Source organism: Lepisma saccharinum, chromosome 4 (genome assembly GCF_977018435.1).
Source record: "Lepisma saccharinum chromosome 4, izLepSacc3.1, whole genome shotgun sequence".
NCBI lineage: Eukaryota > Metazoa > Arthropoda > Insecta > Zygentoma > Lepismatidae > Lepisma > Lepisma saccharinum.
The window spans coordinates 51058847-51130935 of NC_139232.1; the positions used below are offsets into that span (position 1 = coordinate 51058847).

General features: G+C 39.5%; 2 protein-coding genes across 2 annotated transcripts; both read left to right on the forward strand.

The window, feature by feature from the left end:
* Positions 1-28338: 28338 nt before the first annotated feature.
* hry (bHLH transcriptional repressor hairy) lies at positions 28339-37265 on the forward strand. The gene is made up of 3 exons (XM_083120486.1): positions 28339-28795; positions 33818-33913; positions 35313-37265. Exons 1-3 carry the CDS (start codon positions 28664-28666, stop codon positions 36105-36107), a joined length of 1023 nt encoding a protein of 340 aa, XP_082976612.1. The 5' UTR covers positions 28339-28663; the 3' UTR covers positions 36108-37265.
* Positions 37266-50363: 13098 nt separating this feature from the next.
* Positions 50364-52139, forward strand: LOC145986930 (uncharacterized). The gene has a single exon (XM_083121394.1). It carries the CDS (start codon positions 50364-50366, stop codon positions 52137-52139), a length of 1776 nt encoding a protein of 591 aa, XP_082977520.1.
* The last annotated feature ends 19950 nt before the right edge of the window (positions 52140-72089 follow it).

The window sequence follows — 72089 nt, forward strand, 5'->3', positions numbered from 1 at the left end:
GGTGACGGGCTGAAGTGCGAAATCACGCTTCCCTACATGTGGATTTTTTGGAAGTGAAAAATTATATATTGCCTTGCTTATATTACGTTACAAAAGGACAGAACGGGTTCTCCGTCACTGTGGCGTATTGAGTCATGAGAGCACTAGCGTACGCAGGAATTTTTCTTCGGAATAGGTTTGAATTGTGAAAGTTGGTTTGAAAAGGTTTTAGAATAATGAATGATTGATAAGAAAGATTGAATATTTCGAATGATCAAAATAATCGAAATAATCGATTATTTTGAATCGATCACTACCCTGTGTTCTTGCAGCATACACTACATTCTCAAGCTATTAAAGTTACGTGCCACTAAACTAAAATTCATATTTTTTAATAGTTATCAATACTAAAACTGTTCTTATATTACCTTATTTTATTAACATTAAAATAAGAAATAACTATAATTACGTATCAATAATTGGATACAGGAGATTTTGCAATAATGTTCTGTATTATTCTACCAAACTCGCCTACCAGTATTGGTACGCGTAGCCATACTTTGAGAAAATGTACACTATCAGATATTTCGTAATTCCACGCTTAATCCGTCTCGCTCTATTCCTATCGCACTTAATCCCTCTCGTTTATTTGTTTCCCCTTTTATCTATTTCACTCTATTCCTCTCGCGTTTAATCCGTTTCGCTTTCTTTTTGCTTTTAATCTGTTTCACTCCATTCCTTTCGCACTATATTGGTTTTGCTTATTGGTTCCCTACCTATCTATTCGCGCTTAATCTGTTTCGCACCAATCTTTTCGCGTTCAAACCGTTTTGCTCTATTCCAATTGAGCTCAATCCGTTTTCCTCTGTTACTTTCGTGCTTCCGTTTCGATCTAATAATTTCGCGTATACTGTTCTTTGCGTGTCCCTTCATCAATTTCTTCATATCATCACTCATTCTTATCTTCGCGTGTATTCAATACAATGGCAGAAAAGCAAAGTACAATAAATCAAATCAATCAATTTTCGCGTTTAATCCACGCTTTATCCCTTTCGCGTCTAACAAGCTTTACTCTATTTCTTTCGCCTTTCGTTCGTTTCGCTCTAATATTTTCGCTTTTAATCGGTTTCACTTTATTCCTTTCGAGCTCATCTGTTTCGCCCAATTTCTTTCGTGATTATCCGTTTTGATTTATTATTCGTGTTTAATCGGTTTTGTTCTATTCCTTTCGCGTTTAATCCATTTCGCCCTATTCCTTTCGCTAATACGTTTCGTTCTATTCCGATCGCGTCTAATCCGTTTCGCTCTATTCCTATCGCGTCTAATCCGTTTCGCTCTATTCCTATCGCGTCTAATCCGTTTCGCTCTATTCTTATCGTGTCTAATCCGTTTCGTTCTATTCCGATCGCGTCTAATCCGTTTCGCTCTATTCCTATCGCGTCTAATCCGTTTCGCTCTATTCCTATCGCGTCTAATCCGTTTCGTTCTATTCTTATCGTGTCTAATCCGTTTCGCTCTATTTCTATCGCGTCTAATCCGTTTCGCTCTATTCCTATCGCGTCTAATCCGTTTCGCTCTATTCCTTTCGCGTTTAATCCGTTTCGCTCTATTCCTATCGCGTCTAATCCGTTTCGCTCTATTCCTATCGCGTCTAATCCGTTTCGCTCTAATCCTATGGCGTCTAATCCGTTTCGCTCTATTCCTATGGCGTCTAATCCGTTTCGCTCTATTCATATTGTGTCTAATCCGTTTTGCTCTATTCCTATCGCGTATAATCCGTTTCGCTCTATTCCTATCGCGTCTAATCAGTTTCGCTCTATTCCTTTCGTTTTTAATCTGTTTCGACCTTAGTTCTTTCACCTTTAGCTCTTAATTCTTTCGCGTTTATTTGCTCGCAGATCATAAGTTTGGGTCTGATCCTTTCCCTCAGTCTCGGCTATTCTATTCTATTCTTTCCACCGTACCTGTCGTTCCACCATCCAGTTTCAGCAACGCCCCATTGCTTCATTCCCGGGCAATGCTCAGCATATAAATATTAGCCAAAGCAGATTCTGGTCTCGGGGAACCCAAGCAGGTGTTCCTTATAGACCGTGTCCGCAGTCGTGCGTAATGAATACAAACTTCGCAATGACATTAAATCGCTTGTCACGTCTGTGTCGCACGTGTGCTTTTGCTGAAAAGTCCACAGGTCTGTCCTTCACCCCTCGTGCACGGAACCGGCAGTTTCGAGTGCAGGAACACGTATGCGACACCGACGTGATGGAGTAAGACCATCGAGGTAACAGATGGGACGATTAGGATGGCTTTTCTTCGAACGCAGTGGTTTGCACGGGTTCATAAACAGCCAGGGTCGGTTGCTGCGATTGGAATGTTCTTAGCAGTCGTGCCTTTCTGGTATGGACTGCAGTTTCTTGTGTATCACTACGTTGTTTCCGTTTGCGTTTGCAGTAAGTCTCGCATCAATTCTTTCTCTCTTCTCTCTTTCCTTCTCGACGTTGTACCTATGTCTCTTTCACGCTTTCTAAATCTCTTTCTTTTTCTAGCTCTGTGTGTCTCCCTTCCATTTTATCTCTCTCTCTCTCTCTCTCTCCCTTTTCTCTCTGTTTCCTTCCCCCTCCTAATTCCCTCTCCTCCTTGTTCTGCGTCTTTCTTTTTCTCATTCCACCTCCCTTTCCCCTGCGTTCTCTCTTTCTGCTCCCTTTCCTCTCTCTATCTCTTTCTTTTCTTTATCTCTGTCTACTTATATATCTGTCTGCGACTATTACTCTATCTCTTTCTTCTTGTAACTCCTTTTCCCTCAGCCCCCTTCTCTCTCTCTCTTTCTCACACGCTTTCTATGTCTATTATTTTCCCTTCCTTTATCTGTCTCCTTTTTCCTTCACACCTCTCCTCCTTTCCTTAGTCTTCCTCTTTTAATGTCTCTCTGTCTCCCTCTCTTGTCTTTCTTTCTGTCATTATATATCTTCTCCCTGTGTCCCTTCACTCTTTCTATTATTTGTCCCCCGTCTCTCTCTTCCTTACTACCAGATTAAGATCGTCTCATCGTTTCTCTCTCTATCTCTCTCTCTCTCTCTCTCTCCCTTTCCCTGTTGGGATGTAAGAGGTGTTAATTTCTCTTCCACTTTGTATACCCCTGGGCTACATTTTTGCAGGCTGACGAGGCTCTGACGCCTGGATCCACAGCATAGAAAATCTTCTGCGAGTTTGCTGTTGTGTCGTCCCTTTATTCATCTCATCTTAGCATCGTCGCGATTGGCCAAAAGTGGCAAAAATGGACTTAATAATAAAAAATCAAATCTCTCTCTCTCTCTCTCTCTCTCTCTCTCTCTCTCTCTCTCTCTCTCTCTTTCTCTCTCTCTCTTTCTCTCTCCCTCTCTCTGTCCTTTTCAGCCGGTTTGGTGGCTGAGTATGGTAAGTGCTTAATTCCTTCTCGCCACAAATATTCCAGGGTTCGAATCCCAGCGTGGGCATGAATGAGTGTCACATCATCAATTTCGTCACATCATTACACATACTCGCCGCCGCGATTAGCCAGAAGTGACAGAAAAGCGAAGCTGAATAACAAAAATAGAAAAAATACAAACAATCCTCTTCAATTTGTATCGTTTATTTCTGTGACGCTTAATTCTGTCGCGGTTGCGTCCGTCCCTGCTCCACATTGCAAGGGCAAACAATTAGTGTAATACACAATCTAACAAGAAGAAAAATCTGCAGAAGTAGCGCGACAATCACTGCTTTTCTTGGGCTAAGCATGGCGGACGCAGCTTCCCGTACATCCCGACCTTTTTTTCAATGACCAAATCACTCTCGACAGCTTGATTATATCCCAAAGAGATTCCTATCGAGGAAATATTTCACTTTAAGAAACCGGAACACGATTAAGAGCGGTTCATTATTGTTATTCCCGTCTATTGTTGTTTGTGATCAGATTCCGGAACAGGTACCAATCTGAAGAACCGTTAATTTGGAATTAAAAAAATAAAATAAGGGGAAGCTTCCCTGTCGTTCATCATCTCCCCTAACCATCCCGTTTTGAGAAGGTCGATCGGTGTACGGTACACCCGCGGGAGGCCCCTTTTTATAGAACGCATATCAGGGACCATCTGTTTCGCGTCCCCTGAGCTTCAAAATTCCTCCATTTCACCCCCCGAGGGGTCAGGAACTTCGAGGGCCCGTCACGTCATATCGCCCCCACCCAGAATGGAAACAAAAGTTTTAGGAGTTGTTGAATCCGACGCGTGTAAGGAGGGGTCAGTGTCCTCCGCTGTTGATGCTCCTCCTCCCCTACAAACCAACCCCCAAGAGATGATGTTTCATAAGCTGAGGGTTGTAGGGGTGTCCGTTGTCTCTAGGAGGAATTATGGGTCAACAACCTCCACATTGAAGCGTTCTGCTTCGGGGTGAAAACTACCTGTTTACCAGGGACAGAGAAAGGTCCAAAGCACGCTACCAGATGCAAATTCAGTTCCGTACATGAAGCCCCTAAAACAGTTCCTATTGGCGCTCTATGGAAGGCCAAGCAAGCGATAAACTTACAGAACTAACACCAAGTAAACAAGAATTTAATATTTGTAAATAAGGACTTGCAGTGTTGCAACTAAGATAATAGATTTTGGAGAAGTTTGGCATGCATAGTTTAGCTTGCGAATGTCAAAAGTACCCTTGTGAGGAGTCAAAAATTATCTTCCATTTTAATTATTTTTAACGTTGCTTTTTGTCTATAGCCCGCACAGAAGATAACAACTATACAGAAAGGGCTGGCGTGGTTAAACTGACAAAACCATAAGCACAAATTTGGTAACGTTTACTAAATTTGATATTTTGACCAATCTTTTTTGGTAACGAGGCAAATGGAGGGGAAAAGTAATTTGACTGTCGACAGTGGCGTATGCTGAGCCCAAGACCTAGACTAGTTCACTATGACACCTGGTCCTAGGCTATGGAGCAAGGGAGAAGACTAGGCTCATTATTGACGTCTTGAAGGAAGCCACGTTGCCATCCGAATGGTAGTCAGGTTGCCAACTCCTAAGAATTCAGGTTGCCAACTCTTAAGAATTCAGGTTGCCAACTCTTAAGAATTCAGGTTGCCAACTCCTAAGAATTCAGGTTGCCAACTCCTAAGAATTCAGGTTGCCAACTCTTAAGAATTCAGGTTGCCAACTTTTAAGAATTCAGGTTGCCAACTCCTAAGAATTCAGGTTGCCAACTCCTAAGAATTCAGGTTGCCAACATCAGAATCGCCATTATCAACTTATTGAAAGTTAGGTATATTCACAGTTTCTAATCGATTTTTCTTCAGTGCTTTACTTTCTAGGCTTCAGGCTTCGCAGATAGCCTTGCTAGCCTGGAATATACGCTCCTGGTTATCGACTATTTAAAATTAATAAAGAAAGAATTTCCAAACCAACTTTTTTCTCTGTGTACTTGCACAAGATCGCTTTTAAATCTGTAGTTATGAAAAGTTTTACACCAAGAATGCAATAATTCAAAACCTCAAATGCAACCGGACACTAAAAATAAAGTTCAAGATATTAAGGACCTGTAAAATAAGCGAGTTGCTATAATGGAAAACAACGGCATATAAATTAAGCATCTCTAAAAGGGGTGGAGTTGTACAGGCTCGACATTAAAGATGTCACATCTAGATCCTGAAATACTTTCTTGTTGCCGAACTCTAGGACGATTACTGAACTTGATATTGAAACGTTCGCTCATCGCCATAGTTTGGCAACACATAAGCATTGCAGGGAAGCAAGTATTTCAGGATGTAGATGCCCCGTCTTTATTGCTGGTCACTGTATATTCCCTTCAAAATATTCTGGCTTGCAGGTGGTCTTATCCCAACAGGTCGAAAACGATGGATTACTTACTGCGTCGCAGTAATGTATCATTTTAGTTTCAGTTAATAACTATTGAAGTGCACATATCTGCAATCGAAATCCCATTCTTGAAAATGTCATTGTTGTGGGGGAAAATGAGAACGATGGAATGATACGGGTAAAATGTCCCATCGTCCGAAGTTGAACGTTCTTCCGAAGGTCACCTCGCCATCTATAAGTAGCTGTTGGTCCCATAGAAAAGGAATCCGGTCGGTCGGAGATGTGTGGTTGCACAGCTTCCACATGCGGCATCGTCAAAGGTCACCACGCCCTTGTGTATGACATCAGTGCACACGCAGGGTGTTCCCTGGGTGTGTCAGCATAGGTGAGGCGAAGACGGGAGCCATGCGGGCGACAGGAGTGACGTAGGCAGCCGTCCACTCATGGGCAGCTCCAAGAACTCGATTCTCACATGAACTACCTGAGTCACAGTTGCAGTGACTGAAGACTTCTGAAGGTTTTGGAAAGGCATGCCTTGCAAGTGCATTCGAATAGTTTTAACGGAAAACTGAAATGATTTCTAATTCTTGGTAGATTACTATGGCGCAATAATAAATCCAACATTTTGGGCCTGGTGGTTTTGAAGCCACCTGTAGGCCACAACATTTTAGGGGGAATGTACAGTCACCAGCAATACAAGGAGAGATTCCAGAAATACTTGCTTGCTTGGAGTTATACACACAGAAAACTAAATGCATCATATCGATTGATGCACTAAAGTGTGTTATGTAGCTTCCTCAAAGAATCAGATTCACATTAGATGCATTTGGGTGCATTTTTGTATGTCGTGAAAGAAACAAGAAAGTGCATAATTTGATTCAAGTGAGGATTTTTTCAGTTGAGATGTACTTTAATGCACCAGTTGATGCACTTTGATGCACCTTCCTTCATCTTTTTGGATGATGCACTTAAACGTTTGGTCTGAGCTAATGACTTTATGTAGCTCAGACGAAACGTTTAAGTGCATCATCAAAAAAGATGCATTCTGGTGCATCAAAACGCATCAGCTGATGCATTAAAGTGCATCTCGACTGAAATAAATCCTCATTTGAATCAAATGATGCACTTTGGTGTTTCCTTCACGACATACAAAAATGCACCAAAATGCATCAAATGTGGATCTGATTCTTTGAAGAAGCTACAAAACACACATTAGTGAATCAATCGATGCATTCTGGTGCATCAATCGATATGATGCAATTAATTCTCCGAGTGTGGGCGCATTTCCAGCTGGCGGCTAAGAAACAGCGAATCAGCGATCAGTTGAATTGTATTCGACTGACATCGGGCATTTCCGTGTCACAAGGCACCGAACGTTGTTAGCGTGACGAAACAAATGAGCGTTGGGTCCACCACATGTTGCCAAACGTACTGTAAAGAGAGAGAGTTCTACAAAGATATCGTCAGCACCAGAAATCAACGGGGTTGATGGTACAACTGTACAAGTGGTGAAGTTTCTGGAAAGACCATCCACAGGTCGGTAAGAAACTGGCAGGAGCAGAAGTACGCTTGGCAACGTTGCTTCGGAAGAGCGATGTTACCCCTACAGCTTTTACTTCGCAACTGAGTTGTTTACACCCACCGAGCCACACGCCCCCGAAGACGAAAGAGAAAGCAATAGCCATGAAGGTAAGCCGCCAACTGGATGTGCGAACACTATAATATGTTTCATAATAATAGCATATCTAGTTCTAGTTTAGTACGGCGTCTAAATGCCATGCAGGAGACTCGGGTTCGATTCTTGAGGTGTGTGGATCTCGGTCAATGGGAGCAACTCTGTTCGCATCGTATCTACTATTGCTAAGATGCGAAGGGTGGAGGTAAGGCTCAAACATTCTCGATCTCAGCCTTAGTAGATGTGATGGGATCACCCGTTGTTGCAAGGTTGGTTGAACACCAGAACCCTTTCATGCAAGGTCATTATCGGAAGAATTTCCACTGGCGATCCACACTCTCGGGAATCGACCCCGGATCTCCTGCATGGCAGTTAGACCCCCTACCATGTAGGATATTATTTTGTAACTCATTCACTCCGAGAAAGAGTTCCCGCGTTGTCTAATGGTTAGTGTTCTCGCCTTTAGTACGAGCGGCCTTGGGTTGGATTCCCATTAGGAGCACCAATTTCAGTGTTGACCCAGCATTGTGTGGACAATTGGAGAGCTAACAACAGTAGCGGACTAAACTTGGACTAAAAAAAATCCAAATTGAGTGAAGTTTCTAACATTCAATTTGGATGTTTTGACTCAAGAAAATTAGCACTCAGAAGACGACCCAGGTGATAGCCCGGGCCACCGCCCTTCGTTGTTATTTGTTTCAAGAAGAGTTACTACAAACTAGATATTTCAATAGCACGAGATGGAAAGAGAGGAATTTAGAAAAAGAAACACAGATGGCAGCACAAGATGATGGAATAGAATATAAATTGTTAGAGGATAAATATCGATTTAGTGAAAGTAAAAGTATCACAAAAAATGCACAAATAATTAAAACAATGCATGGAAAATAGGCAATAGATGGAAAAGAAAATGGAAGGGGTTTTCATCATTCAACAAGTTGAAGCCTTTAGTCAATATATAGTTAAATGTTAAACACGTGTATGAAGAAGTAAAGGAATATAAATGTACATCGCTCATTCCTTTTGGAACGCGACTTTTATCCTACCCTGTATCAAACGAAGAATAAATTTAGGGACAACAGAAGCACAGTTCAATGTAGCTCTTTACCTTGTATTCATTGCTACCATCCTCCCAAAGAGGAAATTCTTGAATTTACTTCTGCAAAATCATGTAGCAATTTGACAAGATATTAGTGTTATTTTGATATTATTATGTAGGTATTAAATCAATGCATGCCTGCAATAAACGTACTGTTTAAAACAGTAATACTTAAAGTATTTAAAAACAAGCTATTATTTTTATTATTTAAAACAGTAAATATGCAGCAGGGTTTATTGAGTGTGGAAAGTAGAGGGGTTGCCAGGGTGGAAAGTTAGGGTTGCCAGGGTGGAAATCCACCTGGTTGAAAATCTTATCTTGAGCCGTCACTGGCATTCAGGGGAGTTGAATGCCACTGCACTTTCAAGTGTATCAAAATATGACATTGGCTTTTATGGATTCTCCTAACTTCTGAAGTAACGAAGAACAAATGCCACATTTGTACACGCAGGATTCGTATTTTGCTGCAACACACTTTTGCAGCCATTTTGATTCCAGCTATGTATACACTTATCAGGAAGGGTAACCCTGAATAAAGAAATTTTGGGCACGCGACATGAAGGAATGTCACGTCGTAGATTTTTGTAGAGATGGAAGCCACACTGGCAAATTAGGGTGGCACAAGACATTCCTGACTGTTTCCCAAGGCACGCTGGGAATTTGCAGACGCACACGTGAACCGAAAGAGATTTGCATCAAACACCAATTAAAGAAGAATTCCATTGTGAAGATGCTGAGGCATTCAGCTGGACAACAATTAGCCGATCTCCTCGCGAGGACAAAGTGGTTCGTTCACTCTGCCTGGCGGAAAATGCCTTACGTGTGCTTTTGCTTTATACGTTCGACGGACGAAGAGTCTACTTCAAAAGATGCCGAAACCAAATTGTGATTTCTTCGTTTCTTTGTGCCATTCTTCCCCGCTCGTTTTTGCATTCCCTGTAAAGATTGCCGCGATCACAGAAGCAGGGGAGAGGCGGTTTCCAACACGTTCTTAAGCAAGCAACACTAATTATGGTTATGCTGTACATTTTAGGGCTGTACATTCTAGAACATTTGATTGGATTTGGTTTATTTTACTCCGCTTTTCTGCCACTTTTGGTAATTGCGAAGATGAGGATGAGTGATGAATAGGGTGACCATACGTCCCGTTTAGTAGGCGCGTCCCGGTCGTCCCGTCCATATTTTTCAAATCGTCAATATGTTCCGTTTTATGAGAATCTAGAAGTTAGCTCGAAAATTAGATCTAAATTTGAGACTAAATTTCATGCTAAAAAAAGGTCGATGTCATTTTTTAAACTAATATCATGGAAACACTGTTTCAAGTTATTGATAGAAATCGTTATTGCTTTTTAAATTTAGCGACGCTTTTCTGCAACTATTGGCTAAATGCACATAACAATCCAATTGCTACAATTTCGTCCAGACGACGAACAGGCAGCAGTTTACTGTTTTAAGTTAGATCGCGTCGCAGTACTTATTGTTTTGCGAGTGCTCCGTTATTTCTAGAGCAGTGAATAAGTATGACCAAGAAGTCCTCGCTACAGCCCTGCTTGTGACCCTTGCACATTCGATATATTGGTTATTTCTTAGGATGTCTGATCTTGCCCACTTCATTAAAAATGTGTCCCTTTTTAGTCTCTTGTTCTCAGTGAGAGAACCAAAAGTCTGAAGTTTCATAAAATATTCGATATATTGGCGCTAGCATACCAAGGGTATCAGTTTCTTTAAAAAAAAATGAAACGGGGATAAATTACTGTAAATCAGTATGGTTCGCGCATTGGATCTAACACATCACAATTGGTTTTAGCGTGGGCTCCTTCGTGTGTCGTATGTTCCCAACGGAAACCACACACACTCAGCGGAAGGAAGCAGCGATAGCAACGTATGTGTGCGTGTTTTCGACCTTGATAACACGAAACAAGTTCCGACCGCGAAATCAGAGTTTTATCTTTCGTAAGTCTTGTTTTCCATCTCTTGCTAAATTGTAAAAAGAAAATCTTTCGGCCAACGGGAGCGAACCCGTTTTCTAAATTTCCGCTGTCATATCCTCAATTCGGTAGCCGGACAATTGCGATGGCGGACAGCAATGAACACAGAAGTGAAAGGGAGGGTGGACAATTGCGATGACATTTTAAATCTTCTAAATCTTCGTTATAGGGGATATCCGAAACCGGGCTACCACCGGTCCTATACACAGGCCGAGAACCCTGAGACTGAACCAGATGGACTCGAACCCAATGCCGTCCCGCAGTCGGAGCCCAAAGCACAGCGCCTTAGACCGCACGGCCACGGAGGAGGACACAGCTGTACTCAGCCTATGTGAATTGCATTGTCAAACTTCAGTTTATAGAACGCCGTATTTGGGTATCCTTATGTTGTGTGTGTTCTTAATACATAAATATCTGAAAGCTCGGAAAAAATGCAAACTACATGCATCCCGGCGCTGTTAAAAAAATTATAAAAAAAAAAGCTACACTAGCGATTCTGCTTCCATGCCAGAGTTTCAAATACAGTGCAGATTTAGCCGAAACCTTGAAGTTCACCAAATTTGCGACCATGGCAACTCCTGTTGGGATAATTTTGCAATATTATCATTTGTTACGAAAATACGGTGCCAAAAAATAAAAAAAGGACATGTAAAAATTTACATTTTTTTACAGTTTGTCTTAAAATTACACAAAAACCATTGAGAATATTTAAAACCTGAAGAGGACCAAAATTGTAGATAGTAATGTTGGCACTGAAATGCGAAAAATAGCGTTCCGATATGTCCACTTGTTTTAGAGATATGCATGATTTTCTGAAACACTGCATATTGAATGTTCATGGGGCATAGGGGAGAGGGGTGGGGACGTTTGGGGAAATACACATCTTATGATGGTCTAGCAATACGCCAAAATTCTGCTTTCCCCTAATTTGTTTCGACAGATATCCTTCCTTTGCTATAGGCTTTACTTTCACCCAGATATCGTTCGCATTCCTTTGAATGAATGAATGAAATTTCTTGTTTGTTGCTTTTGAAGTGCCGTTGCCTTGACTTCTATTTATTCTTTCCCCCTTTCCGTTGGCCTTGTTGTTGTCTAGTTGTGATTTCCTCTGCGACCGTCACTCGAGGAGCTTGTCTTCTTGTTTTATTGTTCAGGGTTCACCCTGGTCGAGGGGTGCGATGAGTGAGTTTCAATATGGCCGACGTTCCTATTTCGTTGACTGCGGGACTATGATTTCTTCTTAGGCTTCCCTAGAATTTGATTGTCTCTCGTCGAATAACTTCTGCAAATGGATTAATTCCCAAGGCCGCGTCCGAATCGGCAGCAGATGTCACCTAGAGCACCGTTCCATCCGGGGATTCAGCCAACCTCCGTTGTCCGAATTCGCGGCAGACGTGGAGTCGGAGGGAAGAGCAGAGAGGCGCGACAGATGCACGCTTGAACTCGCTGTGACGCTGCGCTTGGCAGCCATATTCTAACTTTCACTTTGTACAGGCAACATATACTGATTAGAGGATGTAAAACTCAGTTATACTTTAACATTTTATCAATAATACCAAATGTAGAAAAATTGTAAATGATGAAATAGCGTGTTACATTTTTAATATGAGTAGTAAATAGGTGGAAATCATTGTCATGTTTGTTTGGCGTCTGCCTTCTGCTTCCGTGCGATGCGCCTGCGCCCCAGAGCGCGGTGGGTGAAGTTCGGGCTGACACCTAGCGGGAAAAGTGACAACCGTACTACAAGGGGACATGTAGATTCGGACGACTTGGACGTGACTTCGACGGCACGCGAGAGCAACTGGAGGGAACGGGACGGAGCGCTTGCCAATCCGGACACGGCCCAAGTCTTCATGGATTTAGACGTTGGTAGTGTATCTATCATAGCCACTGATGATCCTCGTTGCTTTATTTTGGATTACTTGAAGTGCATTGAAGAAATGCATTATTGGATAATAAACCTTTTCCTGCTCCCACAAAAATAGGCAACAATTAGGCTGGAGAGTTCAATGAACTAAACAATATCTAACTACGCAATGATAATGATCAGGCTGGAAAGTTCATACGAACTAACCGCACTTGATATATGAATGAATTAGCTGAGAACTGACAGGTTTGTTGTTATTTTTAAAATAATATTCTTATATGATTAACACTACGTTGCAATTGAATGAATACCAAATTTGATTAAAAAAATTATTTACTTCTCTTTCTCTCTTTCTCAACAGGCAGACTCAAGTAAAAGAAAATAAAACGCTACATCTAGCGGTGAGAAAAGAAATTAGTCGTGCTTATCCCCTCCCCCGTTTAACAGAACCCTAGACGCGGAAGTAAGATGATCCACTAAAGTGGAAAACAAAAGAGGAGCAGGGTGCAAGTTGAGACGAGATTTGAGGGGTTGCAACAATAGATGGGAAGGGATGGAGTAACTGTATTTTTCTTTTGTCTTGTTCGTCTCCGTTCTCACGCCCCTTACCGCAGGACAACCTCACGAATATGACTGGGAAGGATCGAAAGGAAAAAATGGCTCATTCAATTTCTGGAAGGCGCCCAGCTGCCGTTTTACATTTTTCAGGACTATTTCACGATAGGAGAGAGAGAGAGAGAGAGAGAGAAGAAAGATGCAGGGTCACTTATGACAGGGTTGGGAATTATGCAGTAATTATCGTTTCAGTATTATATTTTCTGTGAGTCGAATCACAACAGCGACAACAAGACTGGGGATTCCGTTATTCATTAATTTTAACAATGTCAACTTTATTGTTGTGATTACTTTACACGAGCAATCAGTGCGCGAATATGTTCTTTGCTTTGGTGAAGGAATTGTAATTGGTTGCATTTAAAAACATTTTATTGAAAAACGCTGAACGTCCTACAAATGTAATATTAGTTATGGAAGAGTATCAAAATAATCCCTGCTGGGGAAAAACTTTCCTTTATTGCCAAGAATACTTGAGACTACAGGGAGTGAAGATTGATTGATTCGGATTATCCAAATATTCCAGTTATCCGAAATGTCCGGATATCCGAATGTGTAAATTCTTACAGTTTCATCGTATATCCGTTTTACAGGCTATCCACATGTTCGTATTTCACTGTAAGGATTTTCTACAAATTCTTCATCATTTCTGTACCCTCGGGATATCCAGATTATCCGTTGCATCCGAAACGGATATCGGATAACTTGAAATCCGGATATCCTATCCGTTATCCGGATATTATGGCCATCCCTAGTGCCACTCGGGAGGAGACCTCCTCCCTTCTTTTTTTTTCTAACAATAGAATAGAATAAAATTTATTTTCAAGTATGAGCCTTTACAGCTGCGCATACCATACAAGGATGGAATTTTTTAGTGCAATTTTCCTACACCCTTCCTCCTCTCAGCACTGCTTGGGAGTTGTATTGATATAGATATTTATTGATATTGATATTTATTGATATTGATACGAGCCCTTCGGCTGTGCGTATCCTAAATATAGTTACATAAACACCCTGCCCTTAAACATACACCCATTGATCATACATTCAGAAACATTTGGAAAAGAATTACATACTATGTACATATATAAATGGCAATGTGGTCCTCTTCTTACATTTGAGATTGTTCCTTTTCACAACACTACATTACACGCTCCACCTATGCTTGAGCCCCTGCTGTTCCGTACCCTTCACTTTCACTGACTCCTTGCAGCATTTTCCTGCGCTCCCTCCAAACTGCATGAAAATAGGAGCCCAGGGCTTTGATATTTACATTCGTTATACCACTCCTCTCCTCCATAGCCTGGATGGTTTGCTCAATTCTGTCCCTTGCACTGTCCCCCCATTTGCGTTGTCTGAGGGGTGCCGACCAAACACACTCATGTAGGATGTGAGCCCTCGTCTCCTCTCCGCCGCATAACGTGCAGATGGCACGACCGTCCGGCCCCTTGAGTTTGTGTTGCCTCCACCCCCTAGCAGGAACCAGGCGAATTCACTTCTTTGCTGGTATACGTATTAATGTATTGTTTTCTCCCCCATTCCACCCACACCCCTGGCGGTTGTGCGGCGGCGAGCGTTACCTTCTCCCCACATTCTGCCATGATGTCTTGCCTGCTACTGTCCACCAACCTTATGATTTGCAACATCTCAGTTTCGCACCTCCCGCCCCTCACATCTTCCCACAGTTCCTCCAGACCCATTCTGTACAAGTCGTCCCTAATCCCACTTGCCCAGTGGCGTGCGAACCCTTCCTCAATCTGAACTCGCAGACACTGTTCTTTCAGTGAGTCTCCAGCCTCTTGTTCCAGCTTCACCCAGTATTTGAAGCATCTCATCCTCGCTTAGACATCCTCCCTATGTTTTCCCATCTCCCTCAGGAGTTCACGAACAGTCTTTCATTTCCACTACTTTCACTCCACTTGCACTGTTTCACTACATTATTTCAATAAATTCTTATCTAAGTGATTCCTAAATTATTTTTCCTTATTCCGTACATGGTCTTTGCGCGTTTCTTCCTTTTTATTTGTGTAAACGAGTATGAAGCGATTTCAACTTACCATACATCTACCTCAAATTATACATATTTATCTGGAATATTAGGGTTTACAAGTTGATTATGTGCTTTGCTTCACACATATTGCACATTCCGGGGGAAAAAATCTGTAGCGCCTGATCTCATTGCAGCTCTCTTCACGATTAAGTTTAAAATTTGAAATTCCGTAAAAATGAGAGAGAGATTATTGTAAAATAAAACTGAATTGATCTTTCACTTTACTTGAAGGAGGGGGCGGTTGTCGTAACGTTCCGAAAATTCATGATATCGTTCGCATTTCGTCTCCGGACTCAACTGATTTATTTTCGATTTTCAAACGAGAATTTCATTGGAACTTTTGGTACGAAGAAAATTCCCACCCTGAATTGGAGGAAGCGTGGGGTGTCCCACGCAAACGCACCTAAATCCGAGGAGCCAAAGTGCGTGGGATACCAGCTCTTTCCGCTGACTCAATCCGGATGCCCGTGTGCAAGCTCCAAAACTTTTAAATTGCGATTCGTTCCTTGTGACTTTTACAATGAATTTGTTTCTTCTGGTTTTGGGCCTCCTCTTGTTATATGGTGGGGGGGGGGGGGGGGGGGCTGAGGTAATATAGCTGTAATTCAAGTCCAGCTTCCGTGCTTTGCAATGTACCGTCTATCTACAGCAAGGGCTGTATCTCAAATCTAGAAACTCAAATTATAGAAGTTCTGTCTACAAGTGAATGTGCTTTGCTTTGATTGGCTGATTTGGTTTACTTTACTTTGCTTTTCTACCGCTTTTGGCTACTAGCGAAGATGAGAAGTAGTAACGATATGGTGAAATTGATGAAGGGACATGTACAAAGAGCACACACGACCAATCCAGGATTCAATCCCGGAACCCCTGACCTATTAATGCTCTGTGCTAACTATTCCGCCACAGGGGTTAGCTTATGTACTTGAGAGATATTGTATACATTCTGGAAAATTTTCGGTAGCATCATCAAAGCCAAGCCGAATTGCCGAAGTTTCTTAAAATATAGAAAAATGTATAGAATTTCACACTTTTTTTGTACGGATCAAGTTATGCGTCCGTTACACAAATAGGAGACACATGACGGGAAAATCAGTCGAAGATCAATCTATTTATTTATTTGCCATATACAGAGATAAGATATCTCCAATTACAGAGGCATTGAAACAACATAAATAATGTAAATATGAATATGAATGAAATTAAATACCATGCTCACATATTACATGGATATAACTATAACATAAATATATTTACACAGAGTACTGATGTTCTCATATGAAATATGTATAAACTATCCATTAATCCACAACCAATACAGAGACTACATACATACTGTAGTACATACTACGTAGATAAGATTTGTCCAGAATAAATATAACCATATGGGGAGAGAAATAACAATGAAATAAATTCATATACATATTAATACACATATTAATGGACATATATCTACATTATACATATATACACACATCGTGTATATGTATAATGGGTCTTGTCAAAGCAAACTATTGTAGGTGGCAGCACCCCTGTTGTGTCCCCACGCTTTGATGGCCAATTGTTCTCCCGGTTCTCCGGGTTCGATACCCGGTGGAGGCACGAGTGGTTCGGTACCCACTTTAAACTGTAGTTCCAGTCCCGATTAGCCTTACTGTGCATAAAGTGGACTTTTTTTAAAACACCAACTCAACTCAACTCAAATACATGGTTAACTTGATGCTGAACGTACTGCTATTACATTAAATTGCAAGCTTAATTTCATCTTAACCTCAGAAATTATGTCGGAACATGGTAGATAAATAACCAGTGCTGTGAAACTAAGAATTTTAATAAGACGATCGTCAACAACAGAAAAGATACCGGAACTCAAAAAAGCCTAAAAATTTGCGCAGCAATTGTTTACGTCACTTTCAATTTTCACAATTTTAGTGTTTTATTCTTGTGAATCTGGTAAAGAATAATACAATAATTCCACGTGACTGTACTTTTATTTTTATAGTTGTTATTAATAACTGACTCCCTTTTTTACGTGATATCATTGTTCTCTATTCTATACATACACATTTATCGAGAAGAATAGTTATTACAAGAAATATTTGATATTCTGTTTCATGTCTCGCAACATCTAGGGCTTTCGTATTTACAGGAATTATAATTATAAAATCGTTGTAACACAAAACAAAAAGGACGAAAATGCGGGGGATATCTCTGCTTAATACAAAGAAAACATATGTTAATATTAAGTTATCGGATAGGGCATAGTGTATAATAATAAATATCATGCGCTCACTCATTTAATACATTTTTTTTATTTGTAATTTGGTGAGTTCCCCCGATTCCCACATCTAAATTTTTGTATTATAGACCCATGGCAGCGAGGAATGACCAAAATTACGTCACGTTTAGTGCACTTTATGCATAAACATACTATATTTAGCCCGTCTGAGCTACCCTGCCGTTGCGCTTTAATATATTAATTCTTAGGTTCTGGAAAATGTAATTTTCGGAAACTTATGACTTGCTACATAATCTTAAATGTTTGCTAAACACACTTTTGTTATCGATTTACACAAGTAATTCTTACCTTCGTTGAAAATAACGTTTGAATAGCCATCCTATCGCGTTCCAATGTAAAGCTTAGGGCAACCAGATGACGAACGAAATTATTTAGGAACACAACAGGGGTGGCGGAAAAGTTTAGCAATGAACAGCCCCATTGTGAAAGTATCTCTGTCAAGTGTTTCTTTTATGGCCTTTTTATAATCCAAAATATTAAAATTAAAATCAATATTTGGATTAAGTCGGAATTTTTCCAAGATTACTTCTGAACATACCTAACATCCCGAATGTAGGAATTTTAGGTAGATATTTTAAGTCATACATACATTCATAAATACATACATACACACACACACACACACATATATATATATATATATATATATATGTCACGGTATCTAGTGACATGTGAAACGCAGTTCGATATAAATTATTTTGGTTTATTGATTCAGGTTATGTTCAGATATAAAAGTGTAAGGTATCTTATTTTGTGGATAAACTTGTATCCGAGCAGACGTCGGATGTTGGGAGAAGGGTTTTTCTTGAGTGACAGCGGAACTGTCTTTTCGGCTTAGGACATGACATATTTGCACCAACACGGAGATAAGGAAAGATTGTTTTCGCCGCTACCGAGCTTGAGTCGCAGCAGGCGTTCGAACCCATGTTCACGGATGACCAGGAAAAACCAGCTGGAGCTCAAGCTTGCAAGGATCGACGACGCGCACTTGACCGCGTTTCAAGACAATGGACAGAGGTCATTTCCATCCCTCTGAAACAGAAGCCAAGCCACGAGAGCGTCCCTTTCAACGGAAGAATTCGAATCTCTTATATATAGGCAGTACTATGATCCCACAGACAGTTTTTACCCGGATTTCACAGAGAGAGCATCTCCGCGCTACACTCTCGCGTGATCATTGTTTTGTGTCCGTGGACTTTGTTTCCTTACGTATCGTGAGCGAATTGCAGATAGAGTTACCAGTGTGCGCCTTATTTTGGTGAAGATTACGCGGTGATTTGTTTTTGCCAAGCGTAGACTACATAAGGATGGAGGGCTAGAGAAGATAGAGAAGGGGGGACGTCGCTTCCCCTGACGCCTGCAACGACGCCGAAGCCAGTCAGCCAACGCCAAAGACGACACCAAAACCAAACACTGCCCAAAGCCCGAAGGACGCTTTCAGATCGACGTCCCAACCAAAGCCCGAAGGACGTTTCCAGATCGACGTTCCAACTGAAGCTCGTTACCAGAGAGAGAGAGGGAAGGACGATTCGAGAACGACGCCCAAACGAAGCCCGGTACCAGAGAGAGATGATTGCAGATCGACATCCAATTGATGCCCGACACTAGAGATTCCGGACCGGCGCGTGACCACGTACATCCGACGCTAGTGACAAGAGGAAAGCCCGAAGTACTAAGGAGGTGCAAGTACAACAGATCGTCGCAATTATTCTTCGTCGCGATCGACCTTGGAGGACAATTTCGCCACAAAGGAACCGTGTGCAAGTCCCGCGTCCAGGAGAGATGAATGACCACGCCATGTAGCAGAGTCTGGTACAGTATACTTCAGAGGGTCTCATGTACATGTAAACGTGCGTCGTTAGTATCAACACCGTACAGTTAACGCCGAAGTCTCACTTATTCGCAAAGTTACTCAGGAAAAACCTAAACCTAACCCCGCGTCTGATAATTTTTGGTATTGTTATAAAAAAGAGTTATTTCATGTTCAGATGTGCTAACTTAATTGTCTGCATTCAGCGTTAGAAGCTCCATTTCATTTCTTTAATATTTAGTGTAAATTGTCAAAGTGTGCTCCATTTCTTGTGTAATCGACCGCGCCGTCGCGCCATTTAATTTGTCAACAGTTGACTTATGAGTCCTTTTTAATTGTGGAAAGCGTAGTTGTTTTTATTGCAAGGTCGTGTGCGTGAAATAGTATTATTTGTTGCATAGTGGTTTTTAAGGTAATTTTTGCTCGCGCCGACGATTGGTTAGTGTATTCCGGCAGCTGGAGCCAATTAAGTTTTTGCATCATTATGTAATTGAGTAGTTGTTCTCATGGGACGAGAGAGGCTTGTGTGTAATGCCCCCGTCCGGGAAACTTGTATAATGTCGAGCTTGCGACTCGATGCATACGTTCATTCGAACGAAAGATTTAACCACGCCGACCCAATTGCCTTAGTTAACCGCTTTCCGAGGGCTGGCACTTAAGTTAATTTAAAAGAGCACAGGAGCTGGCAGACAAATGCCCTAAATTCACATAAAGGTTTAAAAATTAAAAGGAATGATATGTTAATGAGATCCGTAATATGTATTTATACTTCATATGTAAAAATACCTCATGTGTGTGAAAGAGAGATAGAGTGAATGTTGTGAGAGTGGGGAGGTTTTGTAAACAGTTGTTGATTGCAATATTTTATTTGTTGTTACAATATATATTCACTTTTTTACCGTTCGTCAGTGTTGTTATTTGACGTTTTTCAGGTACCAGATACTATGCTAATAGTGTTTTATGATTGTTCGAATCTACATATCGAAGGTAAAAAAAACAGTGTAACATTTCAAGGTATTAATCTCCGCCTCGCAATACTATGACAATAAACGACCGTCTCAGTACCGAACTTGAAAACCTGGACCGAGAGTCACGACCGGTCTCCCGTACACATAACGACGTTTGGCCCCGTGCCGGGGTATGATTGACACGTCATTTCGGGGATCGTGAGTGCACTCGTTACATTTGGCGCCGCGAACATGGGACGGCAACTTTTGTCATGTCTTTCCAGGAAAACCAGGTTGCGAGAGCGATAGAAATTTCATTGTTGTATACGTCATTCATAAAATTCTTGTGTTAGGTTCCTGGTTATTTGTGTGTTTTTCGTTTTGTATTTCGAGGGTTATTTTCATGTATTTGTCGTATGTTCACGTGTAAGATCACGTTTTTGGGCGTAATTGGTAACAATAGGGCAGATATTTTTTTTCGGCGAAAGCAGCAAGGGCAGCTGCATAGGGCATTTTTTATGTACTTTTTGTGTATTTTTTTGGTTGTTGGCATAATTTATGGCATCAGGCTGAGTTGCGGGATAAGGGATTCCCGACGGACCTCCTTTTTCTTTTTATGTATCGATTTGTAATTCACATTTTGTGTGAGCTCGCGTAAGTTTGCGTAACTGTTCCAAAGTGCGACAGAAGATTGAGCAGATAATTAACGAAAGGCCTTCATGAGATTAAGAAATCGTCGTATAGACTGTTTGAACAAGAGTGACGTCATGATGGTTTGCGAGGCTTGTGGAAAGGAATTTGCTGATTTCGAAATCGACAGCGAGGGGGCCAGATCGGCTTGTCCCCAGTGCAAGGGCCCGTTGGAAATGGAAAGGGAGATACCAAGTGCCCAAGGGGGTACATCACGTGCGGACGATGACCACAGCAAGGAACAAGGAAATGACGTGGGAAGTGGCAGTGGTGCCAACCAGTTACAGCTAGTCCTCCAGATGCTCCAAGGAATGGAAACCAGGATGCAAACCAACATCCAGGGATTGGAAACCAGAGTCCAAACCAACATCCAGGGATTGCAGGCTGAGGTGCAAGGGATGCAGACCGACGTACGAGGGATGGAAGAACGCCTACAAGGGACGGTTCGCGCCTCCGGAGAAGAAGTGACGCAACGGCTCCTTCAGACGATCCAAGAATCCGAGGCTCGAATCGAATCCAGGATCGCCAGGACCGACGCTCGCATCGATGAACAGGAAGCCAAGGTGGCAACACTGGCGCAGAGCATAAGTGAGCAGGAAGGAGCTTTGCAACACATCGGCCAACAATGTGCACAGCTGGAGTCAGCCTGTAATCGGAGCAACGATGCCCTCGAGCGACAGGTACGGCGAGCAGCGAGCCTAGCGGAAGGGAATTCCGAGAAGATAAAGGAAATAGAAGAGAAGCTGCAACAATTGAACGTAGCTGACGTCCCGGGATCATCGCGAGAGCCGGCAGCTATGACGTCACCACAGCCAGCTGCGGTCCCCTCGTCTTCAAGGCGCGCGAGTGACGCAAGACCGACTACGCTTGTCAACGGAGGAAGCGAAGTGGAACCTGGACTACATCTTCCATCGCCGCGACCGTTCGAAGCCCAAACTTCATCCCGGGAAGATATACGGTCTGAACCAGCACCAACGAGAAGAGCTCTGTTCCCGCCTGAATATAAAAAACATTTCAAGAAGTTCTCCGGGGCCGACAGGATTTTGCCGTCTGCCTTCATCGAGGAATTTGAAGCAACAGCCCGGGAGTTAGGACTTGCGGATGGGGAGCGATTACTCGTGCTGAAAGGCCTAATGCAAGATCGGGCAAAGAACTGGCTGGATCGGAATGAAAGACATTTTCATTCATACTCGGCGTTTAGGGAAGCGTTCTTGACACACTTTCAGCGCCCCATGCAAGTGGAAAGGATGCTTATCCAACTGAGGAACGAGAGGTACGACAGGAACGGGGGACTTACTTTTTCGCAATATTTCTGGCGTAAGTTCAATGAGTTCCAAGCTCTCCAGCCACAGATGACCACGTCGGAGATAATTGCGGCCCTAATTTATCATTACCCGCAAGAGATAAGACGGCATCTCAACGGGGCGTGCGTTTACGATGCAGAAGCCATGTCGCTCACTCTAGAGAACCTAAACCAGTGCGAAGAGGAACGCGAGAGGACGCGAAACGAAAGATGGAACAAAAGAAGGCGACCGGAGGATGAAGGAAACCGGGGAAACAAGCACCCACGCGTCCATTTCGTCCAGAGGAGGTACGATGGGCAGCAACGCGCTCCAGGAGCCGAAGTTCGCCAGTTTCGAGATGATCCTCCTTCGCCACGACAGAGACGCCAGTATCGGGGACAGAGACGTCGAGGTGGTCAAACTCCTAGGTCACCGGGTCACCATGGCAACAGCGGCGACAGCAACTTTTACAACGGGCGAGTGAACAATGGTTATTATCAACGTCACCCCGACAGTAGACCGGAGAGCCCGCGTTCTGACAACGGGCACACAAGGCGCAGCCCGCCGAGGGTTCAAAGGAGCCCGACGCGAAACGCGAACGGTCCGAATCCCAGCAACACATCTCCACAGCCGGGGCCGTCAGGTCGTCAGCGCCGAAGGGAGGAATGGGATGGCGAAACATGGTTAAGCGACATCGCGCCATTTTAGAAGTATAAAATAACATTGCGCCATACCCAGAGTGTATAAAATGTATATTTATTATGTAAATTGGAGGTATCATTTATATCATGTGTTTTGTGTTATCGAACTGGTTTACTTTTCTTGTACAGGGTGTTAAAAAATTTGTAGTCAAAATTTTGTGCCCCTGAGTAGTAAAAAATTTTATTCGCCTACAGAATTTTTTGATCGGAAGGAGGGCGAGAATGTCACGGTATCTAGTGACATGTGAAACGCAGTTCGATATAAATTATTTTGGTTTATTGATTCAGGTTATGTTCAGATATAAAAGTGTAAGGTATCTTATTTTGTGGATAAACTTGTATCCGAGCAGACGTCGGATGTTGGGAGAAGGGTTTTTCTTGAGTGACAGCGGAACTGTCTTTTCGGCTTAGGACATGACATATTTGCACCAACACGGAGATAAGGAAAGATTGTTTTCGCCGCTACCGAGCTTGAGTCGCAGCAGGCGTTCGAACCCATGTTCACGGATGACCAGGAAAAACCAGCTGGAGCTCAAGCTTGCAAGGATCGACGACGCGCACTTGACCGCGTTTCAAGACAATGGACAGAGGTCATTTCCATCCCTCTGAAACAGAAGCCAAGCCACGAGAGCGTCCCTTTCAACGGAAGAATTCGAATCTCTTATATATAGGCAGTACTATGATCCCACAGACAGTTTTTACCCGGATTTCACAGAGAGAGCATCTCCGCGCTACACTCTCGCGTGATCATTGTTTTGTGTCCGTGGACTTTGTTTCCTTACGTATCGTGAGCGAATTGCAGATAGAGTTACCAGTGTGCGCCTTATTTTGGTGAAGATTACGCGGTGATTTGTTTTTGCCAAGCGTAGACTACATAAGGATGGAGGGCTAGAGAAGATAGAGAAGGGGGGACGTCGCTTCCCCTGACGCCTGCAACGACGCCGAAGCCAGTCAGCCAACGCCAAAGACGACACCAAAACCAAACACTGCCCAAAGCCCGAAGGACGCTTTCAGATCGACGTCCCAACCAAAGCCCGAAGGACGTTTCCAGATCGACGTTCCAACTGAAGCTCGTTACCAGAGAGAGAGAGGGAAGGACGATTCGAGAACGACGCCCAAACGAAGCCCGGTACCAGAGAGAGATGATTGCAGATCGACATCCAATTGATGCCCGACACTAGAGATTCCGGACCGGCGCGTGACCACGTACATCCGACGCTAGTGACAAGAGGAAAGCCCGAAGTACTAAGGAGGTGCAAGTACAACAGATCGTCGCAATTATTCTTCGTCGCGATCGACCTTGGAGGACAATTTCGCCACAAAGGAACCGTGTGCAAGTCCCGCGTCCAGGAGAGATGAATGACCACGCCATGTAGCAGAGTCTGGTACAGTATACTTCAGAGGGTCTCATGTACATGTAAACGTGCGTCGTTAGTATCAACACCGTACAGTTAACGCCGAAGTCTCACTTATTCGCAAAGTTACTCAGGAAAAACCTAAACCTAACCCCGCGTCTGATAATTTTTGGTATTGTTATAAAAAAGAGTTATTTCATGTTCAGATGTGCTAACTTAATTGTCTGCATTCAGCGTTAGAAGCTCCATTTCATTTCTTTAATATTTAGTGTAAATTGTCAAAGTGTGCTCCATTTCTTGTGTAATCGACCGCGCCGTCGCGCCATTTAATTTGTCAACAGTTGACTTATGAGTCCTTTTTAATTGTGGAAAGCGTAGTTGTTTTTATTGCAAGGTCGTGTGCGTGAAATAGTATTATTTGTTGCATAGTGGTTTTTAAGGTAATTTTTGCTCGCGCCGACGATTGGTTAGTGTATTCCGGCAGCTGGAGCCAATTAAGTTTTTGCATCATTATGTAATTGAGTAGTTGTTCTCATGGGACGAGAGAGGCTTGTGTGTAATGCCCCCGTCCGGGAAACTTGTATAATGTCGAGCTTGCGACTCGATGCATACGTTCATTCGAACGAAAGATTTAACCACGCCGACCCAATTGCCTTAGTTAACCGCTTTCCGAGGGCTGGCACTTAAGTTAATTTAAAAGAGCACAGGAGCTGGCAGACAAATGCCCTAAATTCACATAAAGGTTTAAAAATTAAAAGGAATGATATGTTAATGAGATCCGTAATATGTATTTATACTTCATATGTAAAAATACCTCATGTGTGTGAAAGAGAGATAGAGTGAATGTTGTGAGAGTGGGGAGGTTTTGTAAACAGTTGTTGATTGCAATATTTTATTTGTTGTTACAATATATATTCACTTTTTTACCGTTCGTCAGTGTTGTTATTTGACGTTTTTCAGGTACCAGATACTATGCTAATAGTGTTTTATGATTGTTCGAATCTACATATCGAAGGTAAAAAAAACAGTGTAACATTTCAAGGTATTAATCTCCGCCTCGCAATACTATGACAATAAACGACCGTCTCAGTACCGAACTTGAAAACCTGGACCGAGAGTCACGACCGGTCTCCCGTACACATAACGACGTTTGGCCCCGTGCCGGGGTATGATTGACACGTCATTTCGGGGATCGTGAGTGCACTCGTTACATATATATATATATATATATAATTAATCTATCCTCCCACAGACCCAAGGTTAAGTGAGATTTGCGTTGGTCTGAACGCAACATGTTTCGCACGTGACGTAAATGCAGGTGGTGACGTAAGCAGCTCATTGACGACGTTCGCATCTGTGACCGCTACAACGACAAAAAAAAATAGCGTGTTGATGCGAGATTCTAGAATTTAACTTGTGCTAAGTTCCCGGATGTTCCTTCTTTTTTCTAGTATACATATATACGTATGTAGCATTTTCATGTACATGGATCATATTGCGAAAGACAGAAGGAAATGAGACGCAGTTCAGAATGAAATTTAATATTGGAAAAACTGAAACTTGGTATCCTTGGCTACTGCCGTTTTCCCACGTTCTCGTGTATCCAAATAACTCTTTCACACACACATACGTAAACGAGGAAAGTGGGGAACCACAAACAAATCCTTCAGAAAGAGCACTTCTTTTAATCCAGTTGCTAAACAATTCAGGTATTCGTATGGATGTTTACAGTGTTCGAGCTTTCAAAATCGAGACTAGAACGATACTTAGTGTCCGAGATCTTCCAGACTGGTTAACTAGAAAGGTACAGTCACCAACAAGAAAAATGGGACAGCTAGATCCTGAAATACTAGCTTCCCTGCAAGGCATTATGTTTCCTAACTCTACAGTGGTGGTACGTACAAGTTGTTATTCAAAATTTATTATTAAAATCCGTAGAGTTAGGCGACACACATAACGCATCGCAGGAAGACAGTATTTCAGTATGTCCCACTTTTGCCAGTGACTGTACATTCAAAAATTTTACAAAAGAAAATATTACCTTGCTATGAGACTTATTTGGACTTACCAGATGGCTAACTGATTATATATAGGTAAGTCATATATTTTTTTTATCCTAATTTCCAAGTCAACTTATTAATGGTAGCATGTGCAGCGTGGTTACATACATTCAGGACAAACTTAAGTTCTTCGAGAATTGGTAGCATCAAATCGAGGCTTCGAAAAAAAAAAACTGTGCCAAGGAAAGTTATTTACATTTCGAACCTCTGCATGATGACAAGCTATGTTGTTTGTATGTGTCTACTGTTTATTTTTCTCCATCCTTGTCAAGCTCAACTAATTCCCTTTTCTCCTTCTCTGCATTGTTTGCCTATTTGATTTTCATTTTGCTTCTTTGTGCAAAGCATTTTCAAATAAACTGTACCTGTACTTTTTATATTGTAACCTGTATTATTGCAATTATTGAGTTTTGTTTCTGAAAACATCTTTATGGACAGATAGGCTTATTGGGACTGGACCTACAGTTTAAAATGGAATCCGAACCACTATGAAACATCCCTCCAAAGGGAATCGAAACCGAGACCCCTTGAGAGAATAGATTCTTGCTTTATTGGTTTATTCACTTTACTTCTTACGTCTGATCGATAGTTCGCCTTGGCAATGGAAGAAATTATGATAACGACATACAATAATAACGGTGTATTCCAGCCCTGAACCCAGATTTTTGCAAAACAATACGCTAACCTCCATGGACGTCCGCAGGATTTTTTCCAGGGAGGGGCAAGGAAGGTACTTTTTTCCAGGGGGGCAAACAAGGCACATTTTCCCCAAAAATAGTGTTGTTCCCTAAAATAACATTGCTTAAATTTGAATTTATGATGTTCATGCAATAATTAACACATATTATTGTGGCGAAAATGAAATTATATGTGTGAAATACATAATTTTTGGTTGACTTTAATTTTCCAGGGGGGGGGCATGGCCCCCTCATGCCCACCCCTTCCGGACGCCCATGCTAAGCTCTAGAACAATGAAGTGAGCTTTGGCAGTGTCGTCTCTATAATTTTATAATTAACATCTTTTCACAATTGTTATTAAATGTAAATTGTATATTACATCATTCATATTTCTTGTTAATTATCTTTATTATGTCCATGTTTGTGTAATGGTGTCATCCCATATTGAACACTATAATTGGGCATGCGCCTGTTGTGTTCCAATTAATTAATTAAATACAGTTCATTTATAGCAATGCCAAGTGTAGGTTAGAATGAGTAGCGGCGATTTGGTGCCAAAACTGAAAGGGCAAGGACAGGTTACTTTTTCTTGGTAGACAAGGCCATAGTGCGGGGGGATAAGTAGCAAAAAGTAAGGGGGGGGGGGAAATTGTCCCTCCTAATCGTCGCCACCTGTCGGCGAGGCGAGGTACCGGAAAGAAATTTGCCCATCCCAACTGTAACTTGTGCACCCGCCACTTATTTAGGAGCTTGCTTGAATTTGATTGATTGATTTTGTTTATTTTACTTCACTGCCACTTTCGGCTAATCGCGAAGATGAGAATGAGTGATATGAAATGATGACGGGATACTCACAAAGACAGCCATGCTCAGGACGGGATTCGAACCCGGGACCATCGGCGTCGCAGCGCGATGTGCTACGAAGGCCGGCAATGAAAGTGGGATTTCATGCGCCACCACATGTTGTCGAATTAAAAAGACCTTGGCAAGCCCTAGGCCTTCAAATCCAGTTCCGAAATATTAGGAATCGAAATTATGTTCATTTCAGCGTGTTCATGTACGTAAATTCTGCATTCCTTTTTTTCTCCTCAATCTCTTCTGTGAGGCGCAACAGGAAAAGGTTAGACGTGGCAACGTCGCACGGGATGCGGATGCCCCGAGTGGGTCCTCCCGAATGCCCCTGCAAGGAAACTGCGCTTTCCCACACTGCGCTGGGGAAGTGGCGGCACGTGCACGCTTGATAGTGCCCTCTGGGGGAGAGCGGAGGAATTAATACGTCGGAACGCGGCACCAATCCAACCCCGCTCGGCGCATGCCGCAGCGGAGAGGACGGGCCGTGATTGGCTGGGAGCTCATGGGAACCGTCTGCCTCGATATTTTCTCACGGGGTCCCACTTGGCCGCTCGCCAGAACCTCCGCAGTTGCAGGAGCGGGTTCCCACAGTTGACGCAGTCCGGCAGCACTCACGACTCGCGTCCTGTTGGCCCCAGAAGCGAAACGGTGCAGGGGGAGAGAGACGTAACGTTCCCAACCGCTCTGCCACGGTTGAGGAGATAAGCGATCAGTGCGCCGCGTTGCGGCAGTGAGTGAACTACCAGCAGTGGATCGCAAGGATACTGTGATAGTTTTTTTTTGTTTTGTTTTCCGTGCACGGGACAGTCACGGTGTGGTAATTGATTGCCTGATTGCTCCCTCTTGTTTTTTTTTTTTTCGTGTGCTTGTTTTCGACAAAGTGGCAGCAGGTGACAGTCGACATGGTTACGGGCGGAAATGGTGGAATCGCGGATCCCGTGGGAAACGGCGGCAACAGGGGATGTGCACCTACCACCGGCTACCACCACCCAGCTGCCGATGCACCACCGAAAAGGAGCAGCGAGAACAGAAGGGTAAGTGTTAATTTATGTGTGTACAGATGTCAGTGGAAGCAAGCAATTTATTCCATTTGCACTTTGCTTTCATGTCATCCCACAACTTTACCCTCTGGTAGTTTTTTCACAATATGCATTCACAACTCTAATTGCTTTCACACCAAGTTTCATCAGTTAGGAAAGAATTGTTGGCAAAGAAAACATGTCTGGAGATATCAATAATGGTAAAAATATAAAATAAAATGCATATTAAAAAACAAGTGTGAATCTTGGATACATAGCATTTTGAAATCAACAATACAATATTTTCGTTTGTGTTGTTTCACGTTCTTACTTTTTCTTTCTTCCTTGTTTGCATGTTTTTGTTTTATGGTGGTTTTTTTCAATGACGTTATTTAGTGACACACACAAATAATAGATTCAATCTTTTGCCATCGCCAGTCCTGTTCAACCTAGCTTTTTAAAATATACACTTTTGTTTAGAGATAAGTGCATGGCAATGTAAAGAAAATCATTGCATATATATATGTATATATATATTACAGGTGGGCTTTCGTGGTAGTATAAAAAAAATTAGGGGGGGACATAAGTAATCTACTATATCTTTTCCTAGTAGACGGACACTATGAACTAAATTATTTTATTCCTACATCGCTTAAAACTTGTAGATCAGGTGAAAAAATCGTGAATAGATTTTGCTCACCACAGACTTTTTACTTTTTCATTGCGTTCTTACGTATGAATACATCATGCACTCACTTTACCTAGCGATCACCTATGCTTCTTATGTTCACGTGCACTTCATTACTTCCTATAAGTATTATGTATTTGATAATTATACACGTTAAGGCAAAGTGGGGGGATACGTAAATATTATCAAGCAAATCGTCCATCACCACGTTTACTCCCTTTGTTTTATGCAATGAGAGCTTCAAGAACTGACACAAAACACCAAACAATCTGCTTACAACCTCTGAGCCAGTACACGTAAAAATACGTATGATGAAGATAAAAACCAACGAAAATTGTCATGAACAATTTGCTGAACAGCATTTATTGATCCCACTGTGCTCTCTGTAAATAGATAGGTAATGGGAATTATTAGATGATGAACTGGAAGCATTCATAACAAAAGAAGTACAAGAAATATCCAAGAGAAAACCAGAGGAGGTGTTGTTTCTTAGTTTCGCTGCTTGCTGGGAAGTGTAATTCTTTGATAGTTTGGTTATTATCCATTCTATCACTTGAAATTTTGTTGATTCTTGTATCGTGTGCGTTCTTTAATTTCAGATGCATAGATTCGATAGTCATATTTGAAACTGACCCCTTTTGTCAAGTATATGAGCTCTGCTGGGTGTCAACGACCATGCGAGCACTAGCTGAGGTTAGCTAGGATTTCAAGTATCCACAGGGAAGCGGTTAACCCTAAGCTTGCCTTTATCTATGGGTGCAGCAAATACGAACTTCATTCTGTGGTCATCGGCACGTGACGACGTCGTTAGCCTGCCCGGACGTTCTGGTTCAGTTGATCCGGGTTCGCGAAGGTTGTTTTTTTTTTTTAACTTTTCTTTCGGCAGCTATGATAAATGGCGATTCAGAACAGGAAAGACCAAACAAGTGAATTGTGATTATTAAACAGTCACGCCTGTTTGCTTTTTTCCTCCAGGTTTTGTAAGTATTTTATGCCTTGTTTTTTTTCCTTACCCGGCTTGCTTTTTCTCTCCCCACGAAACGCACTATTTCTACGTCTCGCATTTTTTCCTATGTTCCTAACATCTTGCCGCATGACTTTTATTTTTTTATATATATACTTCGGACGTGTTCCTCGTTTTGCTCGTCGCATTTTACGCTTCGCTGAATAGGTTTCATAGCATTAGGCAAAAAACAAACTCGAAAATTACAGTGGAAATGGCATGCATGCTACGTCGAATGGCAATAACCGCACCTGTTACTTCCTTTACTCGCTAGATGGCTCTGGTGTCTACAGTGTAGCTCTGCGTACTCCAGCCACAAGCGTAGAACATACGAAAAGTATGAATTAGAAAGAAGCTTGCAAAGCTTATCAGATGCCACTTGAAATTGGTTTTAAATTCAAATGGTGTTTTCTCACTGGTAGGATTCATAAATAGATCTTAACAATCAGAACATATGCACACAATGCCTTGCGCTAGCCACATATCAAATCATTTTATTAAATAGCAATGATCGTTGTCCTACAATATTTTTCCACGGTTCTTTTAGGATTTGAGCAACAATTCGTTTATTGTTAAAAATAAAATAAAATCATACTGAAAAACTAGTAGAAGCGTTTATTTATAAATATAACTCATATTCGGAACCGCACTTTTTACGAGTAGTAGTAACAATTATATTTTTTGATGCAAGTTCAGCCGACCTGAACGCGCTACGAAGCCAAAGATCCCAGGTTCTAACACTAGGCATGTATCACAGTCATTTCCCATCACCAGCAATGTAAAATAACCGAAATAGAAGTAATTCAACCCCAAAAGAACAATCAACTGTCTTAATATTTGGAATTAGCTAAACATTGAATATACTTGAATATATTCTTCCATTTCACAGCTTGTCAAATTATTTATTACAGTTTTTGTTAGCAAGGTGGAAGTTAATATCGAGCGAGTAACTTTTAAATACATTTATTTGTATTTCTCAACTATGAAAGTTGTAATTTAGTCAAGTGCCACGACGAAAAGACAAAAGAAACGCAGGACCGTCTAACGTAGATTTGTGTGCTTGCTGCAATGAGTTATTTGCATTCAGAGTTGTGACATGTGCTCCCAACATAAGGTTAATTTTGATTGGTTTAATTTTAAGTAGTGTTTGAAGTAATGTTTCTAATTTGGCGATATTTACGACTACTTTTCTAAACACATGAATCGTGATAAAAATAAAATAATATAGAAGAAAAAAATTCGTACCACATCCTGATGAAAATACTTTGGTGCAAAACGAACATCCCCGCACCTTTGGACTGGAACAAGTCGAATTCATAAAGGTGGTGTCAATAACCGGTGGTTGAAAACTATTGGTTGATTGGACAGTATTTTTTCTCGCGTACTTTAAATTTTAATTATTTGAACAGAAGAAGAAAAAATCCTATCCACATTAAAATAATATTAATGCTCTTTTGCGGTTTTCTTCTGGTGGTGGTGAATATGATGTGACATTGTGAATAAGACAACAAACATTTTGATCGTGTAAAATAATGTACGTCGCGGGTGGGGGGATCAATGCAAAACGTTATGGAATCATAATTATATGATTTTTTTTTATTGTTTCCACTTGAGATCTGTGAGAGGGCGTAGTGGAAAATGCATCATTGTTCTTGCAACATTTTTTCGTTTTCTGTACAACCTCCCCCGGATCTTCTCACGTGACGAACGAGTGGTGAATGTCGCTGGTTACGTAAACCAACGTGTTCCACGAGCGGAAGGTACAACGTTGGCAGCACGTCCCAATGACACGTTGTGCAACTCACTTTGAAGTCGGAAGGTGACAAGGTGGCAATTTAGTTAATGGTCCCCGTCCGAGATAATGTGAGGTAACAGGTGCATCGTGGGGACTTCCTTGACTATATTGTTCCTCCCCGATCATTGTTAACTAACCTGGACCATTGTTGGGAGTAAGCTTAGGACTGCAATCCCAAGCTGTAATGATTTTTCCGGAAAGATCTACGAAAATCTTCTCATCGTTGTCTTCAGATATTTTGTTATCGAAGCATAGTCACGGCTGCAGGTAGTATTGTGCCAGTGCCTTCTTGTAACAAGGCCGGTGCGGAGATTGTTTTTGTGCAACGTCATCATCAGTAGGTTATAGACAGCAAGTGGCAAATCTGTTGAATAGGCGAAAAAATTGTCATAGTTTGAGCGTAGTATTGCGTATATTTGTGCGTACGAATAAAAATGTAATAATTGCAATATGGATTTGATGGATTGATTTTTTCGTGTTTAGCATCGTTAATCGCGATGACGATGATGAGGTTGAGTGATAATATGATGAAATAGATGAAGAAAGAGACACTCACGAAACACCCATGCCCAGGCCGAGATTCGAAACCGGAACCCTAGCGTCGTAAGTTGCAATATGGTGATGTGTTGCGATTCATAACCTATTGATGATGACGGAGATAAGCAGTCTCAGAAACGTTAAAAAGAGGACATAGGATGGAACCAAAGGGACAAGGAACTGTGCGTGGCCTTCAACAACAGTAACTCAAACTAATTGTAATTGGCACCACGCTCCAGCCGCTTGGAGTCTGAGAAGAACCCAGAGTAGCTTACACAAGGCTAACTGGATAAGTTAATACAATTTGGAGATGACAAAAATGTGTACATCTAGTATTTATACATAACCCCCTTGTTAGTCATTCTTAGAACAAGTGAATTTCCCATGGATATAGCTCATATAAGCATTATAGCGGAAGTTCGATGAATAATATCATGATGATTCAAAGCCACAGCATTTGCTTGAATTCAAATTTGCCCAAATTTTTCGAAACAAAAATTGGTTTTGCAAAGATTGTCAAGAATCTAAAACGATCCAGTTTTCAATGGACAGAGCACGTAGATTTGATTTGATTTTTCATTTAACATCGCTTTTCTGCCACTTCGGCTAATCGCGACGATGAGCATGAATGATGAAATTGATGAAGGGACGTTCACAAAGAACACCACTTCGTCACTTCCTATTCACACTGGAAAAATTACCTTTTAATTATTATTGGAGGCAACTTTCATGTAGAGCTTTCTCTCTCTCTCTCTCTCTCTCTCTCTCTTTTCTGTGACATCCACTTACTCCTCACTGTAATTTACGTACGAGGGCTGTTTACTAAGTAATCTTAACTGTCCTTGGACTTGACTACAAGTTCATAATTTCTGCACACATCCAGTAATCAGAGTTTGACAGTGGCATCAGATTTAGAACATTGTTATGAAAATCAGCGTATAAGCTAATGTAGACATATACCTTGTAGTGTTCGCAAAAAACATGCTTTATTCATTGCTTATTGTTTCTTTTCAGAGCAATAAACCAATAATGGAGAAGAGGAGGAGGGCGAGAATCAACAATTGCCTCAACGAACTAAAGTCTCTCATACTGGATGCAATGAAAAAAGATGTAAGTTTATGCCTCTCTTATAATAACGTATTGCAATGTCTACATATATAACGAGGCTCTGGCGCCTGAACTCCCAACCAGTGTAGTCCTCTGTTGGGTACAAGATGATAGTGTAGCGTAGTGGCTAACACTGTCGCTTCGTAATAATGGGTCCATGGTTCGATTCACTGTGGAGCCACATTCATGTGGTTTGATTTTTGTTATGTAGCGTCGCTTCTATGTCACGTTTGGCTAATGGCGACGATGAGGATGAGTGATATGAAATTAATGAAGGGACGCTCACAAAGAACACATGCCCGGGCCGGGATTCGAACCTGGGACCCCTGCGGTCCACATTGCACGGAGGTCATGTTCAAATCAAAATATTTTTATATTTCAACATCGAGAATCGACCAATAGCATTGATATTAAGTTTCTGTGAAGATAGCCGTGGTAATATTCCCTTACATATACATTTAAGTTTAAGAGGTGTTGATGTTTGTTCTCTTGGAGGTGGTAAATTATTACTATTGCTCAAAAGTTGTTGTTTTTTTATTTGAATTTTGCCTCTTTTTTTACCTCTTTGCTTGATCGCGACGAAAACTGAATGACAGTTGGATCAAATGAAACGGGACAGTGGCGGGGATTGGGGGGCGCTTGCCCCCCACGTTTTGTCACTTTTTCCCCGCACTATGTTAAACCTTATTTACCAAGGGAAAGTAAACTGTCCTTGCCCCCCCCCCTCTTCCGTTTTGACATCTTACCCTCCCAGTTTTGGAACCCAATCGCCGCCACTTCAAAGGGATGTTCATGTCCTCTCAGCCAGAACCTTCTGAGATGTACATCCAACATACTGGACCATCAAAGCCCTTTTTTCACTTCTTTCTTGCAAATTGTCAATGGTTTTATGCACAAGTCCGCCTATTCTACATGAAGAAGACCATATTTTGTTGTGTTGTTGAAACCTAAATTTGAAGTATTAAGGCAGGACCTACTGAATGAATTTTTATTAATTTTGCACACAACACATTGAACACAAGCAACAATAGCCCTATTATGTATTTTTACAATAAAAATAACGACCACTTGCCGGCGTCCTTGACGGTGTGGTCAGCGTAACGTGTTACGAAGTCCCGAGCTTGAATTCAGAGTAAGGCATGGATGTGTCATTTTATTTGATCCATTTTCATGGGTTCATCATTCATTCTCATCGTCACGATTAACGCAAGAGGTAAAAACAGAATTAACTGAAAGAGAACAAAAAAAAGTTTGAGCACAAACAAAATGAGTATAACTGGTTGAGATTTTCATATATTAGGAAGAATTACTATTAAAGGTTGCATGTTGTTTCAACTACGTATATTTTATAATAGCAGTTATGTATTCAAATGTGTGATTATTTTCTTCCTTGTACTTTCAGCCTGCTCGACATTCAAAGCTGGAGAAGGCAGATATTCTGGAAATGACCGTGAAACATCTGGAGTCGCTACAGAGGCAGCAGGTGGCAATGTCCGTCGCAGCCGATCCTGGAGTCGTCAACAAGTACAGGGCCGGCTTCAGCGAATGCGCCAGCGAGGTGGGTCGCTTCCTCGGACGTGTAGACGGTCTGGACACCTCGGTGAAACGACGCCTTCTCTCGCACTTGTCGAACTGCCTCACGGGCGTCAGCGCCGCCGCCAACCAGTTACCCGCACAGCAGCCGGTCCACCAGCCACCGCCGACCCAGCTGCAAGTTCAGGTTCCCACCGTGGGCGTCGTGAGTTCCACTCCCGGGAGCGTCGAGGTCGCCTCGTCGTTCGACGGTTTCCAGCTAGTCCCCACGCGGCTTCCGAACGGAGACATCGCCCTCGTCTTGCCTTCGACGTCTCAGATGCTGCCCCACGCACCCTCCTCCGCGACGTCGCTCACTGTGGTCCACCAGCCTGCCCCGTCGCACAGAATGTCGTCGCCTTCGACGTCTTCATCGTCGTCCTCTGTCTCGCCGGTTTTCTTCGACCGGTGCTTCCCTCTGACGGTGAACACTTCAAGAGACTTCACGTCGCCGCATAGCGTCACTGGGACCCCCACTTCGTTGAGTCCTGTTTGCAGCGACGTGTCGGAACCCCAAAGACTTCCAAGCCCTCCTCTTCAGAAGCCTTTGTCCTTGGTAATTCGTCGTCCTTCTTCTATGGATTCTCCTCCGGCCCTCAACGAAAAGCCGTGGAGACCTTGGTGATATGTGTGATAAGTGAAACTGATTCCAATTCCCACAACTATACTCACATTACAAACCAAAAGTGACTTAACAATAAGAAGGTAGAAAATTCTTGAAACTAGGAAGACTGTCGTTAATTCAACAAAAATCCTAACAATTTGAAGACTATCTTATACAGTATGGAACCTCGATTTTACGTTTTTCAGCGGACCAAGCTGAAGAAACTTAAAATGTGGGAAAATGTAATATCCAGGAAAATTGCTATATTGGGAGCATCAATGCGAGGAAATGTAAAAATCGGTAACGTAAAATCAGGGTTTCACTGTAATTACCAAAAGCTTTGCTTTGATATCTATCATCAATTTCAGTATAATAAATTTAATGCTTGGAGTCTATGTCCATCTCTTTTCCGAACCAAAAGAAGTTTCACCTAACCTCTCATGTTGACCAAGCATCATTTAAATAGTCTACTAGTTCAAGTTATAAATGAAATGTTAAGGTTCCAGAAACTCCTAACCACGAAGAATCATAAACCTCAGTGCTACAAAGGAATTTGAATATGCTCAAACACTATTGATGTTTTTATTTTTGTATACTTCAACTTACAGTATTTTCAGTGTGGTATTTGAAATATTTCCAGTGGGGGAAATTGCAGTAACTACTCTCAAAGCATTGAGATATTACCTAAATTATGTATACATAGTTTTCCTCCAAGAGCCAAAAATTATCACAGAATTCGGGAAATTACTCTCACTCACTTTCAAATACCACCCTGAGTATTTTATAATGAAGCAAGCGCTTATATTTTTGTGTATATACAGTTTTAATGTATGATGTGTAGTTTAATGTGATATGTGATACTGTCTTCAAATCCCTATATTTTGAAATTTAATGAAGAAAATGGGTAATTTTCAAATATAGTATCTGTATGTTTTCTTGCAATAATTGAACTTTATATAATGTATTTAGGGACCAATTTTTATATTCAGAGAGAAAATTGACAGTGTTATATACATAATGTTAACTTTTATTGTACAAGCATTTCTGTGATGTAAATAACATTAATGTGCCTTTTGACAACAAGATTACAAATGTCTTCCATGTTGTAAAATAGTATTGTTATGATACAAAGGAAATTCCTATTTATATTTGTATTAATGTTAATGAAATACATCATTAAGTATACTTTCATTGCTTTTAGTTTCTTATCAAGTTTTTTTTTTCTTTCCAGTACAAATGTTGTGCTCAATGTACTTAAGTTGAGATGGATCTTCAGATTTTTTTTTAGTAAATGCTGTTTTGAAAAATATTGATATCAAACAGATTTACTTTTTCATAATGTAGAATTTTGATATTTTTCAAAATGTTGTTACTGAATTATATAGGCCCAAGGTCTATCCATTCCTTACATATTAACCAGCCTTTGAAAAGTAACTGAATTATTTTACTTTGCCAAAAATATAACTGTGATATTCTTTTTTTAAATGTAAAAGTTATAGTTACTTTAAGAAGTAACTAAGTTACTTTTACGGTTACTTATTCTAGATAAACTATAATCCATAGGATGTTTCGTGTGAATGAAGTGCAAGAAAAGTATTCTTCCACAATGTGATGACCTAAAATAACTCATTAATTATTATAATAATCATAATGTGTTTAAATATGAAAATATAGAGGTAAAATTTCAAAGTAAAAAGTGTGTGCTTGAGTGACAAATGTAGGCATCGGTGAAGATTCCAGTATTTTAACATTGTTCATTACTGTTGAAACGTAAAGAAACATAACTGTAATACTCGTTAGCTGAAAAAGTAACTAGTTTTGGAACTGTTTTACAAATAGCCCCTTACTTCCACCAACAGTGTCATTAGCCTAATCTTCTATTTACATTTAACACATTTTATATCTCAGTTTAATCAACACATCAATCACTTATTTGTCAGCATCGAATGGGTTTGTGCAGGCAGAACCATACCCAGGATTTTAATTTGAGGATAGCGGAACCTGAAGCCTAACATATCCCATATAAAAAGTTGTTAAGAAATGAATTTGCCCCCTCCCTCGGTGTGCATGTGTGTACTTCAGGTTCTGTAAAGCCTGATGACAGTTCTGATTGAAATGTAAGAGCCTGAATTGTGAGTGTGTAGAGATAAACGCATTTTTTTCTTATTTTGCGCCATGTTTTTGCTATTCTTGGTAATCTCAACCATGCAGATGAATAAAATCGATAGAACATTCACAAACGTACATCCTTCCCAGTGGAGACGCATTGGTTTGGGTCCCACTTTTAAATTGGAGGTACAGTTCAGATTCCAAGTGCCTTACATGGTCATAAAGTGAACTTCAAATTTGCACACCCCTTAATTTTCTTCCTCACCCCCTTCAGCACCCCCTACGTTCAACTGAAAACAAACACTAACCCTTAGAGTGTCATATTATGTCATGTCATATCGAGCGTCGAATGTTAAGTATTGAAGTAAGACCGTTATTATTGTATGCAACAGGCAAGAACTGAAAGAGATGCCGATATACATACTTTCCTGCACTGGCAGTGGCGGCAGTCTCTATAAAGATCAGCGGCAGTTTTTGTTTCCTTTCGTCAGCATTGTTGTTATGAACTTTTCTTCCTTTGTTTCTTCAAGTGGTCTTTTTGTGGTTTTCGATAATTGCCTACATAAGTTACGTTTTCCTTTCTTTTTCTTTTGCATTGTTGATAAATGGTTTATTTTCCGCATATTTGTTCATCCTCACACTGGAGCAAAAATTTCAGCTGCTTTGAAGGTATCACCAAGTCACTGACCAACTCGTGCTCGGGAAATTATTTGAAGAGCTCGGTTGTAAAACGTGGTGAGTGATATTTTGGTAATTTTTGAGTTACAAAGTAAAATGTGCCACCCTTCAATTTTCGAGTGAAATTGCCATGTCATACAATTTGCATTGGACTGTGAAACCTTCTGAAATCTGTAAACACAACACGAAAACAATTTATCTACAGTATAGCTTCTAATAATATTTTTTTCTTAATGAACTCAGAAATCAACAAAATGTCACTTACCATGTTTTACACCTGAGCCCTTAATTAAGGCGACGCGAGTTGTAACGTGAAGGGTAGTTTTCTTGTAAATACTTTCTGTGTATTTGTTCCACCTAACATGTCTAGTAAACGTACCATTTCAGGCTTTTTCAAAAACCGTTAGCAAGAGGCCCAATGTTCAAGAAGAAATTTTACAGTTCGTTGTTGGGGATAGCGCGGCAGAAGTGATTTTAACGAAGACGAAGTTGCTGTGCACTTCGCGTTTTGTCCTGAAGTGGCAGACGGAATATACAATGTACTATGTATTTGGTACCTTTATTGGTTACATTGAAAAAGTTCAAAAATTGTGTTTTTAAAGACATACATGGATAACCCTTAACAGGAAGTATGATTTTTTATTACATAATTGGAAGTATGTGTCTGACAGACACGGAACGCCGAAACTTTTGTTTCCTTGCAAAGTATTACATAGATTTATTCTTATAATCTAATATTATAAAATTTATTTCAAAATACATACACAACGCAAGTGCTACGTAAGAAAAAATAACTATTATTGAGAAAAACTTTTCTTTTTTTATGAAAATGCAACTTTGTTTGTCTCCTTCCGTGTTTCTCTTGTTTGAGAGTCGTCAAATCAGAGGCAGAGTAACAAAATTTAGAAACGCTTCACTGACATAGCTGATCTAAATATGGATCTATCCATAGAATCAGTAGAAAATAGGAAAACCATATCCTCATGTCCAGACTTACAAATTGATGTAAGCATAAAAAGAGCTAAAAGTGCCTTTATTTCACACTTATGAGTTGGTCTGTAATTGCTCTTTTGATGCTCTTTGACTTTAATTCTTGTTTTCTCTAATTTTACATTTGTCCACAACAGAATATGATCAATAATGTCGTCATCAAAAATTAGAGACCAAATATCTTCCATTTGAGGATTTTCACCTAAATTTCTAACAATCTTTGTCAAGCTTGGAATTCCTCGTATTATATTTTGACGAGGAACACGTCTAGTCTTTGTTGGTTCTTTAGATTCCCAAGAATATCCTTCCTTACCTTGAAAGAAAGCTGGAACGTCATTCTCTTTATTTGTCCTGCAACTTACAGACGAAATACTAGCTTCGATATTACGACAATCTTCATCATCAGTGGAAGAACCATATGTCACAAGAATGAACATGGAGTCCACATCGGAATCATCATCAGAAAATAGATCTTCCATCTCCTCTTCTAGCCCATCTTCTTCTTCCACTTCTTCCCACATTTTTAAAACCTTGGCGCAAAAATTGGGTTCACCCAGTTTAGCTACATCGCTTAGTTTCCTTTTCCTAGATGTAGAAGGTCCTTCCTCCATTATAACTAAGTTCTAATCATCAACATCAATAATACTTGTGTGTAAGAAAACTACACTACTGGAAGTATGTGTCCACGGGACACGCAAAAAAACTTACGTTATTGGAAGTATGTGCCTCTCAGACACGGTAGGTTACAAAAAAGGTCTTATCAGCTAACACACAAGCGCGACCGACAACAATGAATCACACCACCAAACTAAGAAAAAAAAATTATGAAGGTATTGAGGAGCTCGCTTCACAGAAACATCCAGGGTTGCCAGCACAACGAAAAGAAAAACCATGCGTGTCTGTCAGACACATACTTCCTGCACCTAACATGTCTAGTAAACGTACCATTTCAGGCTTTTTCAAAAACCGTTAGCAAGAGGCCCAATGTTCAAGAAGAAATTTTACAGTTCGTTGTTGGGGATAGCGCGGCAGAAGTGATTTTAACGAAGACGAAGTTGCTGTGCACTTCGCGTTTTGTCCTGAAGTGGCAGACGGAATATACAATGTACTATGTATTTGGTACCTTTATTGGTTACATTGAAAAAGTTCAAAAATTGTGTTTTTAAAGACATACATGGATAATTTCATTTTTTATTTCACTACATAGTTCAATATGCTGCAACGTGTATCTGAATGTTTACACTGTACCCACGGAAAAGGGGGACACAGCCTCCCTGGAAAATAAATGTCAATCTAAAGTTATTCACACATACAATTTCATTTCAACCAATAATTTTTGTTAACCAGTGGCGGCTATTAGGGGTGCAGTTGCCCTGCACTATGCTAAACCTTATATAATAAGGGAAAGTAAACTGTCCTTGCCCCCCCCCCCCATTTTGGCACCTTACTCCCCAGTTTTGAAAGGTTGCATGCGTGTGTCATGGTTTTCCTTATTTTCAGCATCGCACCCCTTGATGATTAAATCCTGGCGCCGCCGCTGATGTGAAGTTATCGGCATGCTAAATAATACATGCATAAAACATTGAGAGTCATGAACAGTCATGCACACTTTGGGTTGTCGCGATATCATAGAAATTCAACGGTATTGTTACAACCCGGAAGTGTCTGTGAGTGTACACCTAGGTATTTACTGAGTGAAAATGTGTAAGTATAACAAAGAAAAGGGCACTGCAAAGGAAGGACATACGTAGTCAACTAATCATTGATTCCTAGCATGTTCTATGCCTATATGTTTTCCAGTAGTTTCAACGTAGGCCACGATAAAAAAAAGTGTTAAACAATTGAAGCTATAGACTGAACACAGATGTTTCTGACATATTATTTCTTGTGGGGATTCTCAAATTGATTTTTTGTCCTGTCCTATTAGAAGGGAAGGGAAAGTGTTCCGAGTCTCCACATAAATGCATTGTGTGTATGTACAGAACACTAACGAGCACCAGGGGAGGAAACTTTCAATAAATATTAAAAAGTAATTACAAAATGAGCGGGAAATAATTTCTTACAAAAATTGTATGGAAATGAGGAAAACAAGAAATATGAATGAATTTCAAGAAACTAAAAGCAAAAGGTGAAAAAGAAAACGAAAATCAATAAATTTTAAAAAGAAAGCATATGTAGAAAGGCAACAGTGGCGGCAATTAGGGGGGGGAGCAGTTACCTCCCCACTTTTGCCCTCGAACTATGCTAAACCTTATCTACGAGGGAAAAGTAAACTGTCTTTGCCCCCCCCCCCCCTAGTTTTAGAACCCAATCGCCGTCACTAAAAGGCAATTAATTAATTTTGAATTGCTGTTTTGTGTCCACTCTTTATGCACACGTAGGCATAGTAAATAGTAATGAATTAGAATATGCTCAAAGTGCATAAATTCTTTGAAAGAAAACTACCATGAAATAACATGCATTTTGCGGAAGCTGCTTTGTCTGAGGCCTTATTTTTAGTATTTCAACTGGCAACAATGAGAATAGGATGACATAGTTCTATATTTTAACTTCGGCAATAGCCTAGTGTCTTTTCTTTTCTTTTTTTCTTTGTAATACCGGTAAGCAATAAAATGAGACAATATTACCTCATTTGCATAACGAAGTTTCGTGCTATTCGAATCACTCATATGTATAGAGTTTTGAATTTGGAAACCACTTTATCGAATTCTTAAATTAACTCTTTCATATCAAATCAAATTAATATTTCATATATTTAATAAATCCCAACACTAAGCTTTGCATTCGCCTAGACTGACTGAGGAGAAAATGAAGTTCCTAATGCTGGCGAGAGAGGTGCTTTGAAACAAAAGACAAACCTGTCAGGATTGCCGACCAAGGGATCTGAAACAGCGATAAATCGTATCGCGGATTGGTCAGATGAGATGTACCAGAAGTTCTGGTCCAGAACATTCAATTCCGGCGAGAATTCAGTTCGTCTGAGATAACACCATACCAGTGATGTGCCGTAGACTATAAGTTTACGTCTACATGCGTTGTCTACACGTAATCTACGCGTAGATTACATTGGGTTGTAGTTTACATATACTACGCAGACAATCTAAATTGCATTAAAATTAATTTTCAAGGCTTTCATGAAAGGAAAGTGACATTTTCAACTATATTGGTTCCTAACGAACTGAAAAGAATCCTATTTACAACAAAATTTCTCTTCTCTTCTATCATCAACTATGGAAGAAGATAAATAGTATGCAAAAAAGACAACAGATGGCAGTCGTGAGGCAAGAGTGGTCCTTTTTCCCATAAAACACTAGAATATTTCCTATGTTAGGTTTCTTCCTAGGTGAGAAATTGTTCGAATTTGGAAGAAAGATTATGAAAAGTTCTCTTCACACATCAGCGACTGATACGCAGTATAATTTTCTTTTAATTCCACGGCACCCTTTGCTAAGTTATCACATTTCGCCATGTTGTTTACATAGATTACGTGATCTAGGTGTATAAAATTGTCTACGTGTAGAATGTAGACTATTGTTGTTTACGCGTAGACGCACATCACTGCACCATACCTATGAATTATTGAATTATTGAGTGCTCCTCCTCATCAATTTCATTCAATCATTACTTATCCTCATCGTCGCAAATAGCCAAAAACAACACTGTGTATATACAAATATATTCACATTACTTTATATACACTGGCCAGACTCACAAGTGCTTTTTTCCGTTTCACTCTCTCATTGTACACACAAAACAAAAAAAAGTGTAAGTAATGCGACGTAAAAATAACAACAATGCACAGAAATGATTGTATTCTCTTAGAAATGAATGGACATGAAATACGTTTTCCGTGCAGCCTGTGATAGCTATGACATTCATTCACGTTAAAAACTGCATTGGAATTTGAAACTTACACAGAGATATACCCCCACCCCCTCTCTTTTCTTCCAATGCTAACAGGTAACAACCTGAAAGAACTACAGGAAGTGTTGACTGTTGATAATTCGTCTGATGAGAAACAACAACCCAAGTCTATATTTGTTTTGTCCATCTTGACATGTTATCAGTGTCGGTTCACATTTGTGCCTTGTTTCCCTGAAAAACAAAACGTATTCGCTAGTATGGGAAGGTTAACAGAATACATTTGAAATCATTCTGTAGTGCTTTCATGATTTGGGGTAAAATGCAGCAAGAGAGTATTGGCTCATTTGACCATTGATTTTCGTGTATTTTTATAATTGTATGTCGATATTCTAACATGAAAAGTTAATCATGATATGGAGCTGAATGTTGAACGTTTGAAATGAATTGTAGAGTAAAAAATAAAAATCATAAAGAAAAAGTCACTACCTACACGGAATTGAGTTTGAGTTGTTGTTTTAAGTCCACTTTATGCACAGATACAGGCTAATCGGAAGTGGACCTACAGTTTTAAAATGGGATCCGAACCACTGTGCAATGTGCCTCCGCCATGTATCGAAACCGGGACCCCTTGATTACAACCTGCACGGAATGTATAACTGAGTTTATTGAAGTGGTATCGAACCCCAGATTCCTTGATTACAAGTCAACGGGTAACAACAGCACCAACGAGAAGGCCCGAGAATGTATATTAATCGGAAATATTTTCGGTAACTACACAGCAGAGAGGACTCGGGGGGGGGGGGGGGGGAGTTGCAAGAGGATCTGACGCAATCTCCTCTCCCCAACTTCTTCGACTAGTCAATCTTGCTTTTCCCTCCCGAAAATACATGAATGAATGAGTTCAAAATTATGGGTGCCCTTCGCACTATGCGGAGAGAGAACCCTCAGGAAACTACATACGCTCTTTTAGTCCAAATACTCGTTGTTTGGTCTCCACTCAGTTTGATTATTTGAAAATGGTGGCCCATAGTAATATGTGCAATGCATTTTCTAATCAAATATTAAAATCCTGTCACAGAGCTATAATATGATACAGGGTTATTCGTTATTCGACTTGAATAGTCGATACTGTCATAATTAAAAACTTTATGGAGATTATGACATGATCTCGGGTTAGGGAGAGGGAATTGACCTTGAGGGATGGACACCCCTGAGTTCGTCTGAATATTTTTATTGTGGTCTTGGTGAACTTCAATTTATTATTGTCAACCAGTCGCTAGCGGAAGCTTATGTAAGGAACTGAATATATAATTTAGTCTATAGTTATATCACAAGTATTTTGAGATATCCGTCACTATGATACCTGCTTGCTTTTTATTGTTTCTAAATTATTACCACTTTTGTACGAGAACAAATTGAATACAGTACATACCCCATCTGTTGGAAAACGAGTAAAACAGCGCCATCTCGTAGTACATAATGAGAAGGTAATGCGACCTCGTCTTCGCCAGAATTGCTTTTGTGCCCTAGGTGGATGTTTTCGCCTTTTGACTCTTCCGACACAATGCAAGTGCCAAGAGGGATTGTCCCACTACATAATACATGCCACACCCTGGATTCCACCGTCTCCGCCATCGGCAACATCTGAAACGTCTAACAAGCATTGTTTCTATATTTTCCAAGTATGGTTCAGCATTTCAAATGTCCTTAATGACTTACCGACAATGTTTCATACCTTAATTGAAGTGTGAGTGTTAAATCCGTCAACATCAAGAGGAAATGAAGTAATTACAAATCTCATTTTTCAGTTGCACATCTTGAAAGTTCAGCATCAGAAAAGAATATCAAATAAACTCAGCAGATAAAAACATTTATCGAATTCTACGTCGAATTTATTGTTACAAACAATTCTGAACCAACCTTTTTCACTACATACCCAACAAATCTCAATGCCATACTACTTTTACTGTGAAAGTAAACAGTGTGAATCCAAGATGACAGTAAACGAATAGCTGCTTCCAAACAAAAATCATCTAGCCGAGGAGTGTATGGAAGGGAAATATCGTTCTCAAGAAAAGATGCAGTTAGTAATCACCAGACCTCGGATTTTATGTTTTTAACCTATTTTTTCCTTAGCAGGTAAATAAGAAATAACAAGTTACATCAGCGTTTCATTAAAAAACGAAACAACTGATCAAGTTTTATAGCGCCTAAAATAACCTATTTTAGGTTTATGCGCCTAAATCAAACTTTTTTTTAGGTTTTTATATATATTTTAAGGTTTTTCTGGATTTTTATGTCACACAAAGGTATTTGTTCGGTTTGATACCAAAAAAATCCATGACTAACGTGTTTGAAACACATTTTCTGTCGATTCCCTCCCTTTATTTTCCACGCAGCTTTCTTTTCCTTTACTTCTTCGATAAAAATAAAAGCTAAACTGTGAAAAGCGTCAGGGAATTTATAAATATGTATAAATTCAATGAGATTTGGATTAATAAAAGTTGCAATTTTTCACGTCTATGCAGAAAAATTCACGCAGAATTCCCGGAGCCAATAATTCACGGACAATTATCGGAATTCAAGGAATTCCCAGTGACCAATACCACCCTGGTATTGTGCAGCAAATCATAGATACTTGATTCATTCTTCAGATCAACAAATAACTTTTGCTAACAACACAAATAGGCCAATAGGATTACAATAATTTGTATGCAATATGCAAATGAAAATTTTGTTAAAAAAGTAATATTTGGTTGTTACATATACAGTAGATATTAAAATTTCTTACGGTTCTTTTGAAATTTTGTTTTTGAAGATGTACCAAATCAGTATTTTTCAGGAATTTTGAAGCATTACGATTTTTCGTGCCTAATTTAAGATTTTTAGAACCTATTTTAGGATTTTTAGAGCCTATTTTGGGAACCTAAAAGCACACTTTTTAGAACCTAAAAATCCGAGATCTAGTGATCACTAAGCCTCTGAAGTATATGTTAAAAGACGTAAATAGAAAACGAGCCATGTAAAAAATGTAGTGCACCATGGTTAATTCGGAATTAAACAAGCTGAACTTGGGTCTTTCCCATACTATGTAACACAACTCCTCAAGCTGAAAACAACAGAAAACATTAATTGCTACATGCTACATGCATGGACGACTACACGAGAAAAACTTAACTTAAGGCAATTATATTAGCACGTTAATAAAGCACACCGAACAGAACAAGTATGATTTTTACGTAGGCTACTTTGTATTCTTGTAATCAACCTCCGTATTCTCCTGATGTAGTTGCAGTTTCAAGCTTTTCACAAACTTGTTTGAAACAAGTATCACAAGTAACATTTTAACTCGTCTGATTCAACCGCACCCAGGGGCGGCGTCAGAAATTTTCGACCGGGTGGGCAGAAGTTGTATATTGATAGATTAGGGTGGGCAGGTATAAATTGATTGATTGATTTGATTGAATGATTTGGTGTTTTAAGTCCACTTTATGCACAGGAAGGCAGGTATAAATGTAAGGCCATATATATATATATATATATAGGCAACACTCCCGATTTTCCTTCACTTCTTGTCCCTTTCCTTTTCATCTTTTCTCTTTTACTCCCTAATGCCTTCTTATATCTTTCTTTCTCAGCTTGTTACCTCTTTCTCCCTTTCACTTTCTCTCGTTCCATTCTTCAAATGTTTCTCTTAACTGCCATCCACACACACATCACATGCATGTGTGTGTGTGTGTGTGTGTTTGGTGTCTTTCCTCTTTCTTTTCTAATCTATTCTCGCATCTTGTTCCACTCCTTTATCTCCGATGAACACAAATATTTCAAGGAAGTGCGCAGATATATATTCTAATCACATTCTTTCCTTCATGTCAATGTAGTGAAATAAATGTGAATTGGTTCCATAACATTTTGTCCTTCAAGTGCAAAAATACAAGGCACATACCTACTCCATTTTATATATTAGGCGACAGTGATAGAAATTGTGATGGCAGACAAAGGTGAAGGATTAAATTACTTTATCGTAATTTAAAAATTTAAATGCATGTTCCTGATCATATTATTTTCATTATATGAGTTTTTAACTGAAACTTGGGGGTTAATGATCACTTTTCTTGGCTTACAAGGTTATTACAACTGATAAATGTATCTGAATATTTGAAGTTAGGGCAATCGGGTGCCGGGGGCAAGGACAGTTTACTTTTTTGGTAGAGAAGTCTTAGCATTAAGAGGCCATAGTGCGGGTGCAACAAGTGGCAAAATGTGGCGGGTGAACTTCCCCCTCCTCCTCCAAATCGCGGCCACTGGATATTTGGATTAAAATTAATGTCTTATTGGGAATGTAAACACGCACGGAAAAAAACAATTCTTTGTTTCTTCTGCATAAAGTATTCCCAGGCTTATGAAAGGCTATTTTGACAAAATATCGTCCAAAAGTAATAATCCAGTAACATTGAAAAATTTGTTAGCTAAGTTGTAATTCGTTTTCTGAAGTAAGTTTTCGTTACACACGTATGGTTAGATGAACACATGCACTGAGGTAACAAATAGTTTACATTTTGTAGAATGTGATTTTGGACGAATTCATAGAATTTGATCCCCATACCCGGTAATTCATCTCTTTTTCACAGATGACTTGGGTTGTATGGCGTGATCTTTCCGAAAGCGCTCAAATGTCAACCTCTATCCTGCGCAGTATACCCTGGAAACTTTAATCTTGCAGGCGAACGAGTCTCTGGCGCCTGGAACCACAGTCAAAATAATAATTTGGGGGGTTGTATTTTCAATGTCTGCTTGTATTTGTTCCCCACCCCACCCCTTCGTCACTTTCACCTAATCACAATTGAACCTCATCGTCACCATTAGCCAAATTAGCAGAAAAATGACTTCACGTAGAACAAATCAGTCGAATCAGCAACTACTTACTCTTCAAAAAGTGGAGTTTCATTACTTCATACCCCTTCGAAAGTAGAGGTTGTAGTTTCAATTTCACATTGTTTCATTCTTGGATCAAGGCAGCTAACTCCGTGAACAATAACGTTGTTTTCCGAAAGTTTCAAATATTTATTTCTGGCAATACACCCTCTTAAATGAACGCATCTCTTATGGTGATAATATAACACGTTCCCTGTGAGTTTTTTTTGTATATTTTTCCCTAATGGCATAACGTTGTCGCCTTATAGTGAAGAGGTTCTGGTTTCTACTGCCCCCTCCCTGGTGGAAGCACAATGCACACTGGTTCGGACTTCACTTTCAACTGTAGGTTCAGTCCCGATTAGCCTATCTGAGCATAAAAGTGGATTTAAAAACAAACAAACAAATTTTTCTAATTGATACTTCGTGACACCTTTTTTCTTTACTTTATTTGCATCTACAGATTCTGCTGACTTTTTCGGCTGAACCTCTGATGCTTCTACAGTTTAACCCATTCTCATCGTGATTGATTAGTTCTCTTGCGTCCTCAAACAAAGCTTTCCTTCCAACCCCTTCTTCTTTTTAATTCTACGTAAGTTAATCACAAGAAAAATCGCATGATTACGTAACTAATAGGCAAAATTTATGTGCGGAACTATGATTTTTAAATAGAATTAGTCACCCATTATCAATTCAATAATTCTGTTGCTTTTCCAAACCCACATAACTGTTACATCAAAATTAATATACCTCTATATTGTAGTGGTTATTGTGAATGATTGTTTCTTATTAGTATTTATTAGTAGAACGCATACAAAGTTGTTATTTTGTATACCATGTTGTTTGGGATAGATTAGTGTATGTATTATTATTTGTGTTATCAATGTGTGAAAATTTGTATATCTTAAGTATTCATTATACTTGTCGCCACTAGTTGGCAGGACAGTGCAGACTCTGTTTCGGAGACTGTGCAGGGCGTGGTACTTATCGGGAATTACCCGCACTGAACGAGAGAACAGCGAGAGACATTGCTGCACGGTGGTCAACGCCATTCCAATGTAGTCCAGTGTCAGTGTACATTAAATAGTGTATATAATCAGTCCAGTGTTTAAATAAGAAACGCAACATTTTATGGTCCTCCGGGCCGGATTAGTTTACCAAGTGAACAATCTCTGTGAGATATGACGTGTTACGCATCACAACAAACGTCTCAACTCGCCCGCCATGGAAAGAACGAGTGTTTTCGCGCGGTATCGAAGTGACTTTGTATGCAGTGTTCCAGTTACAGATGTGTACTGACATTCGTACTTACGTCAATATGGTTGCATGTTATGTGCTCAATCGTAGATCTTTCTGTGTCACAGTATTTATTACGTATTACGTGTAATTTTCAATCACAACCGTTACGCGTGTGGTTTGAACAGACATTCCGTATCGTTATCGTGCGTACGTCGAATGTTTTGTTAGGAGACTTGAGTTATACACGGTAATTCAGTGGACAATAAGTTATCTGTTACGATAACTCATCACGGGACAGAGTATCATAAATTTGGACAGTTTCGAGCATCCACTACAGTATTCTGCTGTCGGCTGAAGTGACGTCATCGCCAACACCCAGGGAAGCTTCAGATCAAGGTCAGTAGTTAGCTAGGCTCGCACCATATTTTGTTTACTCTTTCCTCACGTACTATTTCCTACATATCTTGCCCTCTTTCCTTCGCGATGGATGAAGAAGAGAAAAGAGTGTTGATACGCAAGAGAGCTGGGTTTAGGGGCCAGTTAACACGAACACAAGCATTTGTTAATTCCTTTGAAGATACGGGGGAAGTTCAAGAAGTAAGGGTCCGTTTACAGAATTTAACACCTTTGTGGGAAAAATACGATGAAGTTCAAACACGTTTAGAAGTAGAAGATATAAACGAAAATCATGAACCTCGCAGGGAGGATTTTGAAGATGTTTACTACAAGGTACGGGGTAAAATGGAATCCATTATAGAGAAACATAAACAAGCACAAGCAGCACCTACAAATGGATCGGATGTTGTAAACAATGCTTCATCATTAGGCACCAAGCACATCAAATTACCCACGTTTCACGGTAATTATCAGGATTGGTTAGCATATTCAGATGCATTTCAGGCTATGGTTCACACAAATGACAATATTCCTAAAATACAGAAATTCCACTACTTGCGTTCATCATTGGAATCTGAAGCAAGAACACTTATCGATACTTTGCCCATGACTGATTCAAATTACGATATTGCATGGCAATTGTTGAGAGATAGGTATGAGAATAAACGACTGATAGCAGCAAGTCATGTCAATAACATCTTGCATGTGAACGCAATTAACAAGGAAAATGCCACAGAATTACGTCAGTTCATCAATGACGTCACCAGTAACTTAAATGCTCTTCGAGCCCTTGAATTACAAACACCGTTAGAAGATGTTATTTTGATACATCATTTTTTGGCTCAACTAGATTCTCACACAAGAAGGGAATGGGAATTAAGCCATACCGATCAGTCGTTCCCTACACTGAAGGAACTGTTCACCTTTCTAGAACAAAAATGTCAAGCTTTGGAATCAATGAAGTCTGTTCACGTAAACAAAAATGTCAATGAACACAAGGTTAGCACTAAACAGAAACACATCCGTCAGTCAAATTCTTACCTGACAACTACAAATACACAATGCTATTTCTGTAAATTAGCACATTCCTTATATTCATGTAAGTCTTTTGCAGGCGCAAGTCTGAAGCAGAAACAAGAGTGTGTGCGCAACAACAAACTTTGTTATAATTGTCTCAGATCGAATCATAATTTTAGGAACTGTACTTCAGGTAATTGTAGACGCTGTGGATTGAAACACAATTCACTGTTGCATCCAGACGAAGGCGGTAAACGAGGAGGTCCTCTAAGACAAGACCAACCAAGGAATGACTCACCAGACACGAGGAATGAAGCTGAAAGGACAACTTCAGTACAATCTTCATACTGCACATTTAAGAGTAAACCAAGATCACCCGTTCTGCTATCAACAGCTTTAGTAGAAGTCGTCGATTCTAGGGGACAGCCACATACATGTAGAGCTCTCCTGGACAGTGGGTCTCAGTCAAATTTCATCAAGGAAGATCTTGTTCAGAGACTACAGTTGCGAAAGCAGAAAAATCATATTCCAATCAGAGGAATCAATAATGTTTCATCGGAAGCCAAGCACAGTGTAGACATTCAGCTGCGCTCAAGAGTGTCTGACTTCCAGACTTCACTTACTTGTCTGATACTCCCACGCATCACAGGGAACGTACCTTCTCAAGTTATTCATTATGAACATTGGAACCTACCAACAGACATTGAGTTAGCAGATCCAGATTTCTACAAACCAGAAGGGATAGATCTACTAATTGGATCGGAACTTTACTTGCACTTACTTCTTCCTGAAAGACAAACGAGAGATGAAAACTATCCTGTTCTTCAAAACACTGAATTAGGTTAGATTTTAGCTGGTCGGATGGAACAGCCTGTAGAACCTAGTACACCCACAGTAGCATGTTTTGTACGCATGGAGGATAATTTGGATTCTAAATTACGGCGTTTTTTCGAGTTGGAGGAAATGTACTCGAAACCAAAAACAGCTGAAGAAGTAGTTTGTGAAAACCACTTCGATCAACACACCACCAGAGAAGAAATAGGGCGTTTCGTTGTTCGTCTCCCATTTCGATCAGATCATACAGAGCTAGGACATTCATACAACCAGACATTATTTAGCACTTGCATGATGAAACCATTGTGTTTGTGTATTGAATTCAGCAAATGGTCTGTTTGATTCTCCAACTGTTGTAAGTTCATTTCGACACCAATCAAACCATTCATTCAGAATTTTCTTCTTTACTCTAGGGAGAAGATCCGTATAGTAAAATGATAAATGAACCCAAGAAAACTCAATGGTTTTTCCAGATTTTTGTATTGTTTGAACTAATTGTATACAATTTATAATGGAATAATTTGTAAAGACTCTTGTCAGAAGAGTTAAGAGCCTGTAATACACTTTGCGAGTCAGTAAGTATTAAGAACTTTCGTAAATTTAATTTTTGGACATATATTAAAGCTTGGTAAATTGCGTAAGATTCTGCTGTAAATATTGAACAGTCTTGTGGAAGCCGAAATAATAGGTCTGTTTTATGTTGTGGTTCGTACACTGCACATCCAACTCCTGACTCACTTTTAGATCCATCTGTGTATATGAAATAAAAACTTGACCATTGAGTAAAATATTCCGATATGTGCGAATATCGAGGGAAATGAATATTATCCAGAGACTGTTGAGGATAATGTAATGAAAAAACAGGCCGTGAACGCATCTGTAGAACATGCTGGTATTCTTGATAAAACGAATTATACAATTCTATCCACATAGCAGCCTTTCAGCGATTTAGCTTCAATCAAGTGAGCATGGAAATGTACAGGCTTCCATGCAACGAGTTTCAACAATCGCAACCTGGACTATGCTTTAAACAATTGAAACGTGGAGCAGATAAATGTATTGTTATATCGGGTATATATTAATGCAAACTTGCATCATATCTACGAACAGAGGTGAATGCTACATCGATGGATTTATGGCTTCTACCGTAATTTTTAGCAGCGTCACTAAGGATCGACATTTACAATATGATCATTTTGGTGCTAGCGTTGCTTTTAGTTACTCAAGAAATGCGATGTTTCCATGTGAATATATGGTCTATTTCGGTATATCTACACGAGAGCCAGAACTCAACCAAAGATAAGAAAATGCATGTAGCCATTCTTTTCTGAGGTTGTGATAATGATATACAAGCCTCCTGTGCCGCAGTCTCTGAACTAGCCAATTGATCATGATATGAGGGAGGGTTTAACGGGTCCAAACCCCTCCCATTGGTTTAGTAAATATTTTTCACCAATTGTATAATAAAATCAATTAACATCTCAAAATTGGTAAAAGCACATGCTCAAGATGTATGACAACCAATTACAAAGTCGATATATTAGTTAAACTGTTATATACAAACACTTACTTACAAGTGGTCACTACATGGCTCTAAAGGAAGAAGACGGGAGAAGGTATCTGAATGGCCATCCATATGTTACAGAACCTGCAACTTCAACGTATCTGAAACACAGAATTTTTTCCAAAACTTACTAACACTGTTTTACATTCCATTTTGTCATACAAGTGATCACTACATAATAGCAAGATTAAAGGATCTATCTATTTGCAACCATGGGCATCCGCAGAAAAAAAACATATAAATGGAATGAAAATCGTGTGGTGCCATCCTCACGGTTAAAATAGAAATATTTTAAAACCAGCAGAGAGAGAGAGAAAGATAAATAAAAAAGGAATACATTGAAATAGAAGAAACTCAAGGGATTTTTTGGGAGAGTTTTTTTTTAAGTAGGGTTGAGTCGATACCTATATCGATATATCGGTAAGTATCGGTTGAAATTTTGTGTGATGTGATGAGTTAGTATGACTCGGTAACTCGCCTTTGTTAATGTAAACTTAAATTATACAAATCTCGGCATCGGTAGAAATCGGTCATGATATTAGTACCGGTATCGAAAATTAGTGGTATCGGCTCAGCCCAGATTCACTTAATGCCCAGAGAGGCTAATCAGGACTAGACCTACAGTTTAGAGCTGAATCAGAACTCCTACGTGCCTCCATCGGGTATGGTGCAATGTAAGGGTCCATGTTTGTAACATGAACCTTATACTCTCTTCTTGCAATCGATTGTGCTAGAACAAGCAGACAATTGAAGAAACAGATCTACCAGATTTTCAGTGCCTCAACCTAATTGCAATTTTAGATTCCGTCCCTTCTGGGCATCTCTTGGAGGAACGAGTATTGTCCCCTCATCAAGCGAGCTGCTGGTTCATCTTTATGGCCGCCAGCTGCCTCCTCCTTTGTGCGGAGCCACTGGATGGAAGAAGCCTCCTCTAAAAGGTGTCGTGACCTTTCTAATGAAAAACCACACAGCGAGACCGATTCAAAGATTAATAAAATGGCCATAGAAGAACGGGTCGTCGTGGTTACTTAAGTTCCAACAATCTCACATCACCGAGTAAGGTCACTCGGCTCCCAAAGCAGTTCCCTAGACACGTTCATTTCAATAAGAAGATGATGTTTTAGGAGTTTGTAACCTGTCTTAAGAGTTGGTACACTGCCCTACAGTTTCTTGTGAACACTTTAATACATGCACAATATCAGTACTATGCCATGAAAACATAAGGGGGAAAGAGCCTGCTGTTGTATCGTCTCGGTGAAGTTGGTCAGTTGCAGAATATGTCCTCTTTTCATCCATAAGGCTGCATACTTTCTGGCAGGGAAATCTTTCTTGACTGGGGCATTAATGGACACAGATTATTTTTCCATTGTATTTACTGAACCGGAATACTGGGAGGCAATAAAAATAATTAAAACCCAAAAAATCCCTCCATATCTACTTAAAGGGTGCGCTGAAGTGCTTAAAACGCCTCTATGTTTAATATTTAATATAATTATGAGGACGCAAACCTTTCCTACAATCTGGAAGCTAACAAGAATATGTCCTATCTTTAAATCAGGTGAAAATACAAAAATTGAAATCTACAGACCGATTGCCATTCTGTATGCTCCAGCAAAAGTGTGGGAACAAATTTTGTATTCAAGGATTTTTAAACATGTTAGAAGTTATATAAGTAGCAATCAACATGGCTTTTATCCATGCCGATCCACTACAACTAACCTAGTAAATTTTGTCCAAGATGTCCACAATGCCTTTTATAATAGATCAAGTGTGCATTCAATTTATATTGATTTTGCTAAAGCATTTGATAGAATTAAACATAATCTAATAACGTAAGTTATCAAGTTTTGGGTTCACAATCAATTTAATAAATTTATTCAAATCATATCTTCAGGGAAGAAAGCAATATGTAACATATAAACAATCAATATCTCGTGAGTATTATGTGAACTCTGGTGTGCCCCAAGGATCAAATCTCGGGCCTCTATTATTTATGTTGTTTATAAATGATTTGCCATCTTATGTTAAGTATTCAAAATGTCTTATTTACGCTGATGATGTAAAATTATATAAAGAAATTACTAGTGTAGAAGATACATTAAAACTTCAAGAAGATCTAAATGCATTATATGAGTGGAGTTGTATAAATGATCTTAGTTTTAATATAAATAAGTGTTGCTTTATGCAGTTAACAAATAAGAGAAATACTATTCATTATACATACTCTGTAAATGGTCAATTGCTTCCTCAGGTGTACGTAGTAAAATACCTTGGTGTTTTTATTGGTTCTTCCTTGACGTTCAAACAGCATATTTCACAAGCTGTTAATAACGCATACAAAATACTAGGCTTTGTTATTAGAAATACTAAGAATTTCAGAAGTATAAACTGTATAACAACCATATACAACAGTATTGTAAGAAGTAGACTGGAATATGCTTCTATTACTATTATCTGGTCACCAATCTACAAATCGCATGAAAATACCGTGGAGAGAACACAGAATAAATTTTTGAGGTATTTATATTATATAAAATATAAAAAGCGAGTACAATATAATGTGCCATATCAAAATTTGCTGCATGAATTTAATTTTAAGAGCCTTTGTAATAGGCGGAATATTCTGTATCACTTATACTTACATAAAACTGTAAACGGTATATTAGACAATAGTTATTTCCTCAGTCAACTACAATTCAATACCAGAATAAGTAATTTACGTGGGCGAAACTTACTGATTCCGAAAATTTCCAAAACTGAGAAATATAAAAGCAGCCCATTAAGTAGAATGTGTGATTTGTATAATACGCTTGCAATGAATAACCAGGCCTTAGATTTATCATCGCCATTCAAACTATATAAAAAAATGATTGAATCAGAATTATGACAAAAATACACTGTAATCATTCCGGTATCACTATTCTCCCCATTATTTTCCATTGTATTCTACAATTATATGTATATCTATAGGTATTTTACGCGTATGTCTGTAATTATTGCAGAAGTCTTTGTTCTTGTATGGTGAAAGACAAGAGAAAGGGTCAGATGGTTTAATTTCATTATTGATTATGTTATTGATTACTTGTATTATCGGTTGATGTATGTTTATATATTTGCTAATTGTATTGTTTTCTTTTTTTTCTGCTGTCTGTAATTGGAGGTTTACCTCTGTTGAGGGCAGTAAATAAATAAGTAAAGTAAGTTACATAGTTAGGAAATCGTATCCCCTTTGTTGGGGATGGATAAACTATTTGTGGGAGGGAAATCCCCGGCACCCCCCGCCCCGTTAATTGGAACACTGTTTTTTTATATTGACTCTTTGTTACTCATTCCATTTAACATGATGCCCAGCTAAAGTAGCCCGGTTTAAATACATTTGTTTATAAGTCAAATGACGGCTATATTTCACCAGTAAAATGGAATAGTCCATTGTAACGTGAATCGTTGTAGGTACTCAAGGTCATCAGTACACAATCAGGCACTGGCATCGCACAGTCGTGACGTGTAACTGTTGATTGGAGCCGGGCTACTTTTAACTCGAACACCCTGTATTTTATTTCTTTGTTTATGTGACTTTTCATAGCATAGTTCAACAGAAATAAAAGTTATAATGAACTGAGCATAAGGCACTTGATGTGTGGGTATTTAAATGGAGTTGTGATAGCTCCCATGTCAACGTCTTACGGATCGAAATGTCCATTTTTCTCATCTTTTGCAATATAGAGGCAGTGTGCGAATTAATGGCGGGTATGCCGGGAATTTCCCCTCACACAAAAAAATTTATCCCCGTCAAAAGAAAATATTTTTTCTTTCCTGCCATGGATGTTTTATCCCCCTCAAACAAAATGGAATTCAAAGCATATAGTACTACTGTATACCATTTCTTAACTATTAACAAACAATTGAACAATATATCGTGTCCATTAATGGACCAGTCAGATTTCCCTGCTGAAAAGTGTGCAGATTTGTGATTTAAAGAAGTACACCATTCTGCAAATGACCAGCCTCACCAGCCAAGACAGACAAAACAGTTCATCGAATTCCAGCAGGCCGTTTTCCACGTAACTCTTTACGGCATAGTGCTGATATTTTGCTTGTATTAAAGTATTTGCAAAGAACTTGTTTGTAGATATTGTAGATTAGCATTAAATTTAAACTTGTATTACTTTCGGCTTTCTTAGAATGTAAATGTACTAAGTTTTTCTAAATCATGTTGAAATGTTAATATAAGATTTAGACCTAGGTTAGGATCAAAGTTCTAAGGTATTTAGAACCGCAAGGCAATAGTTTAGTTTAGTGACTGGTAACGTATATACGAATTTGCATACCCCCATAAAAACCTACCTCCCAAAATAAAATCACAAATAAACCACTGACTGGACCCCCCCCCCCCCAAGCAAAAAGCTCAATTCGTACAGTGCATAGAGGCACTCCCCACAACAAGCACTGGCGATAATTGCTTGTAACCCGACACCGAAAGATTGTGGACAATCATCCAGTAATCATTCGCGTGTTCTGCACAGCCTATCTCGTACCCTCCAACCCCGACAGCATTTTGTTTTGTGAAGTGTAAAGGTTTATCGGAACAGATCTACACTCGGTGGGCGGCGATTTCTTAGGCCTAGAAAGAGCTTCTTTTGAATGACGCTTCGTGGTGGGGGAGCCCCCGCAGCAGTGGCGGCATCTTTCATGTATGCAAGGAGTTACCTTCGGGGTAACAACTCATTGTTTACCTTGGCCCGCGGCTCCCTCTGACGCTCTGAGACTTCTCACCTGCCCTCGCAGTTCCCTCCAACACCGCTGGGTCCCCTCCCCTGCACAGATTGACTACCTACAGCACAAAGGGAGCTCGAGCTGGAAAAGTAGCGCGGAGAAATCAGAACTGACATTTTCTCTTCAACGTCCTAATGCTTACCACCATGGAAATATTAATTTTCGTCTCTTTTCTGCAGAATTTTGCACGCGTAAATCCCAGTGGTAACATGGCAACTTTCGCCACGTGCACACTGGACATGAGCGAGGGTGGGCGACCGCCCGGGGCTTCGCGTCCCATGGGGCTTACACAAAAAAAAAGTAATAAATAGACGTGAGAAAAATAGATGGAAAGGGCAATTTTTTGTTGGTATTGAAACTAAAACATTATCTATTTATCCGGCTTTGAATTCTAGTTAAACGTTACAATTTGAATCAATACATCAAATATTTAGTAGTTTAACTAACCCCAGTCTGATTTTAGGATACTAAAAAAAAAAAAAAAAAAAAAAAAAAATGGCGCGATCTTAGAAAGTGTGGTAGCCTAAGCGCGCGTGACACAATTTTGGGCTTTTGACATAGATAAACATTATCCACATGAGGAACAACAGAAAATTCAGGACATTTCATACATTTGGTAAAATTGCTTTCGAAATATGGCTAAGAACTACAAGAGTATTCCAGAAATGTACAACAAAATAAGATTCTGAAATTCAAAATGAACAAAATGGCTGTATTGAAAAAAAAAATGCCAAATTGGCTAAGTCCAGAAATTTATCAAATTCACCTTCAGTTTCAATATTTACTTTCTTTATGTTCATAACTTCTTCTTTAAAACCTGGATTATTTTGTAAAGGTTACCAAGATTACCTCTGCTGGCATGGTAGTTGCTAGTTGTTGACTATTTGGTCTTGCTTTGGAAGAAAATTTACAGCGTCATGTTTGACCTGAGGATTTCATATATTTTATGTCTGTTTCTGCTCACATTTTAAATGGCATAAGTTTCAGTCACACAACACCGCATTTTCATTTCCTGCCTTGCCACGCTCCATGCAGGAGTTCGTTACTGTATCTAACGGATAGTTGCTCTAAATAACATCTTGCAGTTGTTGGCAATACTGTTTGTCTACATTCCGCGTAGATCACTGGAACGAACTAAATTGATTGCATTTCTGTATCAACGCTGTATTTCTGTGAGTAATTCTTATTCTGCATGGTGCTATAGTACTTACAGTTCTCCACGCGTTAGAATAGTCGCCACAACTCACTAATAATCCTACAAATTTCACAAAATTACGGAGCACAGTAAAGTTACATCACCCGTGCAGTGGCCAAGGTTGCCAGGTTCTTTATTATCCATAGTGAAAGACATCGCCTCACCCGTAAACTCTTTAGAAGTCATGAGCGAATTCAACTCTAGGAAAAGAAGAGGACATTTTTAGGTGAGTGAAATTATTAAATATAATTTCTATGTTTGATTATTATTATTTAAATTTTATAATACTTTTGTTAACATATGCCTAAAGATTTTGTGTGGATTCACATTGAGATTTCAAATTTAAAGAACAGGTTGGAGGTCTCGCATTCTAATCTCGATCAAGGTCCTCCAGTATGTTGCCACGCCAATGATTAGAGCTAATAATGTACCGAAACAACTGTAATTCTAGTAAGTAGTATTTCGCGTTACTCTTCCGGTACTTGCGTAAGTAATACTAATATCACACGTGTAATTGTCAAACTCCTTCGCTTTTTGCGTTGTATTGATGAATCGAGAACTGGAGCATTTATTTGTCAGGACAAAACATGCTTTGTTGTGTCATTTCAAACCTGTATGTGTCAAATGATTCTATGAAAATATAAGCTGAAGGGAGCAGACGTGAGGCTTTGTAGACAGTTATTCTTATGTGTAACATAGTAACAGTAAAGGTAGCGTGTTACTTTTGGAACCGAGGTAATGGTTACTGTAACGCGTTACTTTCTTACTACTTACTCAATTATCTGAAAGTCACAGACGTTAGGAAGGGGAGCAAGAGGGCCCGTACCTCCTTGGAAAATGGATGTCAACCTAAAATTAATACTTCACACGCATAATTTGATTGCAGTTACAGTGATTTATGTTAATTATTATAAGTGCGTTGCAGGGAGATGATAACTCCAAACTGAAGGAGTATATTTTCAAGGTGGAACAATTAGGAGAGAAAAGATTCTCCTCGTTTGCCCCCATCTGAAAAATATACATCCTTATTTAGCGATTTCGAGTGGATGAAAATGTGCTTAGAACATGTCACTGTACATACATTAACACCTTTTTCTTGTTTTGCAACAATTAAAATTTATTTGTGTTATCGCATTTGCGAAAAATCAAGGTCTCCAGTTATAGGTATAATGTAGTGGCAAACTAAACTACAAGTAGGATTCCGTTCCTCTCCCCTTCATCGGATGCATTGAAGCCACCAAGTGTCTACAGGGGTGGACTGCACTGGCGTACTCAGATGGGGGCTGAAGGGGCTACAGCCCTTTTCGAAATTTTGAGAAAATCAACGTTTTGAAATAAAAGCAGTGAAGAACTCGGGAAAAAAACAGTGCTAAATGCAAAATCGCCTTAGAGTGACCCCCAATTGCTATTTTTGAAAGTGGAAAGCTTTCAACATACGAAATATCTTATTATGTATGCCGCGTCCCTAGAAAGCAGCTATGGACAATTCTCCTTTACAATTCCAGCCTATTCCGAAAAAAAATCCTGCTTACACCAGTGGTAGACTGCACGTGAACCATCACCCTAAGTGTCGGATCCAGCCAGAAGCATCGATTCTCACTTGTTTCCCACCTGTTGCAACGTGGGACCTCCGCGAAGGCATGCATATATTGGCCGCTGAAGACTTATTTCGTATGAGGTGTGAAAATGTTTCCCCTCAAAAAGATTGCACTGCAGGCGAGAAGTATCACCTGGGGTTGCACCCATACAAGTTCTACCACATGCGATGGACAGAAGGAACTGCGATTTACAAGCAAATTTCTCATCGGACGTGTAGGCTCGATCAAAGTGCCGTGCTACAACAGGAGCTGTAAAGCCATAAATTCGACACGCAAATCAACAGGTGGCGTTCTACAGGGATAGGGGAAAATATTTAAAATTTAAGGTGATGAGGTACAGTTTCTTGTAAATGAACACTTGCATCAATTCTGTCAAAATGCTTGCGAATATTTGAAAAAGGGAACAGTGAGTTCTAGTTTATGAATTTCAAATGACGTTGTAGTTCTGAGAGTAGAGGAGGTCTAAATATGGGCCAAGGTTTAAATATGGGTTTTGGAGTTATCAGCGCTCCCAGGTGCTGCAGCCTGCCAGAGGCTATGGGAACTGGTTATCTCTCAAGGACAAAGGTTGCTGCGCCAATTCGCAAGATAAAGTGGTAGTTAGTTTCGGCCTTGGACGCTGTTATAGAATTTCGACCTCCGAAAACTTTTTGCAGGTATGTTTTAACTCAGCGATTTCTGAATTCTCATCTGCTTTCTATAGGTTATGATATTAACGGTACATAAAACAAATGTTGGCTTTTATAATGCCGTGATTTGTTTGTGAAATATGTACCACAGAGAGCGAAAATAAATTGAAGAAGTAAAATAGCGCGATGGTCTACATATGGGCTATGACATGAGGTCTAATGCTGAGATCACAGTTTCAACAAATATTTGGATGTTTTTCTTAATTTCGATTTTTCCCATTCCGCGCAATTTTCAAAACGACAGATTATATTCATAGATATGAATTTTATAATGTTTTAGCGATAAATTACTGTTTTTTTTAATTTTAATTGCTTTTTGTGATATTGTCACTAGTAGCCCATATTTAGACCACAAATTTGAAATACATCATTTTACCATTTTTTGGAAATTGCTTTTTTTTAAAAAAATGGATACCTTCTATACTTTAGCATGCTATTACATTTAAGTATATATTTCATATATATGTATTTTAAAGGCAGGTGCTTGATATATAATTTTTTCCTCCAAAAATTACAACATAAAAAGGGGGGCCCATATTTAGACCTTTTCCTCTATCTATTAGTCGATTATTAAGCTGGATAAAGCTTATTAACACTGATTTACAATATTTAGAACTTTTTTTTCCCACTGGTGATTGATAGATGCAAATTATAAGGAAAAGGTAACCAATGTTATACAAATTCTGGACATAGTTTTGTATCTGTACAATTTATACACGTTTGTACAATTTATAAACCATATTTTAAGTCCCAGGTGCTACAAGTAAGAGTGCACCGAAGTGTTAGGTATATAGTAAAAAGATAATGAAGGAAGCTAATTACACAATTACACCATATTTCCATGGAAAGTTTCTTTCTCCTATAACTAAGTTGGCTCTTAATATGTTGCAATATTTTATCATATACGTAATACAAGTTTTCAATTCCTCATAATTATCTCACAAAAAAGTGCCAATAATTACACCTGGAACCCCTTCATGCCCAATCTTCCACAGTATTCCATCCTAAACGACTGTGCCATAAGTGATATCATCTCGCTCCCCGTTGCTTAGACTTACGTCATGATAAATAAAAGTCATTAAGAACAACACCAAACGATGATAATACCTGTTTAATTGTGAAAAAACTAGCACATAATATATCACAATAAAAACGTATTCATGTATACATTTACTCCATGTTCGTACATCCATATAACCAAATCTTGTAGTCATGGTAACCCAATTTGCATCTATCAGTTATCTGTGTAATATTGGTGTTGATAATCACAGTGGTGAAGTCCGTTTGTTTTTCTCAGGTTTCACATGTGACAAATAAGCAAACAAAATTTGATAATTTGTCGTTTATTATTATTACTCTGGCTTAAATAAGTAATAAGCCATACACGAAATGTTATCGTAAATGTCAAAGTTTTGATACTATTAACAACCTACGAGCTGCACTATGAGTTCGTATCGTACTGTAATTAATTAAGCCGGCCCCGGTGGCAGAGTGGGTAGCACATCGCGCTAAGACGCCAGGGGTCCCGGGTTCGAATCCTGGCCTGGGCATGGATGCTTGTGAGGGTCCATTCATCAATTTCATCATATCATCACTCATACCCATTTTCGCAAATATGCCAAGCGTGGCGCAAGAAGCGAAGTAAAATAGAGGAAATTAATTAAGTACTACGAAAAAATATTATAATTGACTAAGGAAACCTGTGATGTGATACTTCTTGCGTCTTCATATTTATACACCAGTGGTGCAACTCTTATGGGCGCGTTTAACAAATCAAACGGTTATTATGCACTTCAAGAATTATCCCAAGTTAATTACTGCTCATAATAATTTGTTATGTGTCCAATTTGATACCTGTCAGTGTTGCATATTATTTACACCATCTATGGTCATATCAATGATTCGACAGTAATGGAGGATAAGGGCTTATGGCATGTGTTATGTAGGGCATCCCCGATGGCGCAGTGGTAGCGTCATTGCTTTGTAATCAAGGTGTCCCGGGTTCGAACCCGGTGGAGGCACATAGTACCTCGGACCCCACTTTAAATTGTAGGTCCAGTCCCGATTAGCCTTACTGTCCATAAAGTGGACTTAAAACACCAAATCAATCAATCAATGACATGTGTTATATAAGTTTATACAACAAATCTGTGAGTACGGCCCAAGCAATGTTTTGTTTGTTTCAAAAGGTGGCGCCACTGTGTAAACACTGTAAAAAAACTGGTGTTGCTGCAATGTAGACATGAGTTCAGCACCACATGGTGTTATAATAATACACAAAAATTGTTGTAATCAACTCCACTTTAACACCACGGATGTTAAACGTTGGCAAGAATGTGGTGTGGACATTTCATTCTAAGCCCCGCTAAAGTATCCAATCAAAATAAGGAAAAGTTTGGGATACATGTTATAAAAAAAAAACAAGAAGTCATACATCAATTACTAATCATAAAAATCATATTAACTGAATAACTATCTAACATATCACTGATGAACATCAAACACATGCACTTATCGGGCAAGTATTATTTTTATGTACCTGTTAAATAAGTGACATCAGTCAGAGCATAGTAAGACTTCGATTGACTGGTAAAACCTTCCATCCTGCTCATGGCTGGAAAAAAAATACAAGTGTCTGTGGAGAAAATGCACTTTGAATTTCGAGTTGCAGCCCATTCGTGGTAGCTTAATAGCAGCTCCTCAACTATACATTGTCCAGGGATCAAGCGAACGAAAGCAAGTCTCTGCGCAAGTAGTGACGCGAGATGGCTCCACCAATGAACACGTGAGAGGGAATGGGTTTGGGTGGAGGGAGGAAGGGACTACTGTTACCAGCCTTCGTAGCAGTGTGTACTGCTTCGCTCTGTCCACTCGATTTCCCTCCCTTCTCTGTCGCTATGCACGTCCTTGCTCCGGAGATAATCGGGACAGAGTATGTTTGCTCATGGTCCTCACTTTTCCTCTTTCTAAGAAAGTTTTCTATCATGTTTTCATGTTTTTCATTGAAACCCATAACTACTTTTTTCGCAGATACTGAAAACAGTCGCTAGTATGATCCTTTCGTTCACCAGAAATCGAACCATAGACCTGTTCATTACAAAACAATAGAGTTAGTCTGTTCCGCAACACACCACCCATATCGGGCCGCTTCTGGCAGGAAAAATTCAAATAAACATTCAAATAAACAACTAAACAGGCTCGAAGTTCTGGGTTTCCATCCCGTTCCTCACCAGAGCGCTCTAAACCAATGAATCTATTCACAGGGAAGATCGCACTGAATTTTCGTTGTAAGGTAATTTCTGAAAGTCGCAGTAATGGGCTTTATACATTTATTTACAACAAACAAGGCTCGGATTCTTGTTCCCCATATTACATTATTTACATAACTAACTAACTAACACCCTAGCCTTCTTAAACCCGAAGGTTCATGGCTGCAGCAACACAGGCCTTCCATCTGTCCCTATCTTGAGCAAGTTCTATATACTCTTTTCCATCCCTACCGATTTCCCTTAAGTCCATTTCAACGTTGTCTCTCCATCTTCGTCTTGGCCTTCCTACAGGTCTCTTACCATCAGGTTTCCCAACAAGAATCCTGTAAACTCCTCTTTCCTCTCCCATTCGTGCCACATGGCCTGCCCACCTAAGTCTTCTTGATTTAATTATTCTAATAATATCTGGACATGAATACAGATTATGTAGTTCTAAATTATGTAACCTTCTCCACTCACCTGTCTCCTCATCCCTTTTAGGTCCAAATATTTTCCTAAGGATCTTATTTTCAAATACTCTCAATTTATGTTCCTCTTTCAATGTAAGGGACCAAGTTTCACATCCATATAATACTACAGGCAAAATTACTGTTTTGTATATTTTAACTTTTAGTTTCTTAGATATTAAACGAGAAGACAAAAGTTTATGAAGAGAGAAGTAACATGCATTTCCTGAATTAAGCCTACTTTTTATTTCCTCTTTAATATAATTTTCATTTGTTAATATTACTCCTAAGTATTTGAATTTGGAAACTGGTTCAAACGAGTTGTTATCAATAATTAGATTTTGATTATTACCTAACACTTGGTTTCGGCCTGTAAGCATATATTTAGTTTTCTCTTTGTTAACTTCCAAACCTATCTCTTTAGCAGTTTTGAAAAATATTTTAGCATTATTCTTAATTGTATTCACATCATCCCCCAGTAAGTCTACATCATCTGCAAATGCTAACAACTGAGTCACACCATTTAATTTTAGTCCTTCTTTAGTTTCTTTTACCTTCCTTACAGCATATTCTAAGGCAAAATTAAAGAGCAATGGAGATAATGCATCTCCTTGTTTTAACCCATCATGAATTGTAAATTTGTCAGACATATTAATACCCACACGAATTTTACTTTCTGTTTCATTGGTGCATATTTTTATCATACTAACAAGCTTCTTAGGTATTCCAAACTCGACTAATATATTATATAATTTATCTCTTTTGACCGAATCATATGCTTTTTTGAAATCAATGAATAGCTGATGGACATTTTGATTATATTCCCACTTTTTTTCAAGTGTCTGTCTGATGTGAAAAATTTGATCTGTAGTTGATCTGTTACGTTTAAATCCACATTATTTACATATTTATCTCATTTGAGTCCCAGTGCGGAACCGCTACGTGGAAGCTATAGCATCGGCGGAACCGCCTCGGGATGCTTTGTGCTGATGTGAGGCCGCTGAAGTCCGAAAAATCACTCTCCTTTCCGATATCAGTTTCACACACAATGTCACTGTCCCCTGTCAGACAGGCCATATTTATACTAACTCCCATAGGCGTGCGCAGACCTTCTGATTAGGGAGGTGCAAAGCCTTGATGAAAAAGAAAAACCTAATTTTTTCTCACTATATATACATTATATACTTACGTATATATGGTCTAATGCAGCAACATAGAGGCACCATAATGAATAAATTGTCTCTGAAATGTGCTGCGCTCCTATTCCTCCAAACAATTGTGTTCATGCATTTAAGACAAAACTGTTTAGCAGCAAGAGCCTGAAGTATGTAGGTTATAACTTCTCTCTCTCTCTCTGGTAATTTACAATGCATCACAGAAAACAACAAAATTTCCGAGGGAAGCGAGAAAGAAAATTTTTAGATCCAAATTTTGCAAACTGAAAACAATATTAATGTGGCACAAAAAAATTTATTGGTCGCCATGTCAGTCTTTTACAATTTTTTCATTTCGGAACCCCCTGCAACTATTTTGCTGAATAGCTTACTTTTGCACAATCATAAAAAAAATACACTTCAATAGTTTGCTACTCATGTCCCAAGAGGTTAATAAAAGTATCATTAACTTCTAAATTTAGTAGCCTGAAAATTTGGGGGGCTATTGTCCCCCACTTGACCCCGCCAAGTTACGCCTATGGCCAATACTTTGTCGGAGAGGCTCACCTCACATGAAAAGAGAAACTCCTATTCGTCGAATTGGTCGAATTCTGCTTCTGATGTGCCACTGCAACACTGGAGTTCCTTGCGAGCGAGCAAACCGGTTTTTCCGATCACGTTCCATTCTGCAAACTCAGTTAACAAGACCATTCATTATCACGATCAAAATCGCTTTTGTATTAAAGGGCCAACGTGGTATTCCTCTATACTTCACGGCTGTCAGAACGAAGAAGCAGAGAGCCGCAGAATGTAAAAAATCGCAATATGCTTCCACCTGCTGATTTCGCTTCTCTGTTTTCATTTCACTGCAACTCGTCAGACACCACCAACATGGTGTCGGATGACGGGAAATTTCCCGCAAGATACTCTTCTTTTAAAAAACAAATGGAGTATTGTGTGGGCAATTGTTTGTAAAGTTTGGTGGAAATCATAAGATTTTCGTTCCGTTTGCTTTCTTTCTTTCTTTCCCTTTCTCTCTCGTGTATACTCACAGGATAATTCACCTAAAATGAAGACTTATATCGATGATGATTTGCTTTGGAAGGTGGAAAGTAATCACATGGGGCAGGGTTTAGCCAAAAATTTTCAATTTGAGGGATGTAAGGATGATTAATTGGTAAATTTAGCACCAAAATGACCCTAATATAGGCACATATCTCTACCCTCCCCCACCGAAATTCTTTGGTTTACACTGGACAAAATGATGTTTTTTGCTTCCAGATTTGTTTCTTTTGAAACCATATATTGTGAACCTATACAGAGAGAAATAAAATTTTGTTTGGAATAATGAGAAAAAGAAAAAAATCGTTTCTCGGAACCAAATGTTCGTTTAAACAGTTGACAAAGAAATAATTGTTCACCACAGTCAAATTCTCCCTTGCTGCTGACCTTCGTGGTGGAGTGGTTATGACAATGTGTTACGACGTCCGGAATCCCAGGTTCGAATCTGGCCAGGGGAATGAATGTTTATCTGCGAGTGTCGATTCATCAATTTAATCGTGTCATTATTATCCTCACTAGCCAAAAGTGGTAGACGCTAAGTAACAAAAATCGAACCAAATTATTTTAGTAATCGGGCACATTTGTTTAGAGTTACCAAAACATTTTCTCAAAATTACCAAATTTAGTCAAGATTACCTTTTTTGGTTACCAAAAGGCCCAAACGTGTTTCGCTAATTCAAACAAATCAGTTTCTTCTCTGTAATTTAATGAGAAAATAATTATCACTCATTGGTATTGCACGTTCACTAAAGATCCAATACACAAGGATGGCAAATTTCGGACACAGTTTCATGAGAAAACAAGGTGATATGACCCTAAAGGATGATATGAAATACAATAAGAACGTGTCTTACTTAAGTCCAGGAGTCCAAAATATGATAAAAGCTGACGGCTCGGAGTCCGAGCTCGTTAAGTAATCGATTTTCGATCTCACCACCGAAGTTCGCAAGCTCGAGTCCCTTGTATGAACGTGGCTGTTCTTTGTAAATGTCCTTTCATCAAGAATTCTATTCCCAATAATAATTAAATTAATATCCTCTGCAGAGAGCGAACGAAAGCAAGTCTCTGCGCAAGTAGTGACTCGAGAGGGCTCGACAAATGAACTCATGAAAGAGAACGGGATTGCGTGGAGGGGGAAAAGCGACTGCTGTTACCAGCCTTTGCAGCAGCGTGTACTGTTTCGCTACGCCCTTCTTACCTTGTTCCAGAGATTCCCGATATGGAGTATATTCATCGTCGCGATTTGCCCAAACAGGAAGAAAAGCGACGTTAAATAACAAACAAATTGAGACTTAAACATTTCGGGAGCGGAAGAGTCTTCAGCGAGATCGATTTGTTTGGCAATCCACCATGGGGGTTCGAGAAGAGTTCCTCTGTTTCGTGCAGATGACTTAACCTCTGAAGCTAGACAGTTTTGAGCACTTCTTAGCTTAGGCATGAACATGGAGCAGCAAACATGAAAGTACATTTATCAGTGATATAACGCTGTCTACGTCTATCTACGTCCACTGCACAGCCCATCATTTGAACCCGGGTGTTATGTGTGTGTGTGTCTGAGCAAGGACGTACTTACAGGGGGATCCAGGGGGTCCGGACAACCCCCCACCCCCGAAAGACATACCAAACCCAAACTTAAATAAGCAAAATACTTGTGTACTACTGTATAATATGTAGTTGAATTACTGTATTTCCACACAACTTACATAAAGGTAAGGCGTAGATTGGGATTATACAGCTTTGTGTTTGTAGTGCCTTCGAAAATTTTGCGTACCAGCACTATAATAATACGCAAAAAAAATGATCAATGACTCTACTTTTTCATCAGCTGGATCTAACAACTTTTTTTGATATTCAATAAATAACACTGGGGAACAGTGAAATTGCGGCACAGTGTTTGAGAGCTAATTTAGGGCAATTTCATGCTGCTGAATAATGATATAATAATATATTTCCTGAATTGGCTCTAATTTATGAAATAAATGCAACTAAACCAAAATGGCGGAAACATAAGACATACATATAAATGAACTTCCAACAACAATTTAATATTTCTTTTTGTGATTACAATCATTATTATAAAAATAAATTTATATAGGCCTATGATCAAAATAATTAAGAAAATATGTACACAATGAAGTAACAAACTATGTGAAACGTTTTCTATACGATTTCCTGCTGTATTGCTTTTTAGGACAATCCCTCTGTAAGCTCCAACAGTAGTCGGCCATCACGTGGCGATCCCACCGTCCCTGGTACCTTTCTTCCATTATCCTTGTATCCTCATGGAACCTTTCTCCCCGTTCTTCACTAAAATCACCAACGTTCTCAGGGAATCTGTCAATGTGGCTATGCAGAAAATGTATCTTCACACTCATATTAGCTCCCAATTTCTCAAAATTTTTCAACATATTTCCAACTATATCGGGGTACTTTTCTGCTCTGTGATTCCCCAAAAAGTTTTTGACGACGGATACAAAGCTCAGCCAGGCCTCAGATTCGATGTAAGACATGTAAGTTGTAAAATTGGCATCATTTATAAGTGTACGAATTTGTGGAGGTCCGTCATTACCTGCCTTCAATTTTTCAATACTTAGTCCTGGAAAAGTGCGGCTTATATATTTGAAACAATCTCCACTTGTATCTAAGGCCTTGACAAACTGTTTTATCAACCCAAGTTTAATATGCAGTGGCGGAGGGATGATTTTGTCCCTATCTATCAGCGGTTCATGAATGATATTAGCTTTTCCCACTAAAATTCTTCCTTGGGGGCCAAACTTTTATCATCCAATGCTTTTCTCTAGCACGACTATCCCACAAACATAGGAAACAGGGATACTTTGTGTACCCACTTTGCTGTCCTAGTAAAAAAATCACCATCTTCAAATCCACACACACGAGCCACATATGTTCAGCATATTCAATTTTTTTCTAAAACCATTTTTATGTTTTGGTATTCTTCCTTAAGGTTTGTTGAGTGTCCAATATATTGCCTAGCAATGCTTCATAAGTTGCCTAGCAACAATTTACAAATAAATAAATAAGTTTCTTATGGGAATTTCATCCCATTATCAAATTTTGATATTACCGAGAAAAGCATAGAGTAATTTTACCTCCTACATTTTCCATGGTGCGTTTATTTTTATAACTGGAGTCAATTCAACTGAACCAATCATACAATTGGCAACCACAGCTGTTTTGTGTGCTGAAACTGTTATTAAACTTTATGCCGCAAAATAAAATCTTTTTTTTGTTCCCCAGTGTAATCCATTTAAAAAAAAACATTTCGACAGTTGTTTATACACAACGTTTAGTGAACTTAATTATACAAAGCTAGATAATAAATATGTGCTGTATTATCTCTTTTCTTATATCATCTTTTTTCGTTGTCCATGTAATTATAACGAAAATTATTAGTATTAATCGACCTATTTTACTAATAGTATTATCATTAATAAACATATTAATCTTATTAACCTTTTACTAGAAACTTAATTGTTATATGTTAGGACCTCTACCGAAATATATTTCTAGAAGCGTGTCTATGGATGGGGGAGAGCGTTATTACCATTGGGGCACGTGGAATAAAATATAACCAACAGTGTTGCCTAGAAAAAAAGTTGATTAAAAGAACAGAACATTATGTACTTTTATTGTACATTTGAAATACACGTTTGAAACTTAGAAAACTGATACAAGCAATTAATAGCAGTGTTGCCTGCTTCAGAAGTTACGAATGTCTAAACGTTGTCACCAAAATAACTATTTTCTCTCTCCGTGAGTTCGCATGCACATTTAGATGCATAAATTATCGTACCTTCTCATATAACACACCGTACGTAAACATGTGGCTTATACATTATGCAGATTTGTACGCTGGAAACTGGATATTTTCGGCCTAGAATAATACCACCATTTATCATACCTTACCGAACGACTATCCGAAGTCATTATTTTTGTTCGCGGGGATTGAAAAGTGACGAGAAGCAGTGACGTAATGGGAGAGGAGGCTGACGGGTAATGAAATCCTCAGACGCGTGGCGGCTGATGATAGTTTGCTTATTCAGTATTCATGTCGCATGCAAGTTTGGCTTCTCAGTATTCATGAAGAAAACAGACCTCTTCGCGGGGCTTGCTCCCAAGGATAGGTTTTTTGCTCTTGTTGCACTTCACGCATCGCTTCCAGTGGTGTAATTTGCCGAGACATGCCAGGCA

Coding starts and splice junctions, on each gene's coding strand:
- hry (XM_083120486.1), top strand. CDS start 28,664: ATGGTTACGGGCGGAAATGGTGGAATCGCGGATCCCGTGGGAAACGGC. Junction 28,796..33,817: donor GGAGCAGCGAGAACAGAAGG/GTAAGTGTTAAT, acceptor GTTTCTTTTCAG/AGCAATAAACCAATAATGGA. Junction 33,914..35,312: donor TGGATGCAATGAAAAAAGAT/GTAAGTTTATGC, acceptor TTGTACTTTCAG/CCTGCTCGACATTCAAAGCT.
- LOC145986930 (XM_083121394.1), top strand. CDS start 50,364: ATGGATGAAGAAGAGAAAAGAGTGTTGATACGCAAGAGAGCTGGGTTT.